Source organism: Stegostoma tigrinum, unplaced genomic scaffold (assembly GCF_030684315.1).
Source record: "Stegostoma tigrinum isolate sSteTig4 unplaced genomic scaffold, sSteTig4.hap1 scaffold_70, whole genome shotgun sequence".
Classification (NCBI taxonomy): domain Eukaryota; kingdom Metazoa; phylum Chordata; class Chondrichthyes; order Orectolobiformes; family Stegostomatidae; genus Stegostoma; species Stegostoma tigrinum.
In genome coordinates, this window is record NW_026728643.1 from 847,837 (window position 1) to 919,925 (window position 72,089).

General features: G+C 45.0%; 1 long non-coding RNA gene and 1 pseudogene across 1 annotated transcript; both read right to left on the reverse strand.

The window, feature by feature from the left end:
* Nucleotides 1–7,587: 7,587 nt before the first annotated feature.
* Nucleotides 7,588–7,751, reverse strand: LOC132209202 (U2 spliceosomal RNA; annotated as a pseudogene).
* Nucleotides 7,752–20,528: 12,777 nt separating this feature from the next.
* LOC132209181 (uncharacterized) lies at nucleotides 20,529–36,602 on the reverse strand. Its single transcript, XR_009445274.1, has 3 exons — nucleotides 36,511–36,602; nucleotides 23,516–23,629; nucleotides 20,529–21,205 (listed from the first exon to the last, which is right to left on the reverse strand). It is a non-coding gene; the product is annotated as an uncharacterized LOC132209181 (long non-coding RNA).
* Nucleotides 36,603–72,089: the final 35,487 nt, after the last annotated feature.

Here is a 72,089-nt window from a genome sequence, read left to right on the forward strand (position 1 = left end):
CTCCCCTCCAGCCCCACCACACCTGGCACTCTTCCCTGCAACCGCAGAAAGTGCTACACTTGCCCCCACACCACCTCCCTCACCCCCATCCCAGGCCCTAAGAAAACTTTCTACATCAAGCAGATGTTCACCTGCACATCTGCTAATGTGGTATACTGCATCCCCTGTACCCGTTGTGGCCTCCTCTACATTGGGGAAACCAAGCGGAGGCTTGGGGACTGCTTTGCAGAACACCTACACTCGGTTCACAATAAACAACTGCACCTCCCAGTCGTGAACCATTTCAACTCCCCGTCCCATTCCTCAGACGAAATGCCCATCCTGGGCCACCTGCAGTGCCACAACGATGCCACCCAAGGGTTGCAGAAACAGCAACTCGTATTCTGCCTGGCAACCCTGCAGCCCAATGGTGTCAATGTGGATTTCACAAGCTTCAAAATCTTCCCTCCCCCAACTGCATCCCAAAACTTGCCCAGGTTGTCCCTGCCTCTCTAACCTGTTCTTCCTTTCTCCTATCCCCTCCTCCCACCTCAAGCTGCACCCCCATTTACTGCCTACTAACCTCATCCCACCCCCCTGACCTGTCTGTCCTCCCTAAACTGACCTATCACCTCACTACCTCCCCACCTATACTCACCTTTACCTGCTCCATGCTGGCATCTTTGACTTGTCCGTCTCCTCTCCACATATCTTCTCTCTCCATCTTCGATCTGTCTCCCTATTTAGTTCACAACCCAATTATCTCAGGATTTTGAACGTTGAAGAAGAAAGCAGCACTCACACTTTGGACAAATGCAAATGGTTTGTGTGTAAAAGAGTCTGAAGATTCATCTGAAATGTTCTAACTCCATCGCAGTGACACTTGGGAGACACTGTGGAAATGGGCAGATTGCAAGAAGGAATTTCTTCATCCATCCCAGCTGGAAACTGACCACCAGAGTCACACTGGAGAGAAACCATTCACCCGCTCTGATTGTGGTATGGGATTCACTCAGTCATCTAACCTGTTTAAACACCAGGGAGTTCACACTGGAGAGAAACCATTCACTTGCTTGGAATGTGGGAAAGCATTCACTCAGACAACTCACCTACTGATACACCAGCAAATTCGCACTGGAGAGAGACCATTGGCCTGTTCTGTGTGTGGGAAAGTTTTTCTGACTCGAATTCCCCTCTGACACACCAGCGATTTCACTCTGGGGAGAGACCATTCGTGAGCTCTGAGTGTGGGAAAGCATTCACTCAGTCATCCAAACTGTCACAAAGAACCACAGTTAAAGGATTTTGCTATCACGCTCACGATCAAATGAACCATAGTTTTTGGCTGTTTGTACTGATGTTACTAATCTCTGCTCAATTAAAGGTGCTGATGTTGTGAATAAAATGTTAATAACAGTTGTATATTTGTCAGGTGGAGCTTGGAAATAGTCACGTCACGACACATTCACACTGACTAAAGACTATCCACCAGCACAGTGTGTGAAAAGGGATTTCCTGGTTCATCAGGACTGGTTAACTAGCAGCAAATTTGAGTAACTTTTTTTAAATTCTGCTGTTAGCTGTTTCCAAACCAGGTATTTTTGGGCTTGTTTCTGGAGATCGTAGAATCCCTCCAGAGTGGAAGCAGATGACTTGGCCCATCAAGTCCACACTGAACCTATGAAAAGTGTCTTACCCAGACCCTGTCTGCGCTGGTTTCCTCCCACAGTCCATAAATGTGCAAATTAGGTCGATTGACGATGCTAAATTACCCTTAGTGTCTTGTGTGCAAAATGCAAGGACAGTGTGAGACTGGATGGGATGCTCTTTGGAGGATTTGTATGGACTCAATGGACTGAATGGCCATCTTCCACACTGTAGGAATCCTATGATGATCTTGATGGCCCTTTATTTATTAGTTATGTCTGCACACCTTTTACAATTACGGATCCTATTGCTCTCCACAGACACGTTTCGACTTTTAATAGGTATTTGTTGATTTGTAAACAATCGTAATGTTTCCTTTTGATTTTTGCCCACAAAATGAAAGTTTTAAGTCTAAACAAAAGATTGGGAGGAGTCCAGTACTATATCCCCGATTGCATTTTCCCAATCGGCTATGAAACCTGGTGTCCATTGTGACTCTGTTCGCGGGGGGCGGGGAATGCAGTCTCTTCAGATCTTTACCTGATGTCCATGGCAGTGATGGATTTCATGATGAATACGTATGCGCTAGATATCATACAATGTCTTGGTTTATTTTCTATTTAGTCTGCTGTACTTTACTCCACAGAGACCGAGATAATGGTCTGGGGACCTAGGTTTGAATCCCACCATTCCAGATGGTGGAATTTGAGTTTGAAAAAAAAATCTGGAAATAAGAATCTAATGATGACCGTGAATCCATTGTCATTGTTGGAAAAACCTATGTCCATTAGGGAAGGAAACTGCCATTCTTATCCAGTAATATCAAGATCCCATGAATGATTTTTTTAAAAAAAATTTTTTTAAAATCTCCCACAAATACATTTATCTCTGTCTTAATTTATTTGACAACCGACAGTTCAAACTGGTTGATGGCTACTTTCACTTTTGATCAAGTTGTGGCCATTTCATGGTTGAAACAAAAAAAAGAGCATGAATAACCACAGTTGCTCTCGTAGGAACAATGCATGCTCTGCCATGTTTGAAAAAAAAGCCTCATCTCACTTATGAGCCAGATATCAAAGCTGACCAGATCCTGATGCTGTGGACCGTGAAAGTGAAATTCTTCACCGTCTTATCCACTTGTGTTGCTATTTCAGGGAGCTATGAAACTCCCAATCTCCTGAAAACCTTTGAGAATTTCATCAAACTGACCCCCAATGGCAAGAATGGAGAGGGTCAGCTTGGATTGATGATCATAATTCAGGCTCAACCAATCTCCTGGAGCATTTTGAGAATGCAATTAGTAGTGAGTGTGGCCACCTCTCTGTACTATAGTGATACAGATCCTCTGATCGTGCTTGCCCCACATGGCTGATATTGAGTAATTTCTTGGACATGCTGTGTCAGGATCTCCTGACTTAATCCTGTCTCCCTTGCCCTGACTGAGAACTTTCCCTGAGACTTTGTGACGCGACTATTTGGTCGAAACATATGTTTGTTGCCACAGCTGCTGACAAATCCTTGACTGACTGCTGGTAATAACAGTGCTAAGCTGCCTGGCTTATGCCTGTGATAAACAACCAGGCAAGACAGGAGTACTGTGAAACATTAAGTTCTAGTTGAGACATCAAAGTGCAAAAATGCCAGAGAAAGGCAGAGATATTGTGGCAGAACATGTCTCAGGTGCTGAAAAGCTTGCAGAGTTCTTTCAGAAAGCATGTACTTTGCAGACAGGCAATTCTGCATCTTGATGTAGCATTTTTATCTAACTTCTGGCTCATTTTGCTACATTTGCAAATATCTCATGAGTTAGACATGAGTTGGGAAGCATGGACTGGGAGCAGTTGTTCCACGGTAAGGGAACTATAGACATGTGGAGACTGTTTAAGGAACAGTTGTTGGGAGTGATGAGTAAATATGTCCCTCTGAGACAGGCAAGAAGGGGTAAGATAAAGGAACCTTGGATGACGAGAGCGGTGGAGCTTCTTGTGAAAAGGAAGAAGGTAGCTTACATAAGGTGGAGGAAGCTAGGGTCAAGTTCAGCTAGAGAGGATTACATGCAGGCAAGGAAGGAGCTCAAAAATGGTCTGAGGAGAGCCAGGAGGGGGCACGAGAAAGGCTTGGCGGAAGGAATCCGGGAAAACACAAAGGCATTTTACACTTACGTGAGGAATAAGAGAATGATCAAAGAAAGAGTAGGGCCGATCAGGGATAGCATAGGGAACTATGATAACATAGGGAACATCCTTCAATTCCCTCGTCCAAGTCATTAATAAAAATTACAAACAGTAGAGGCCCAAGGACAGAGCCCTGTGGAACTCCACTCACCACTGACTTCCAGGCAGAATATTTTCCTTCTACTACCACTCGCTGTCTTCTGTTGGCCAGCCAATTCTGTATCCAAGCAGCTAAGTTCCCCTGTATCCCATTCCTCCTGACCTTCTGAATGAGCCTACCATGGGGAACCTTATCAAATGCCTTACTGAAGTCCATATACACCACATCCACAGCTCGACCCTCATCAACCTTTCTAGTCACATCCTCAAAAAACTCGATAAGGTTTGTAAGGCATGACCTACCCCTCACAAAGCCGTGTTGACTGTATTTGATCAAGCCATGCTCTTCCAGATGGTCATAAATCCTATCCCTCAGAATCCTTTCTAACACCTTGCAGACGACAGACTTGAGACTTACCGGTCTATAATTGCCGGGGATTTCCCTATTTCCTTTCTTGAAGAGAGGAATTACATTTGCCTCTCTCCAGTCCTCAGGTACGACTCCAGTGGAGAGCGAGGATGCAAAGATCTTCGCAAGTGGCGAAGCAATTGCATTTCTCGCTTCCCAAAGCAGCCGAGGACAAATCTGATCCGGGCCTGGCGACTTGTCAATCTTAATGTTTGACAAAATTTTCAGCACATCAGCTTCGTCTATCTCTATCCATTCCAGCATGCACACCTGCTCTTCAAAGGTTTCATTCACTACAAAGTTGGTTTCTTTCCTAAAGACAGAAGCAAAAAACTCATTTAGGGCTTCCCCTACCTCCTCAGACTCCACACACAAGTTCCCTATGCTATCCCTGATCGGCCCTACTCTTTCTTTGATCATTCTCTTATTCCTCACGTAAGTGTAAAATGCCTTTGTGTTTTCCCGGATTCCTTCTGCCAAGCCTTTCTCGTGCCCCCTCCTGGCTCTCCTCAGACCATTTTTCAGCTTCTTCCTTGCCTGCATGTAATCCTCTCTGGCTGAACTTGACCCTAGCTTCCTCCACCTTATGTAAGCTACCTTCTTCCTTTTCACTAGAAGCTCCACCGCTCTCGTCATCCAAGGTTCCTTTATCTTACCCCTTCTTGCCTGTCTCAGAGGGACATATTTACTCATCACTCCCAACAACTGTTCCTTAACCGTCTCCACATGTCTATAGTTCCCTTACCATGGAACAACTGCTCCCAGTCCATGCTTCCTAACTCATGTCTAATCGCATCATAGTTTCCTCTTCCCCAATTAAATATCCTCCCATTCTGCCTAATCCTCTCCTTCTCCATAGCTATGTAGAATGTGAGGCAGTTATGGTCACTATCACCAAAATGCTCTCCCACCACAAGATCCGACACCTGCCCCGGCTCGTTTCCGAGCACCAAGTCTAGAATGGCCTCTCCCCTCGTCGGCCTGTCAACGTACTGCGTTAGGAAACCCTCCTGAACACACCTTACAAAAACAGCTCCATTCAAATCTTCTGCTCGAAGGAGGTTCCAATCAATATTAGGAAAGTTAAAGTCACCCATTACAACAACCCTACTGCGTGCACACTTTTCCAAAATCTGTCGACCTATGCTTTCTTCAATCTCCCTGCTGCTATTGGGGGGCCTGTAGTAAACCCCTAACGAGGTGACTACTCCCTTGCTGTTCCTAATTTCCACCCATACTGACTCAGTAGGCAGATCTTCCTCGACAAAGGAAGCTTCTGTAGCTGTGATACCCTCTCTGATTAGTAGTGCTACACCCCCTCCTCTTTTCCCCCCTCCCTATTCTTTTTAAATGTTCTAAACCCTGGAAGATCCAGCAACCATTCCTGCCCATGAGAAACCCATGTCTCTGTTATGGCCACAACATCATAGCACCAGGTACCAGGGTCAGCAAGTTTGCAGATGACACAACGGTCGGAGGTGTCGTTGACAGTGTAGAGGGCTGTTGTAGGCTGCAGCGGGACATTGACAGGATGCAGAGATGGGCTGAGAGGTGGCAGATGGAGTTCAACCTGGATAAATGCGAGGTGATGCATTTTGGAAGGTCAAATTTGAAAGGATAGGATTCTTGGTAGTGTGGAGGAACAGAGGGATCTTGGTGTGCAGATACATAGATCCCTTAAAATGGCCACCCAAGTGGACAGGGTTGTTAAGAAAGCATATGGTGTTTTGGCTTTCATGAACAGGGGGATTGAGTTTAAGAGTCGTGAGATCTTGTTGCAGCTCTATAAAACTTTGGTTAGACCGCACTTGGAATACTGCGTCCAGTTCTGGGCGCCCTATTATAGGAAAGATGTGGATGCTTTGGAGAGGGTTCAGAGGAGGTTTACCAGGATTCTGCCTGGACTGGAGGGCTTATCTTATGAAGAGAGGTTGACTGAGCTCGGTCTCTTTTCATTGGAGAAAAGGAGGAGGAGAGGGGACCTAATTGAGGTATACAAGATAATGAGAGGCATAGATAGAGTTGATAGCCAGAGACTATTTCCCAGTGCAGAAATGGCTAGCATGAGGGGTCATAGTTTTAAGCTGGTTGGTGGAAAGTATAGAGGGGATGTCAGAGGCAGGTTCTTTACACAGAGAGTTGTGAGAGCATGGAATGCGTTGCCAGCAGCAGTTGTGGAAGCAAGGTCATTGGGGTCATTTAAGAGACTGCTGGACATGCATATGGTCACAGAAATTTGAGGGTGCATACATGAGGATCAATGGTCGGCACAACATTGTGGGCTGAAGGGCCTGTTCTGTGCTGTACTGTTCTATGTTCTATGTTCTATGTTCTATCTCCTGGTCTGGCTAATGTGAGAATTGGCTTGGTCATTTGCAGTTGTATCCCATGTTCGTGAATTGGTAATCTGATTAAACTCACAGGCCTTGACTTGAGAAAAATAAAGCACATATTTGATTGGTTGCTGTTGCACTCAAATGAAAAACGTGCAGTGTATATGCCATATCTTTTCCTAGCTCACAGTGTTTCCAAAATCTCTAGTTCAATACATCCCAAGTCGTCACCATCAAAGTCAAAACTAGTGAATACTTCGATCGCTTCATCTTTTGTTTTTTTTTTCTGAAATGCTATTTGTAATGAGGTAGTATTGGCAGGCAATTTTCTTTTACTTCTGTTGCCATGTGTGAATATTCAGGGATGGTGTTGGTGGGAAGATGCGACATGCACCACAGATGAGGCACGAACATTAGAACAAGTGCTGAGCATGCAGAAAAGGAGAGATTAACGGTTACCTTGGAAAAAGCATATTTGGAGAAAGTTGGGTGAGAGTGCTGAGAGAAAGCACTTTGGCGGCATGGTGGCTCAGTATTTAGCACTGCGGCCTCACAGCACCAGGACACGTGTTTGATTCCAGCCTTTGGTGACTGCCTGTGTGGAGTTTGCACATTCTCTCTGTGTCTGTGTGGGTTTCCTCAGAGTGCTCTCACAGTCCAAAGATGTGCAGGCTAGGTAGATTAGCCATGTTAAATTGCCTGTTGTGTTAAGGGAGAGTTTGATTAGGTGGGGTGTAGGTCTGGCTGGGATACTCTGAGGTTTGATGTGGACTTGTTGGGCTAAGGGCTGTTATGGTTCCAGAGTGCTGATCTGCTGGAGATTACAAGGTCCAGAGCTGGATGAACACAGCAGGCCAAACAGCAAAGGAGCAGGAAGTCCGATGCCTCAGGCCTAGACACCCTTCTTCAGTTTTTGATAAGGCTGTTTTTAAAATTGGTTTAACGAGACTGCACCATTCCTAGGAATACTGCAATACCAGGATGATGCATGGAGAGGACAGAGCAAGCTGCTGTTCTTAAAAATCGGTTTAATATAGGGTCCTTAAGTAAAGAACATATCAGATATTAAAAGCTGATAAGAACATTTTTTTTAATTTGAAAAAATATACTTTATTCATAAGATGTATAAAAAAACACATTCATACACCTACCCAGTCATGCAAGCTGCTCTGGGTTACCCAGGGCATACGTACACCAACTAAAGGGAAAAAAAAAACAAAACATCGAAGAAAAAAATCAAAGCAAAGAAAATACACCGGCAGTCTTCACCCCGCACAGTCCCTATTGGCCCCCTGACCAGTTGGGGAAGGCGCCAGCTGGACCCAGTTACCAGATAGGGCCCTTTTTTTCTATTCTGGATGAGGGGTTTCATACGGTGGTCTTTCCCCACCATGCCTTGGCGGCGGCTGCCCCAAGCTTTAGCGCGTCACTCAGCACATAGTCCTGGACCTTGGAGTGCGCCAGTCTGTAACATTCGGTCGGGGTCAGTTCTTTCAGCTGACAGACCAGCAAGTTGCGGGCAGGTCAAAGAGCGTCTTTCACCGCATTGATGGTCCTCCAGGCACAGTTGATGTTGGTCTCGGTGTGCATCCCGGGAAACAGCCCATAGAGCATGGAGTCCCGCGTCACGAATCTACTCGGGATGAACCTCGACAAAGACCACTGCATCCCCCTCCAGACCTCCTGTGCATAGGCACTGTCCAGAAGGAGGTGATAGACAGTCTCGTTCCCGCTCATGCAGCCGCCTCAAGGGCAGCGTGCAGTGGCACAGAGATTCGGGGCGTGCATGAAGGATCTCACTGGCAGAGCCCCTGTCACTACCAGCCAAGCAATGTCTTTGTGCTCGTTTGAAAGTTCTGGCGATGAGGCATTCTGCCAAATAACTTTGGCAGTCTGCGCAGGGATACAACAGGACGCGATCCACCCTCTCTTTTTCCCAAAGCGTCTCGAGGATACTACGTGCTGACCACTGCCAGATGGCCTTGTGGTCGAAGGTGTTTCCTTTCAAAAATTTCTCCACAAACGACAGATGGTACAGGACGGTCCAACTACTCGGAGCGTTCTGCGGTAATGAGGCCAGGCCCATCCTTCACAACACAGGGGACAGGCAGAACCTCAGTCAGTAGTGACACTTGGTGTTTGCGTACTGAGGATCTACGCACAGCTTGATGCAGCCGCACACAAAGGTAGCCGTCAGGGCGAGGCTGGAGTTCGGTACATACTTTCTCCCCATTTTACAGGTCTTTGTACATGGTGTCCCTGTGGACCCGGTCCATCCTCCACCCCCAAATGAAGTGGAAGATGGCCCGGGTGACCACAGCGGCGCAGGTCCAGGAAATACGCCAGGGCTGCGCCACATACAACAGTACCGAAAGCCCCTCGCACCTGACAACCAGGTTCTTACCCGTGATGGAGAGGGACCAGAACGTCCACGTGCCCAGCTTCTGCTTCAGTTTGGTGATATGCTCCTCCCAATTCTGAGTGCATGTCCCAGCTCCAACAAACCAAACACCCAGCACCTTCAGGTAGTCTGTGCTGACGGTGAAGGGGATGAAGGAGCGGTTGTCCCAGTTCCCGAAGAATATGTCCTCGTTCTTACCCCTATTGGCTTGGGCCGCAGATGTCTGCTCACCGACGTCTACGCACACTCACCGACTGACGATCGGTGCAGAAGACGGCGACATGTTCCATGTACAGGAGGTCTTGACCTGAAGGCCTCCGCTGCCTGGGATAGTCACGCCCTTCAGGCTCACGTCCTTCCTGATGGATGCGGCAAAGGGCTCCACACAGCACACGAACAAGGCAGGAGAGAGCGGGCACCCCTGCTTGACTCCAGATCTGACGGGAGAACTGTCCGATTCCCACCCATTGATCGAGACTGTGCTAACGATGTTGGTGTAGAGCAGCCAGATCCAATTGCTGATGCCCTCCCCGAACCCCAATTTGGAGAGACCCTGTTGAAGGCCTTCTCCTGGTCCAGGCTGACGAGGCAGGTGTCCACCCGCCTGTCCTGCACGTAGGCGATCATACTGATGAACGCGAAACTCTCAGCGATCTTCCTGCCCGGCACAGCACAGTTTTTGTCAGGGTGATTCAGCAACTCCCAGACAGTCCTGACCCGGTTGGCTATGACCTTAGCCAGGATTTTGTAGTCCATGTTCAATAGTGAAATGGGACGCCAATGCGTAATTTCTTCCCTCTCTCCCTTCCTCTTGTAAATGACGGTGATGATGCCCTTCCTCATGGACTTGCACATTTCCCCTCTCTGAAGCGCACGATCGTACACCTCCAGCAGGTTCTGGCCGACCAGGTCCCACAGAGCGGAATACAGCTCGACCGGTAAGCCGTCGCTCCCAGGAGTCTTATTCCTCTCAAAGGACATGAGGGCTGTAGTCAGCTCGTCCAGGGATATCTGCCGGTCCAGCCACTCCCTCGTGCCGCCGCCTAAGACCTCCGTGATAGACGACAGGAGCAACTCGGAGGTCATGCTGGCCGCGGGCTTCGCATCATACAGTCTGGCATAGAAGGATCTGCTAATCCTCAAAATGTCAGGCTGAGACGACGTCACCGAGATGTCGTTCTCCTTCAGCCGGCTGAGCACAGAGCTCTTTGTGCACCTCCTGAAAGAAGAAACCCGAGCACATCTTGTCCTGCTCCACTGTGTGGACCCTGGACCGGAAGATTATCCTGGAGGCCTCCGTGGCAAAGGGGGAGGCTTGCTGGCCCCTCACCTTGCGGACGTCCTCCGTGACATCGACCCCCATTGACTGCAGAAGGAGCAGGTTCTGCGTCCTTTTCTGGAGTTGCGACAGCTTTCCCCGCCTTTCTCTCACCTTCCGAACACCCTTGAGCAAAAGTACCTCTTGATGTTCTCCTCCACCTTCTCCCACCAGTCACCCGGAGACTCAAAGAGGGGTTTCACGGTTCTCCAACCTGCATACTCCCTCTTAAGCTCCTCGACATACTCTGTGGTCAACAGAGTCGTGTTGATGTTCCACGTCCCCTTGCCAGTCTGCTGGTTGTCCTGTAAGTGACAGTCGGCCAGCAGGAGGCAGTGGTCAGAGAAGAACACCGGCTCGACGCCAGTGGACCTGACCGAGAACAAACAGGAAGTCTATCCTTGAGCAGATAGACCCATCTGGCTGCGACCAGGTGTATCACCGCTGCGCTCCGTCTGCAGGGGTGCTGAAGACGTCGAGCAACTTGGTGTCCTTCACCGTGTCCAGCAGGAATCTGGACGTGGCGTCCAATTTACTCTCCCCACCCACTGTCCCCACACTGGATCTTCCATCTGCATCGATGATGCAGTTGAAGTCTCCACCTAGAATGACTGGTCTAGGCATAGCCAGCAGGGTTGGAAGCCGCTGCAGGATGGCCAACCGCTCGCTGTGTACCACTGGGGCCCTCCAGCGTGCCTTCCTCCTTGGCTTCCGGACCGTTGTCCACTCCCCTGGGTCACCTGTAGCCTCCTCCATTGACTCTGGGTTGTCAGGGGGTGGGTGGGGGCAGTGGGGGAGAAAGCGGAGCGTGCAGGGGCGCTTTGCTGGCCTCGGTTCCATCCTGCGGGGCTGGTCCCTCCTGCACAGTAGGACAAAGGTCCTTGCATGGGCCTGGTGCCTGCCTCTCCTACAGGGGAGGGTGGGTGGGGGGGCTTGCCCCGCATTGCCGCTGCTAGTGACCTGGGCGTAGGTGGTCCCCCGCCACAGTCACGGCCTGCAGATGTAGCTCACTTTCCTACAAAGGTTGCAGATTTTTTCTTTTGTCAATCCTTTGCAAGGGGTCCATCCTCCTTGCAGTTCCATCAGATGGTGACTTTGCAGTCGGCCACCATGTGACCTGACCTACCACAGGCATGGCAGACTTTGGGTTGCCTTGCGTAGGTCAGGTAGTCCTTGCTCCCACCAATCGTGAAGCTGCCTGGTGGGTGTATGATGTTCCCGACTACGCCCGTCCTCAGCATCACCCTGGCCTGCCTCTTACTTGTCCAGATCCCAAAGGGGTCCAGGATGTTGGTTAGGTCCCCTTCCAAGGAAGGTCAGGACATCAGCTGCTGGCACATGCGGGTTGTACATGTGTACAGTCACCATACGGCTCCTCGGCACAGGCATCACAAACAGTGGGACAGCGGTCAATGCAGAGAGGGGGCCCCTCACATCCTTTCTCCTTGAAAACCTCCAGGAAGCGCTCACAAAGCTTGGTGCTCCTGATGGTTACATTGTAAAAACCTCCTCCAGGGAAATCCTGCAGGCAGTAAATGTCAGCAGCAGCAAACCCACAACAGTCCAAAATGACCCTCTTCACACAGAAGGCGCGGTCCACAGGTGCACCTTCATCCACCTTCTTCACGGAAACACAGATGGTGTTCCGGACCTCCTGACCCAGGGCACAAGCACTTGCCACAGCCATCCTTGCAGGTTTGCTGCTCCCCTGAACCAGCATTAGGCCTTAACCAGCATTAAGATCCACCAGTTGCAAGGGTGCACAGCCAACCTGACATCTTCCTTCCACCTTCAATACTCGCTCTATCCTCTTCTCAGTCCACAATGATAAGAACAGGTATAAACACACCTTTTTTTTTAATTTGAAAGAAAATATACATTATTCATAAGATCTACAAAAAAAACATATTTGTACACCTACCCAGTCATGCAGGTTACCCAGGGGGTACATACACCAACTAAAGGGAAAAAAAACAAACAAAGAAGAAAAAAAAACAAACAAAGAAGAAAAAAAGACAAAGAAAACACCCCAGCACAGTCCCCCTTGGTCCCCTGACCAGTTGGGGAAAGCACCAGCTGGATCCAGTTAACAAAGATAAACACACCCTCAATTTTAACCAAAGAAGGCCAAAAAGTAAAGACATTGTAATACTGGACTACCTTAGGTCCCAGTTACCTTCCATATTTTCCATCAGCCTGACTGAGTGCAAAGACTTGTAAGTCACTGCTGACAGTTTTTACTGTTGTTCCCGGACTCCTGGGTTTCCTAACCGGGGAAAACCGATAGTCGGTTTACACCAGTACTTTTTCAAGACCTTTTCTATAAAAATCTCTTTGCAATGAATGTAGATCATTGGAAATGTACCAATCAGATGAGGTGGGGCATGTCACTAACAAGCCTCATCAACCAGCTCCATGACTAGCGGATGGTCAGTGAGATTGCAGCAACAATCGGTACAGAACCGCACACTCAGAGAATGACCCAGCACAGAGGAAGGTGTTTCAGCGTGTCACTGTCTGCATCAGCTGTCTGTACAGGTAATTTCACCAGTCCCACCCATCATCGTCTTACCGATGCCCTGCAAATCTCTCATTGTTCAACTCTCTCCTGAGGGTCACGAATGATTCTGCCTCCAGCGCCCTCTCAGGCAGTGCGCAGCCAGCAGGAACCACTCGCTGATAACAGTGGGTCTATCTCCCTCGATATATATGACTTTTTGTTGCAAAAAAGGCAAATCACCACGGCCTCCCTCCAAACCCATCCCACTCCATGATCTGGGCTCATCCTTCCCCCCACTGCATCCCAAAACCAGCCCAGCCTGTCTCTGCCTCCCTAACCTGTTCTTCCTCTCACCCATCCCTTCCTCCTATCCCAAGCTGCACCTCCATTTCCTACCTACTAACCTTATCCCACTTCCTTGATCTGTCTGTCTTCCTGACCTATCCCCTCCCTACCTCCCCACCTAAACTCTCCTCTCCACCTATCTTCTTTTCTCTCCATCTTCGGTCCGCCTCCCCCTCTCTCCCTATTTATTCCAGATCCCTCAACCCATCCCCCTCTCTGATGAAGGGTCTAGGCCCGAAACGTCAGCTTTTTGTGCTCCTGAGATGCTGCTCGGCCTGTTGTGTTCATCCAGCTTCAGACTTTATTAGCTTGGATTCTCCAGCATCTGCAGTTCCCATTATCTCTGATTGCTGCAACTTGTCTATTCGAACCAGATATCCTAAATTATTTTAGTCCCATTTACCAGCATTGGGCCCGTATCCCTCTGTCCCTTTCCTGTTCATTTCCCAATCCTGATGCTGTTTAAGAGCTGTGACTGTACCACCTTCTCCATACATGCAGCATTCTCTACATGTAAAACTGTCCCTCAGGTCCCTTTTAAATCTTTCACCTCTCAACTTAAACCCATGCTCTCAGGTTTGGATTCCTTTCCCTGCAGGAAAGGTATTGCCAATTCACCCCATCCAAGCCCCTCGTGATTTTATAAACCTCTGTAAGGTCACGCCTCAGCCTATGACGTTCCAGGGAATCAGCCCCAGCCTATTCAGCCTCCTCTCCCTGTAGCTCAAACCATTCGATCCAAGCACCATCCTTGTAAATCTTTTTTTTTCTGAAACCTTTCAGTTTAACAACTTTCCTGTAGCAGGGATATTATAACTGAGTGCAGTATTCTAAAAGTGGCAATGTTCTGTACATCTGCATCATAATGCCCAAACTCCGATACTCAATACAATAAAAGCAAGTATGCCAAATGCCTTCTTCGCCACCCTGTCTAACTGTGAGTCCACTTTCAACGAACAATGCATCTGCACCCCAATGTCTCTGTTTGGTGACACTCCACAAAGTCTGACCATTAACTTATAAGTCCTGCCTGAGTTTGCCTTACCAAATTGCAACACCTCACATTTATCTAGACTTTATCTGCCACTCCTTGGCCCATTGGCCCATCTGATCAAGGTCCCGTTGTACTCTGAGATAACATTCTTCACTATCCACAACAACATGAATTTTGGGGCCATCTGCAAACTTACTAACCATCCCTCCTCTGCTTCCATCTAAATCATTTATATAAAGTTATGGATAAGCAGTGTCCCAGCACTGATTCTTGTGACACACCACAGGTCACAGGTCTCCAGTCTGATATATAACACTCTACCATCACTCTGTGCCTCCTGCCTTCAAGCCAGTCTTGGATCCAAACCACTAGCTTCCACTGGATTCCATGTGATCTAACCGGTCTACCATGAGGAACCTTTTCAAACACCTTTCCGAAGTGCATCCAAACAATGTTTACCCTCTCTGTCTTCACCAACCTTCTTTGTCACCTCTGCAAAATCCTCATGTTAGTGGGACTTGATTTACATCACACCAACACCAGAGTCAGATAACTGGGAACAGCATATGAAGCAAAATGTGTACATGAGATAACAAAGTGTGGAGCTGGATGAACACAGCAGGCCAAAAAGCCAGCAGCCCCAGAGGAGACAGCCACGCTGAGCCCTGCTGAGTTTTCACCATCACCCCTAGACCTCCCCCTGACTGAGGTCAAATGGTCAGTCCTCAGTAAGGGGCTCACCTTTATCCCCCTCCACACACACATCAATGAATACCACTCACGTTTGGACATCGAGCAGTTTTTCGGCTGCCTTCACCGCTCCACCTATCTTCTCCTCTCTCCCTCTTTGATCCGCCTCTCCCTATTTATTTCAGAACCCTCTCACCATTCCCCTTTTTCTGATGAAGGGACTAGGCCCGAAACATCAGCTCCTAAGCTGCTGCTAGGCCTGCTGTGTTCATCCAGCTCCACACTTTGTTATCTCGGATTCTCCAGCATCTGCAGTTCCTATTATCTCTGATACAAAATGTGTACGTTACTGGTTAAAAATACTGAAATAATTTCATTGTCTTCAACTTTAAAATCAAATGCTGGAGTCTGCAGCTCAAAAGATATCAGAAGCACTGGGGTGAGAGGAAACCCACAGTTCAGGAAATGCTCAGGAATCAGGGTGACATCATTGAGCAATTGCCCGTGTGTGATAACATCACCCACTTGAACACAGAGCATTCGGGTCTGCACAAACAGGTGATGTGCACAAAGGATGTGAGGGTCTGTGGAGTGATTGAAAGGAGATTGATCAGAATGATTCAGGAACTGACGGATATTAGTTGTAAGGTCAGGTTGGAGAAACTGAAGGTGTTCTGCACAAAGCAAACAAGACTGAGGTGATCTTTGACAAAGGTGTCTAGGTTTATGAGAGATTTAGATAAGGTAGATAAAGAGCAGCTGTTCCTCTTCACTTGTAGTAAAATTCTTAGAAACACAGATTTAAGATATTGGGCAATAGTAACTGGGAGATGTAAGGAAGGAACTTAACGTTACTTTTATTTGACTCAATACTGACATTCAAAGACCAATAATATCCAGGGCTGAATGATTAAAAAATCAAGTGACACGCTTAGATCTTGCTGTATCTAAGCAAGTTTCTGATCTGCAAATCCTTTTCTAACACTGAAGCTCTGAAATTCATTTCCTTCGTCTGCTCAAACACTGTTCTACAAAACAAAATCCTTGCTCCTTGTTGAAACATGCAGGTTTTTTGGAGGATTAATGGGTTGGTTGCAGAAAGGTTGGTTCCCTTCTGGACCATCTAGGGCCAGAATACCTCATATCAGAAAGGGGTTTCATATTTAAGCCAGAAATGAGGAAGAAATTATTCTCTCAGACAGTTGTGAATCAGTGGAATTCTTCAGAGCAGAGGTTTCTTGTGGCTGGGCCAATAAGTATATTTAAGGCTGAGATCAACAGATCTTTAAGCAATAAAGGTATCAAGGTTTATGGGGAAAGGCAACAAAGTGCAGATCAGACAGGATCTTATTGAATGGCAGAGCAGAGTTGATGGTCTAAATGGTCTCTTTCTGTTTGTAAACTCAATGGTCTTGAAATGAGGCTGCAAAACTCTCCGCAGTAAAATGTGCAAAATGAAAATTGCATGGAACCCTTCAGAAAGCTGAACCAAGGTGAGACATGGAAAGGGCAACACACAAATGATAGTCAATGTGGGTGATTGATCCGGAGTGATCTGTGTACCAGGGTAAACAGGAAAACTGGTCTTCAGCTCTCACATTGAGCTCGGCTCAAAGTTTTGGCAAAGATCTATAGCTCAGTTTGAGGGTGAGTTGTTGACTTGTTCGCCAAGCTGGCTTGTTCTTGTTCAGATGGTTCATCACCATGCTAGGTGACATCATCAGTAGAGCCTCCGTTGAAGCAGTGTTTTTCTCCTCTGCTTAGAATTTATACTGTTTGCTCTGTTATGGTGAGTAGTGTCATTTCTGGTTTTGATCTGTGTGGGTTTGTATAGGGGTCCAATTCTTTATGTTTGCTGATTGCATGACGGGTGGAGAACAATGCCTCTAGGAATTCCTATGCATGTCTATGTTTGGCTTGGGCTACTATGGCTACCTTGTCCCAGTTAAACTGATGGCCTTCATTGTCTGAGTGTCTCGATATTAAGGAGAGTTTGTCATTCCGTTTTGCTACTAGTTGAAGTTTTTGAATTCCAATGTCTAGTTTCATTCCTGTCTCTCCGATGTAACATTTACAGTCATAATTGCATGGTATTTTGTAAACCACATTGGTTCTGCATGTTGTGGGAATGGGGTCTTTAATTCTTGTACGTGTTTGTCATTGAGCAGCTGTGGGAGTGTCCACCACCATGACTCTGAGTGGTCTGAGGGGTCTTGTTGTCACTTCCAATATATTCTTGATGCATGACAGTGTGGCCAGTGTGTGAGGGCATACTGTGTCCTTCTATTGTTGTCTGTTTAACATCCGCAACCTCACCAAAATTCCCTCACACAAGGTACTGCTGCAGAAGACCAGATAATCCCAGTTCCCAGGCCTGGAATCAGAGTGTCAGTGGCCCAGCCACGAAGATACAATGGGAAATGTGGGATGGCAATGAGCGCACAGGGCTACTCTGTGGTTCCTGTCACACAATCGGTGAGCGTGCGGTCCTTCTATGATGGTACAGAGGTGCGTAAAATGCCGAGGCTGTGAGCTTGAACCACACCCAGAGATGCTTTTATTGACATGGAGCAGGGATTATTGGGTCATCTGATCTGTGATATTTCCCACAGCCCATGTTGGTCAAAACAGAATTTGTAAAAAGACTAGCTTCTTTTGTTGGTTCTTGAACTTTCCCAGGGAAATGTCTCAATTATCAACCATATTAGAGATTGCTCTCCCATCCCCTGAGAGACTCCCCCTGCCTGTTAAATTCACTTTTTGTATGTCTATCTCTGTCTTTGAAAACTTGATTTTAATTTCATATCCACGACCTTTTCATTGGAACCAGTTGAATTTTCATGTGTTTAACACCATTATGGAGAGGAAGTGAAACAACCTACCAGCTGTGGGGTGTGACAATGGAAGGCAGAAGGGTGAGAAAATGATGATCAAGAGAGTGGGGAACGATGATAGCCTTCAGATGAATTTGAATGTCATTGTTCACAACCCGGGGAAAGTTATCACCCACTGATAAATAACAATCAGAAAAATAACAATGACGGAAATTGCTGGTGAAACTCTTGAAGTCTGACGGCATCTGCGGAGAGAAAGCAGGGTTAATGTTCCCAGTTCAGTGACCCTTCTTTGGAATGAGGCATGTAACTGTTGGTTTTGCATTTACCAAAAGTTCGGTCAAATCATGAGTCTGCCCACCTGTGTGGGTTGCTGGTCTGCTTGGTCCCTTCGACGTTGTGTGTCTGTTAGTCAAACATTTATTTGTGTGTGTGTGTGTGTGTGTGTGTGTGTGTGTGTGTGTGTGTGTGTGTGTGTGTGTGTGGCAGAGAGGGAGCATGCTGGGCCCATTACCCAGAAGGTCACTGGATTGAAACCATTCTCTGCTGCTTACACCAACAAATTGATGTTTGTTAGCAGCTAAGTTAATTTTGCTCACATTGTCTCTGCACCAGCTTCTTGCTCTCAGTAACCACTTCAACCTACATTTAAAACACATTTATCCTGACATGGACGCACACTGTAAATGTTACAAACATGCACCAGCTGGTACTTTTTCCTTTCACTCAATCCCTTTCTCAACAGGAACCAACACCGGTGTGATGGTCCAAATGGCCTTCTCCTGTCTCTGTCACTCTGGGATGATCTGAACAGTGAAAGTTATCCTCTACAGTAAGGCAATACAGCGAAGAGATAGCAGTGCAGTGGTGATAATCCCTGGGAACTGAGACACAGCAGCTGCTGGAGTTTGAATTCAATGAATAAAATCTGGAAAGTAAACCTGAATTTCAGGAACAGAGGCCATGACTTTAATTTCCTGAAATCCCATTCATTCATGTCCCTTTGGAAGGGAAGTCCTTGCCTGGTCTGGCATACAAGTGACTTGAGGCCCACAACAACATGGTTGACCCCTATCTGCCCTCTGACATCAGTTCAAGGTAAATTAGGGATGAACAACAAATGCTGTCCTGACCAGTGATACCCACCTCCTATGGGAGAATAAGGAAGAACAAAAACACATTCACAACAAGAAAAAAACATAGGCCTTCTCTCTGCATTGACTCGAATTCACCTGATCGCCCAATCTGGACAGAGACAAGGATACCCACAGCACAGAGAAACCAGGGAAATTGCAGAATGAAGGAAGGATTCAATTACCCACTGAGGTGGAAACTCATTTAATCAGGTGTACTGGGGAGAGGTTGTTCACCAGTCCCATGTGTGGGAAGGGATCATTCAGAAAAATAAACTCCGGAGCCACCCACAAATTCACATATAGTTATACTCTGCTGTTATAGCTGCTGCGAATTCCCACCTCAGAAGGAACCATATCTTGACACCGGTTTCCAGTGGAATTCTGAGGGTTACTCACCCTGCAATGTTATCTCTGATTTCTCTCCACAGATGCTGCCAGTTCTACTGACCTTTTCCAGTAATTTCTGTTTTCTTATTTGTTTCTGATTTACAGCAATTGCAGTCCTTTCAGTTTTTAATCCAGTGGAGTTCCACTGCTTTCTGATGTATAACCATCATTAAATCCTAGTTGTAGAAGCCATCATTTAGAATAAGTAATCATGTAGTTGACCATGACGAAGAAAACCGTGGACTGCAGGGAGTTATCAATCAAGTGGAAAGATAAAATGGTGAAAGGAATTGAATCCACAGGAGTGAGTGATAATGAATTTAGGGAGACTGAACTATGAAAGTGAGGAATAGTGAGTGGTGTAGAGGGACAAACAGACCTTGGAACGAACATTCACAAATCCCTGAATGTGGTTAGATAGGAAGATCAGGTGGTTGAGAGGGTTTGATATATTTTGTATGCACATTATTCAGCTGATAGTTCCAATTCAGCTTCTCATCAATATTAGCCCCCAGGATGATGATAATGGGGAATTCCATAAAGATACACCCAGTGAATGTCACTTGGCTGTGGTTAGATTCTCATTTCTCAGATTTGGTCATTATTTGTTGGTACTTGTTGGTGCAAATGTTCTTTGTCACATGGTAGGGTCACTTCAATGTTGTCCAGGCTCACTGCATTTAGATATCTACTGCTTTGGTATCCAAGGAGCCACAAACGGTGCTAAAGTATTGTGCAAGCATCAGCAAACATTCCCACTTCTGACCTTATGGCGCAGGGAAGGTCATTGATGAAACAGCTGAAGGCGGTTGGGACTAGAACCTGATCCTGAGGAACTCCTGCAGCTGAGACGATTGCCATCCTACAATCACAAGCCTCCCCTTCTGTATTCAGTATTATCAAACCAGGGTGAAGTAGAGTGAGGAGGGTAAGAGAATGTACATTGGAAACAGAGAAGGAAAAGGAGAACATTAAAACACAGAACAAGTAGAAAATAAACGTGTCCCAGCAGTGCAGCACAAGGTAACTGTCAAATACAACCATATCAGGTCAGAATTATTGTTGCTCAGACAGTTTAACTGCAGGTCCATAACAGTGAACCATCAACAGTTACTTAGGGCTCAGAAACTATCTGTATGGCTTAAGATAGTCACGTAAGTGTTACTCACCCAGCTGTGAGCTGACGGTCGGATAGAGAAGCTCTGAAGATAGTATGGAAGTGGAAGTCCTGTTGAAATTAGAGGACTCAGAACTTTGTCAGAAACTGAACAGCATCCTGTTTTTATAGTAAGTAAGTGAAATAATTTATTTTATATCAATGTCATATGCAACCATTTTTACATGAAAATGCCTTCATATGCTGTTTTGAGCTGTAAAAGGTGTAGTGTCTCCGAACTAAACTTACAGACCTCTTCCACAAGTATGTGGTACAAGTTTGAATAAATTCACCTTGTTTCGATTTACTGAGGTCTGAAGATGCAATCTTTTCAAAAACCAGCTATCAAAGGAAGAATAATATTCTCTGGTTCCTATTGAACTTAGCTTTGTCATGATTCCTTAATACAATGCTCTGTCAAATGGAGCCTTAAGATAGTGGATAGTCACTCTCACATTTGGAATTCAGCTGTTTGGTCCATGTTTGCACTAAGAATGTAGGGAGGAGAGGAGATGAGTGGCCCTTGCTTAACTCAAACTGAGATCCTTCACTATGATATTACAAAGCAAGAGCTGTTTGATGTTATGGTTGTCACCCTGTTTTGACTGCATTTACGTACTGACAGGCCAGACAATTGACTGAAGGCTTGTCCACACAGGCCACGTATATGGTTTCTCTTCACTGTGAATGACACTTGTTCCTTCCATATTCAAAGCTCCTGAGAATTAAGTGTTCCCGGCAGTTCTTGATCCAGTGTTTGAGTTGAGCAGCCTGTCAGTAAATGCTCCCTTTCCAATTCCCTGAAAAAATAAATTTACAACAGTTAAAAGTAGAATGAAAGCTGCTAGATTGTCACCTGGATCATTAAAAACTGCAGATGCTGTAAATCAGGAATGAAAAATAATTTGCTGGTAAAGCTCAGCAGATCTGGCAACATCTGTGAATGAAAAAAACAGGTTAATGTTTCAGGTCTGATGATCCTTTCTCAAGTTCAGAGGAAGGGTCACCGAACTCAAAACATTAACTCTGTTCTTTCCTTCACAGATGTTGTCAGTCTTGCTGAGCTATTCCACTTGGATCATTTGATATCTTTGAAAGGACAGAAGATGAAAAATACAGGACAAATCAGGCTGTGGGAACTGGCTACAGAGCCAATCATTATTTGTGCAGAGCCAGAGTGGGAGGTTTAAGTGAGACCACAACAATGCTGTCGGTGTAACAATACAAACCGTACAACTATCTGACCATAACCTGTGTCAGTCTGTAACTGGATACGTGTAAATGACCGAAGCTGGCTGAAAATGCATTCCTGCAAGCAGGTGGGAATTCATGGTCCTCCTTTCGATAATTAATTCCCCCTTTTGCACTGGTGGGATTTGTATTTGGAGTACTGTGTTCAGTTCTGGTCACCCGACTTAGAGAAGGTTGTTATGAAACATTCCAGGGCAGATTCAATAGACTAATACCTGGAATGAGTGGATTGCCTTAAAGGAACATCTGGAGGAAAATACAGGCTAGGTCTGTATTGTCTGGAGTTTAGAAAAGAAAGAGGATACTAAATTGAAACATGAAAGATCCTGAGGGGACCTGACCAGATGCATGGTGAAAACATGGTCCCTCTTGTGGAAGGATCTAGAACTGAGGTCATTGTTTAAAGGGAAGGGTGAGTCCATTTGAAATAGTGAGGAACATTTCTCTCAGAGGGCTGAGAATCTTTGTGACTCCCTTCGGCAAAAGGCAGTGGATGCAGCATCTTTTTTTTTAAAAGGCAGAGACAGATTCTTGCTGACCAAGACAATGAAAGATATTCTGCGATATGCAGGTACATAGAACCGAGGTTGAAATTAAATCAGTGATTTTATTGAGTCGCAGAGCAGGCTCGAGGGGCCGAGTGACCCACACTTGTTCCTCATTCCTACGTTTGAATAAACCGCAGGACAAAGAAGCTCAGGTCTTGTCTGATGACTACGGGTGAGGAGGGTGTTTGAGCTCCCACTTCACTCACCCAGTGGATTAGTTCCTCTCTACACCCCGACCAGCTTCAATTAACATTTGAAAAGTTTTAATCACATCAGCTGTCATCCTTCTAAATTACAGGGAATACATCATTCCTGGTGAGATGATGCATTTTAATAGGAGAAGAGATCAGAAATTCGGAATCAGTTATCCATTCTGCCTCTCAAGCCTCAAAAAGGTCAAAGTTGATCTATTTCGGCTTCAATTCCACATTCGCACTTGGCCTTGATAGTCTTTTTAAAAACACATCCTGTGGGCATTGCTGGCTGTGTTTAACTGTCATTAAGAAAGTGGCAGTGATCTGTCTCCATGAACCACTGTAGTCCATGAGCGGTAGGTGGACGCATAATGCTGTTAGGGAGAGAATTCAGGATTTTGATCCAGCAACACTGAAGGTGTAGCGATACATTTCCAAGTCAGGATGGTGAGTGGTGTGGAGGGAATTCACACCCAACACAGAGTCTACAGCACGGAAAAACGTTCTGCTGACTCTGTCTGATCTTGACACTATCTTGCAAGTACTCTGTCATTCCATCTTTTATAGTGGACACGAACATATTTTTCCAACCAACAATTTTATGCAAATTCCCTGTTTTCTTTCTGACTCCCTTCTTACATATTGGGGTTACAGTAGCGATTCTCCAATCCATAAAAACTGAGTCTATAGAATTTGGAGGAAAACTAGTTGTGAATCTGCTATTTCTATTGCCACTTCCTAAGGTACTTTGAGATGAAGGTTATCAGTGTCTGGGGATTTATCTGCCTGTTATCCCATTAGTTGTCCCAATATCATTTTCCGACTAATTCTGATTCCACCTTCCCATTAGACCCTGTGATCCCCTTAATTTTGGGAGGTTATTTGTACCCTCCTTATTGAAAATCTCAGTCATATTTAATTGTTCCGCTATCACTTTGTACCCCATTATAAATTCCCTGTTTCTGCTTGTCAGGAGACCCTATATTCTTCTTGACCAGTCTTTCATTACCAATCTTCAATTAAGAGTTTAATGATGATCATGAAACCGTTGTTGATCGTCAGGAAAAAGCCATCTGGCTCATAAATATCCTTCAGGGAAAGGAACTGTTATCCTTACCTGGTTTGGTCTGTGTGTGACTCCAGCCATACAGCAATGCAGTTGACACTTGATAGCCTTCTGGGCAATCACAGATGGGCAATAAATTCTGGCCAAGCCACCAAAGTTCACATCCTGTGAATGAATATAAAACAAAATTCTGTTGGTTTGTATGGTCCCTGCAGCATGCACTCATGTTCTGTTTTCTCACTCTGATTAAATCCCTTTCTTTCCCTTTGCAGAAACCTAAACTGCTCCCAATCCTGTTGTCAGTTGTTTTATTGACCTAATTGTGTATGCTGCTTCCTTAAATTTAACACGTGTTCATTTCCCTTTCTGTGCTGTGGTTTGATCATGTTTCCCATTTTGTTCTTATGCCAGGCTGCGATGAAGAACTTCCACAGCTTGTCCACGTCCTCTTTCAACATTTGCCATTACCCATTTCCCATCATCCATTTAAACACTGATTCACCATTTATCACAACTAGCTCGTGCCTCATATCATTTTTACTTCTTTCATTTAAATACAGGACCCAAGTCTCAGAAACAACATTCATCACTCTCCAGCTTTGTGAAGAATTCTATCCTATTGTGGTCCCTCATCCTTAAGGGCCCGTACTCAACTCGATTGTCAATTATTCCATCCTCATTATACAACACCCATCTGCTTCTTCAACATGTTGATTCATAAAATTGTACCATATAGATACTAAATATCCCTCCTGCACTGTACTGCTACAGTTGTGATTTGGACAATTTATAAGTAGGTTGCAGTCACCTGTAATTAAAGCCATAACTTTATGCCTTATATCTCTCAATTCCACCCTAATGCCTTCCCTAATATTACTGCAGCTTGGGTTCCATATGCAGCACTAAGGTCATTTTCTGTCCATTGGTGTTTCTCAGCTCAACCCAAACAGACTCTACTTCACTACACCCTATATCCTGGCTCACATAAGTTTCCTGTTTTAATCAGCAGCTCCTGACAAATCCTTTTCCCTCTTTCCTGCCCAATCCATCTTCCTCAGACAACCCACTTATTCCAGGTTTCAATCTTGTAAACCTCCTCTGAGCCACTTTGAATAAACGAACAGAAGACCAAAACCTGCATACGGTATTCGAGATTTGGTCTGACCCCTTCCTTGTACAAATGAAGTGAACATCTTTTCATTGATGATTATTTGTTGTCATAATAAGGGAGATGGCCTAGTGGCTTTCTGGATTTCAGAGAGATCTTGATCAATTGGGGCAATGGGCTGAGGAATGGGAGATTGAATTTTATTTGGATAAATGTTTGTTCTACCAAAACGCAATACTTCACAAGGGCAGGACTTACACAATTAATGGTTGGGCTCTGGGTAGTGTTGCAGATCAGGAGAAAAAACTAGGGTTTCAGGTACATCATTCTTTGAAATTTGCATCACAGATAGACAGGGTGGTTAGGAAGGCATTTAGCACACTTGTCTTCATTGCTCAGGCCTTTGAGTACAGGAGTTGGGAAGTGATGTTGGCGAGTCCTCTTCTGTCGGACTGTGCGCTGCTCTGGTCGTCCTGTTATGGGAAGATTATTATTAAACTGGAGTGGGTTTGGACAAAATTACCAGGATATTGCTGGGAATGAAGGGGTTTGAGTTATAAAAATACGCTGGATAGGCTGGGACTTCTTTCACTGGAAGCTAAGTGGTTGAGAAATGGACTTATGTAGGTTAATAAAATAATGAGACACACAGATAAGGAATAGTAAAGGTCTTTTCCCTCAGGTGGGGGGGGGTTATCAAAACCAGGGGAATTTTTTTTAAGATGAGGGGAGAAAGATTTAAAATGGACATGACGGACAACTTTTTGTTTTACACAGAGTGCTCAGTGTGTGGGATGAACTGCCAGAGGAAGTGGTGGATGTGGGTTACAATTACAATGTTTAAAAAACATTCAGATAATACATGAATTTGAAAGGATGAGAGCGAATATGGGCCAAACGCAGGAAGATGGGACTAGTTTAGTTTGGGAACATGGTCGGCATGAACTAGTTGTATCGATGGGCCTGTTTCCATGCTGTGTGACCCTCTGATAACATTCTATATCTGCACACTAACTCTGAAATTCAATTTCTTAATTTTCATTCTTCTGCACTTCAGAACTCCATTTAACAAATATTGTGCTCCATTCATTTTGGTAGGAAGAATTTTTCCACATCATCCACCTCCTGCAAGATATTTTGCCTGTAATAATGTTCCAGATTTCAGAGGAAAGATCGAAAGGGAGGCAAAACAGGTGAGGGAGTAGCTTTTATTAATAAGGAAAACATTGCTGCTTTCACCAGAACAGATATTTTAGAAACACCATTCAATGAAAACATATGTTGAAATTAGAAATAAAAAGGAACGATCATCTAATGGGATTGTACCATAGGCTTCCTAATAGTCAGAGGGAAATTGAGGAACAAATGTGCAGAGAGATCTCGGATAGGTGTAAGAATAATAAGATTATAATAGTTGGTGATCTTCAGTTTCCAAACATTTACCTGGACTAACAGAGTGTTAACGGTTTGGATGGTGAGTAATTTGTGAAATGCGTTCAAGAAAATTTTCTTTACCAATAAATCAATGTTCCTATGAAAATAAAAAGCTTTTCTTGGTTAATAAGGCAGAGCAAGTGACTGAAGTGACAGAACAGAGAAACTTTGAATCTTGTGATAGTAATTCTATCAGTTTTACAACAGTTGTGGAAAAGGATATGTCTTCCAGAAAAATTAAAAGTTTTCAATTGGAGGAAGCAATTTTTAATGGTATAAGACAAGAACTTTCAAAAGTTCTGAGGAAGGATCAACAGACCCGAAATGTAAACTGATTTTTCCTCACAGATGCTGCCAGACCTGGTAAGCTTTTCCAGCAACTTCTGTTTTTATAACTTTCAAAAGTTATCAGGAGTAGACGGCAGGCATAAGGGTGTCTGATAAGTGGGAGGCTTTCAAAAGTGTGATAATTCAGAGTCATTATGTCCCTGTTCAAGTGACAGGTATGGCTGGTAGGATTAGAGAGCAATGGTGAAAAAGATACTCAGGTTTTAGTCAAGAATAAAAATAACAATAATAAATTATTAGATGAAAACAACTTGGCTCAAATGAATATCTTGAACAGTGTAAATAGTGTTAGGGGAATTCTGAAACAGGAGATCAGGACGGCAAAAAAGCAACTTGAAACTGCCGTGGTAGATAAGCTGAAGAATAATTCAGAGTTTTTACAAGTGCATTAAGAGGAAGAGAGCACCGAGAGAGCAAGCAGGGCTCCATAAAGATGAAAAACGTCAACTTTGTGTTGAACCACAGGAGGAGAGAGAGATCTTAAAGGAATATATTGCATCAGTTTTTACTGTTGAGAAAGAAATGGAGGCTAGACAAACCAGGAGGAGAAATATTTTGGTTTGAAAACAGTTCACAGAAATGGGGGAGATTTTTAATGAATTTCTTCTCAGTGTTTACTAAGCAGAGAATCATGGATGCTAAGGACAAAAAGGGAAGCAAGTGGGGATGTTCTGGACCATCGCGGAGGTGTTTACAGCCTTAAAGCACATTAAGGTTGATAAATCCAATGGACCTGATGAAGTCCAGCTTCAGACACTGCGGGAGGCTGGGGAAGAAATTGCAGAGATTTTTGCTTCATCTTTTGCCACTGCTGAAATTCCGGAAGACTGGAGGGTGACTAATGTTGTCTCATTATTTAAGAAAGGTAGCAAAGACCCATGGGGAACTGCAGGCCAGTGAACCAGTGCTAGACAAGGTATTGAAGATGATATTCAGGGAGTGGATGCACAAATGTTTGGATATTCAAGGTCTGATTTGGGATAGGCATCATGGCTTTGTGCACAAGAATCATGTCTGACAAATTATTCATGCTTTTCGAAGAGGTAAGCAAGAGGATTGATGACAGTAAGGCAGAGAATGCTGTCTATGTGGACTTTAGTAAGGCCTTTAACAAGGCCCCGTACAGCAGGCTAGTCATGAAGGTTCGGTTGTGCGGGATCCAGGGAGAGCTACTCATGGGATCGATGGTAGGAAGCAGAGCGTGATGGCCGAAGGTTGGTTCTTGGACTGGAGTCCTGTGGCTCATGGTGTGACACAGGGGTCAGTACTGGGACCTTTGTCATTTTTCACTTACATAAACGATCTGGATGTGAATGTACACGGCATGATTAGTACGTTTGCGGATGATACAACATTAAGAGGTATCACTGATAGCAGTGAAAGTTATCAAAAATTACAGGGGAATTGTGATCAGATGGGGAAGTGGGCTGAGGATTGCCAAATGAAATTCAATACGGCTAAGCGTGAGGTGTTGGCCTTTGGAAAGTTCAACCGAGGTCAGAGTCATACAGTGAATGGTATGTTCTGAGGAGTCTTGTGGGACAGAGACAGTGAGGAGTACAAGTACATAGTTGGTTGAAAGCAGCATCACAGATAGACAGGGTGGTGAGCAAAGCATTTAGCATGCTGGCGTTCTTCAGTCAAGGCAGTGCATATAGGAGTTGGGACATTAAAGATGTACAAGTCATTGGTGAGGCCACACTTGCAGTGTGGTGTACAGTTTTGGATCACCCTGTTACAGGAAAGGCATAGTTAAACTGGAAGCTGTGCAAAGAGCCCGGAATAGTAGGCCTGAGTTCTGAGGAGAGGTTGGCCAGGATTGGGCTTTATTCCTTGGAATGGAGGAGAATGAGCGGTGACCTTACTGAGGTCAATAAAATCATGAGGGGCATAGATAGGATGAATGCATGTAGTCTTTTTCCCAGGGATGGGGAATGGAAAATTGGAGTGTACAGATTTAAGGTGAGAGAGGGCAGATTTAAGGAGGATGTGAGGAGCAACTTCTTCACACAGACAGTGGTGCATATTTGGAATGGGCTGCCAGAGAAAGTGGTTGAGACAGGCACAAAAACAACGTTTAAAACACATTTGGGTAGGTACACGGATGGAAAGTGTTTGGAGGGGGACATAGACCAAATGCAGGCAATTAGAAATTGCTAAGTGGGCACCACAGTCAGCATGGACCAGTTTGGGCCGAAGGGCCTGTTTCCATGCTGTATTACACTCTGACTTTAAACCTCCAGGTCCTGCTCTAGTGCATCAAATCATGTTGAGGGAAGTTAAAGAGAAAACATGGGGCCCCTTTGCAGAAATATTTGTATCATCTATAATTACGGGTGAGGTTCCAGATGACTGGAGAGTGGCTAAAATTGTGCCTTCGTTTAAGGGACGTAAGGAGACGCCTGGGAACTATCGAGCTGAGAGTCTGACTTCGGTTTTGGATATGTAGTTGAAGGTAATCGTGAAATGTAGGATTTATGTGTTTGGAGAGGTAGGAATGATTAGTTGATTGATTTTTTTTGGAGAAGTAACAAAGAAGATAATTGAGGCAGAGTGGTGGAAGTCGTTTATATGGCTTAGTGACAGGACACAGGGTCTGGTGGTGGAGGGTTGCTTTTCAGACCGGAGGCCTGTTACCAGAGGTGTTCCACAGGGGTCAGTGCTCAGTCCAATTTTGTTTGACTTTATATAAAAAAGTGATTTAGATGAGAATAGTGGAGACATGGTCAGTAAGTTTGCAGATGACACCAAAATAGGCAGGATAGTGGACAGCGAAGTAGGTTGTCCAAGATTACTAAGAGATCTTGATTTATAGGGTTAAGAGGCTGAGGAATGGCAGGTGGTGTTTAATTTGGATAAAGGCGAGGCATTTCATTTTGGTAAAACAAACAAGATCAGGACTTATACAATTAAACGTAGGGCCTCAGGGTTAGTGTTGTCGAAAAGAGAGACCTCAGGGTTCAGGCCCTTAATTCTTTGAGGTTGGCGTCACATGTTGAAAGTGTGGCTACTTCAGATCTCCTGTTATATGAAGAACATCATCAAGCTGGGGAGGGTTCAGAAAGGATTTACCAGGATGTTGCCAGGAATGGAGGCTTTGAGTCGTAAGGAGAGGCTTGATCGGTTGAGACATTTTTCCATTGCGGTCTAAGAATTGGAGGCGTGGACTTGTATGTTTATAAAATCATGAAGAGTACAGATAAGGTGAATGGAAGATCCCTTTTCATTCACGTGAGGTATTTCAAGACTCGGGGGCTGGAGAAAACCAGCTGAAACGTTCACTCTCCATGTATGAAGTTGGACGGTTCTTATTGCCAGACTATTTGACGAAGGGCCAAAGAGATGGCGGTTAGGTGATACTTCTCGTGGTTGGATTAACTTTCTACTCTGGATGGCGTCATGCTACTCTTACAGTCTATAGGTTACCAGTACTGGAGGGTATGAGTTATGAGGAGAGACTGGGACTTCACTGGAAAATAGGAGGTTGAGGGATGACTTTAGAGAGGTTTATAAAATCATGAGGGGTATAAAGTGTACAACAAGTGTCTTCTCCCTTGTAGAGGGGAGTCCAAATCTGGAGGGTATATTTTTAAATGGAGAGGAGAAAGATTTAAAGGTAAACAAGGGGGAGCTGTTTCAAACAGAAGGTTGTTTCTATGTGGAATGAACTGCCAAAGGAAGTTGTAGATGCAGGTACACTTCCAATATTTAAAAGACATTTGGAAAGGTACATGAATAGGAAAAGTTTAGAGGGATATGGACCCAACACAAGCAAGTGGGACTCGTTCAGTTTGGGAAGCCTGGTCGGCATGGACAAGTTGGAACAAAGGAGGCTAAAGAACTCAAATAATTTTTGATATTTTGGAAACAGTTCATGTTGCAGGAGAGGAAGTGTTAAATATCTTGGAAATATGAAGATGGATAAATCTCCAGCACCTGATCTAATGTATCCCAGGACATTATGGGAAGTAAGGGATGAAATTGCAAAAATGTTGGTATCATCTATAAATACGTGTGGGGTGTCAGATGGCCAGAAATGGCTCATCTTCTGCCTTTGTTTTCGAAGGGATGTAGGGAGAAGCCTGAGAACTATAGACCTTAACGTAATACTGGAAAACAGTGACAGAAGTAGAGTCAGTATGGATTTATGAAAGGGAAATCATGCTGGACAAAACTGCTGGAATGTTTCAAGAATGCAACATTTGGAGTTGAAAAGCCAGTGGATGTGGCTAATGTGCGCTTTGAGAAGGCGTTCAAAAGGTCCCACAGAAGAGATTAGCAAGTAAAGTAAGAGCATGTGAGATTGGGTATTCAGGGGGATACAGAACTGATTGCTTCTGTGTGCCAGTCATTTCTTGTGTGCCAGCCAGTGACCAGTGTGGTACTGCAGGGGTCAGTGATGGGCGCCAGGTACTCACATCATCTATTAGTTATGTAAATGAGAAAACTCGAATATTGTATCTGCAAGCTTGCAGGTTTAGGACAGTGATCTGTGAGGAGGATGCAAATATGCTTCAGTGTGACTTGGAGTTGAGTGAGTGGGGCGAAAATGCAAGGCAGATGAAATATAATGTGGATAAGTTCAAGACTATCCAGTTGGATTACAAAACTAGGAAAACACAAGTCACTGACAGTAAGCATGCAGGTGCAACAGTGGACGAAGAGGGCTAATGGTATTTTGACCTTCAGGGTGAGAGCATTTGAGTGCAGGAGCAGTGATGTCTTACTGAAATTGTACAGGATCTTAGTGAGACCACACCTGAGGTGGTACGTGCAAATTTGGAATTCTTGTCTGAGGAAGGATGTTCTGGCTATGGACGCTCTTCACACAGTTGATGAGACTGATTCCTGGAATGGCAAGGCTTACGTGTAAGGACAGCACTGATTGGTTAGGATGAAATTCACTGGAGTTTAGATTAGATTAGATTCCCTACAGTGTGGAAACAGGCCCTTCAGCCCAACAAGTCCACACCACCCCTTGAAGCATCGCACACAGACCCATCCCCCTCCAAACCACATACCCCCGAACACTACGGGCAATTTAGCATGGCCAATCCACCTAGCCTATACATCTTTGGACTGTGGGAGGAAACCGGAGCACCCAGAGGAAACACACGCAGACACGGGGAGAATGTGTAAACAAATGTGGGGTATGGATGCTAGGGCAGTTGCTTGCTCCTCCTGCAGAATGTGGCAGTTGGGAGACGTGGCACACGTCTCCGCTGGCTACATCTGCGGGAAGTGCACCCAACTACAGCTCCTTGAAAACCGTGTTAGGGAAATGGAGCTGGAGCTGGATGAACTACGGATCATTCGGGAGGCAGAGGGGGTAATTGAGAGGAGTTACCGGGAGTTGGTCACTCCTAAGGCTCAGGACAAGGATAGATGGGTTACAGTTAGGGGGAGGAAAGGGGACAGACAGACAGTGCAGAGATCCCCTGTGGGCATTCCCCTCAGCAATAAGTATACCGTTTTGGATACTGCTGGGGGGGATGACCTACCAGAGGAAAGCCATAGTAGTCAGTTCTCTGGCACTGAGCCTGACACTGTGGCAAAGAAGGGAAGGGGGCAGAATAGAAAAGTACTCGTGGTAGGGGACTCGATAGTTAGGGGAATCGACAGGAGATTTTGTGGTCAGGATCGGGATTCCCGGAAGGTATGTTGCCTCCCTGGTGCCAGGGTCCGGGAAGTCTCCGATCTGGTGTATAAGGTTCTAAAAGGGGACGGCGAACAGCCAGAAATCGTGTTACATATTGGCACTAATGATATAGCCAGAAATAGGGTTGAGGATATAAAAAGTGATTTCAGGGAGTTAGGATGGAAGCTGCAAAGCAGGACGAACAGAGTAGTGTTCTCTAGCTTACTACCGGTGCCATGAGATAGCGAGGTGAGGAACAGGGAGCGGGCGCAGCTTAACACGTGGCTACGCAGCTGGTGTAGAAAGGAGGGCTTCAGATATGTAGATAATTGGGATGCCTTTTGGGGAAGTGGGACCTGTACAAGAAGGATGGGTTGCATCTGAACTGGAAGGGGACCAATGTCCTGGGTGGAAGGTTTGCTCGAGTAGTTCGAGAGGGTTTAAACTAGTATGGCAGGGGGGTGGGAACCTGAGCTGTATACCAGAGGCGAGAGTTGATGCAGGTGAGGCAGTAGCAAGAGGTAGACCAGCTAGTGGAAAGGAACCAAGGGATCGGTTAAAGTGTGTTTACTTTAACGCAAGGAGTATCAGGAATAAAAGTGATGAACTTAGAGCATGGATCAGTACCTGGTGCTATGATGTTGTGGCCATAACAGAGACATGGGTTTCTCATGGGCAGGAATGGTTGCTGGATGTTCCAGGGTTTAGAACATTTAAAAAGAATAGGGAAGGGGAAAAAGAGGAGGGGGTGTAGCACTACTAATCAGAGAGGGTATCACAGCTACAGAAGCTTCCATTGTCGAGGAAGATCTGCCTACCGAGTCAGTATGGGTGGAAATTAGGAACAGCAAGGGAGTAGTCACCTCGTTAGGGGTTTACTACAGGCCCCCCAATAGCAGCAGGGAGATTGAAGAAAGCATAGGTCGACAGATTTTGGAAAAGTGTGGACGCAGTAGGGTTGTTGTAATGGGTGACTTTAACTTTCCTAATATTAATTGGAACCTCCTTCGAGCAGAAGATTTGAACGGAGCTGTTTTTGTAAGGTGTGTTCAGGAGAGTTTCCTAACGCAGTACATTGACAGGCCGACGAGGGGAGAGGCCATTGTAGATTTGGTGCTCGGAAACGAGCCGGGGCAGGTATCAGATCTTGTGGTGGGAGAGCATTTTGGTGATAGTGACCATAACTGCCTCACATTCTACATAGCTATGGAGAAGGAGAGGATTAGGCAGAATGGGAGGATATTTAATTGGGAAAGAGAAAACTATGACGCGATTAGACATGAGTTAGGAAGCATGGACAGGGAGCAATTGTTCCATGGTAAGGGAACTAGAGACGTGGAGACTGTTTAAGGAACAGTTGTTGCGAGTGATGAGTAAATATGTCCCTCTGAGACAGGCAAGAAGGGGTAAGATAAAGGAACCTTGGATGACGAGAGCGGTGGAGCTTCTTGTGAAAAGGAAGAAGGTAGCTTACATAAGGTGGATGAAGCTAGAGTCAAGTTCAGCCAGAGAGGATTACACGCAGGCAAGGAAGGAGCTCAAAAATGGTCTGAGGAGAGCCAGGAGGGGACACGAGAAAGGCTTGGCAGAAGGAATCAGGGAAAACACAAAGGCATTTTACACTTGTGTGAGGAATAAGAGAATGGTCAAAGAAAGAGTAGGGCCGATCAGGGATAGCATAGGGAACTTGTGTGTGGAGTCTGAGGAGGTAGGGGAAGCCCTAAATGAGTTTTTTGCTTCTATCTTTACGAAAGAAACGAACTTTGTCGTGAATGAAACCTTTGAAGAGCAGGTGTGCATGCTGGAATGGATAGAGATAGAGGAAGCTGATGTGCTGAAAATTTTGTCAAACATTAAGATTGACAAGTCGCCAGGCCCGGACCAGATTTGTCCTCGGCTGCTTTGGGAAGCGAGAAATGCAATTGCTTCGCCACTTGCGAAGATCTTTGCATCCTCGCTCTCCACTGGAGTCGTACCTGAGGACTGGAGAGAGGCAAATGTAATTCCTCTCTTCAAGAAAGGAAATAGGGAAATCCCCAGCAATTACAGACCAGTAAGTCTCACGTCTGTCGTCTGCAAGGTGTTAGAAAGGATTCTGAGGGATAGGATTTATGACCATCTGGAAGAGCATGGCTTGATCAAATACAGTCAACACGGCTTTGTGAGGGGTAGATCATGCCTCACAAACCTTATCGAGTTTTTTGAGGATGTGACTAGAAAAGTTGATGAGGGTCGAGCTGTGGATGTGGTGTATATGGACTTCAGTAAGGCATTTGATATGGTTCCCCATGGTAGGCTCATTCAGAAGGTCAGGAGGAATGGGATACAGGGGAACTTAGCTGCTTGGATACAGAATTGGCTGGCCAACAGAAGACAGCGAGTGGTAGTAGAAGGAAAATATTCTGCCTGGAAGTCAGTGGTGAGTGGGGTTCCACAGGGCTCTGTCCTTGGGCCTCTACTGTTTGTAATTTTTATTAATGACTTGGATGAGGGGATTGAAGGATGGGTCAGCAAGTTTGCAGATGACACAAAGGTCGGAGGTGTCGTTGACAGTATAGAGGGCTGTTGTAGGCTGCAGCGGGACATTGACAGGATGCAGAGATGGGCTGAGAGGTGGCAGATGGAGTTCAACCTGGATAAATGCGAGGTGATGCATTTTGGAAGGTCAAATTTGAAAGCTGAGTACAGGATTAAGGATAGGATTCTTGGTAGTGTGGAGGAACAGAGGGATCTTGGTGTGCAGATACATAGATCCCTTAAAATGGCCACCCAAGTGGACAGGGTTGTTAAGAAAGCATATGGTGTTTTGGCTTTCATGAACAGGGGGATTGAGTTTAAGAGTCGTGAGATCTTGTTGCAGCTCTATAAAACTTTGGTTAGACCGCACTTGGAATACTGCGTCCAGTTCTGGTCGCCCTATTATAGGAAAGATGTGGATGCTTTGGAGAGGGTTCAGAGGAGGTTTACCAGGATGCTGCCTGGACTGGAGGGTTTATCTTATGAAGAGAGGTTGACTGAGCTCAGTCTCTTTTCATTGGAGAAAAGGAGGAGGAGAGGTGACCTAATTGAGGTATACAAGATAATGAGAGGCATAGATAGAGTTGATAGCCAGAGACTATTTCCCAGGGCAGAAATGGCTAGCACGAGGGGTCATAGTTTTAAGCTGGTTGGAGGAAAGTATAGAGGGGATGTCAGAGGCGGCTTCTTTACACAGAGATTTGTGAGAGCATGGAATGCGTTGCCAGCAGCAGTTGTGGAAGCAAGGTCATTGGGGTCATTTAAGAGACTGCTGGACATTTACATGGTCACAGAAATTTGAGGGTGCATACATGAGGATCAATGGTCGGCACAACATTGTGGGCTGAAGGGCCTGTTCTGTGCTGTACTGTTCTATGTTCTATGTTCTAAGTTCCACACAGACAGTTGCCCGAGGCTGGAATCGAACCTGGGTCCCTGGTGCTGTGAGGCTGCCGTGCTAACCACTAAGCCACCGTGCTGCCAAAGTTTAGAAGAATGAGGAAAGATTTCACAGAAGCCAATAAAATTCTAACAAGCCTAAAAATACAGGAAGGATGTTGTCAGTGACCAGGTAGTCAGAGCTGAGGGGCATGGGCTAAGCTGTTAAGGACTGAAATGAGGAAACCTTTTCAAAAAAAAGAGAGACTGGGGTCCCTGTGAAATTTGCTGCCACAGAAATCAGTTAAGGCCAAACACTGATACTGATAATGATGATGATGATATGTATAGTTGTGAGGGCTTAAGGGATCAAAGGGTATGACTCTCAAGTGGGAAGAATATGAGTAGAATGATCAGCCATGATCAAAGTGGCTCTCAGAGAAGGATCGAAAGCTACAATGGCCTGCGCCTGTTCCTATTTTCTATGTTTCTAATATGGTGAAGGTGGAATAAGAACAAAATGACAACAACTGACACAAATATCAGCACAACCTTATCACCACTGGATGAAAATCCTGTAACTCCTTACCAAACAGCAACATGGGAGCTAAGATAATAAAATGTGACGCTGGATGAACACAGCAGGCCAAGCAGCATCTCAGGAGCACAAAAGCTGACGCTTCGGGCCTAGACCCTTCATCAGAGAGGGGAATGGGGAGAGGGAACTGGAATAAATAGGGAGAGAGGGGGAGGCGGACCGAAGATGGAGAGTAAAGAAGATAGGTGGAGAGAGTGTAGGTGGGGAGGTAGGGAGGGGATAGGTCAGTCCAGGGAAGACGGACAGGTCAAGGAGGTGGGATGAGGTTAGTAGGTAGCTGGGGGTGCGGCTTGGGGTGGGAGGAAGGGATGGGTGAGAGGAAGAACAGGTTAGGGAGGCAGAGACAGGTTGGACTGAGCTACTTCACCATGTGGATTGCAGCAGATCAAGAAGATGCAGTGCAATTTTGGAAGCTTCTGGAGTGGCTGCTCTGTCTATCATTTTCAATCCAGTTTTCAAGTTGTTGAATGCTGTGAGAAAAGTAACAGAGTATGAAGCTGCCCTCCCCTTTAACCTGTACTCACCGCTTGTGGCTCTCATGGAGGACCGTTTCATTCCGGATATCCCACCCAGTACGCATGCTCCGTGGCTGAACGACGTTGAATGACCAATAGCAAGCAACAGGCGGAACAGGAAGAAGGCACCGGACGTGCTTGTTCTCCAACCAATCAGAGGACGAGGCCACAATTCTGAGGGCGGGTCACCGGACCTGAAACGTTAAACTCTGCCTGATCCTTCACAGATGCTGCAAACAGGCTGAGCTTTTCCAGCAAAACAAAGTGTGGGGCTGGATGGGCACAGCAGGACAAGCAGCATCTCAGGGGCACAAAAGCTGGTGTTTCGGGCAGTTTTAATGCAGTTCCCATGATCTCTGAGCTTTTCCAACAGAGATAGTAGGAACTGCAGATGCTGGAGGATCTGAGATAACAAGGTGTGGGGCTGGATGGACACAGCAGGACAAGCAGCATCAGAGGGGCAGGAAGGCCAACGTTTGGGGCCTAGGCCCTTCATCAGAAATGGGGGAAGGGGGCTCAAATAAAGGGAGAGAGGGGGAGGTGGATAGAAGTTTTATTTGTTCTGGTGAGGTGAGTTTCATTGACAAGACCAGCATTTATTGCCTCTGTCTAATTCCCATTCAGAATACGATGGTGAAACCCAGGCGCACTAACAGATATGTTTCATGGAGAAGTACAGGATTCTGAGCAAGTGACAGTGAATGGACAATGATAAATATCCAAACGAGGATGCTGTGTGGCCTTGGACAGCGTAATCCTCAACATTTGATGCTCACAACATATGGAAATTGTAAGACTGTATTTTCTGTTTTCAAAAATTAAGGTCAGAGAGTTATTCAGTTGACAAACAGGACCTTCAGCTCAGCATGCCTATTCCAGTCAAACAAACAAAACTACATTGATCATACTTACCTTGAAGCCTACAGCCACTAGGCTCTGGCATTTTGAATGCTCCTCCAGCTGCTTCTCAAATGCTGAGTTATCTTGAATTATCTGTGACCTGAGATTTTGTTTTTTTTATGCATGGACTGCGTTTTGCAAATATATCCCACAACATCAAAGACAGTGATTAGCTCGATAGATCATTACAAATGTCTACATTGCTTTATAATCTTCGGGAAAATCAGACTTTCTTTTGAATCCATTTGGGATTTTAATGTAGCTAGATCAGCCCTAATTGACCTTGAAAACTTCCAGCCCGAATTTCACCAAATTGGAAATGTAGTGGATACTGAAAAAGGTTACTTCAGAGTACAATGGGATCTTGATCAGATGGGCCACTGGGCCAAGAAGTGGTAGATAGAGTTTAATTTGAATAAATGTGATGTGCTGTGTTTTGGAATTCAAATCAGGGCAGGACTTATACACTGAATGGTAAGCCCTTGGGGAGTATTGCTGGAAAATGTGTCCTGTTAGTGGGCGCATAGTTCCTTGAAAGAGGATTCAGAGGCAGCTAGGATAGTAAACAAAGAATTTGGTGCACTTCCCTTTATTGGTCAGTACATTGTGTATTGTAGTTGGGAGGTCCTGTTGCAGCTGTACACTGGTTAGGCCACTTTTGGAATATTGCATGCTATTCTCTCTCCCTGCTATCGGAAGGATGTTGTGAAACTTGAAAGGGTTCAGAAAAGATTTTTAAGGGTGTTGCCAGTGTTGGAAGGTTTTAGCTGTAAGGTGAAACTGAATGAACATTTTCCTGGAGATTTGGAGGCTGAGGGGTGACCTCACTGATGTTTGTAAATTCAGGAGGGGAATAGATAGGGCATCCAGACAAGGTGTTTTCACTGGGGTCGGGGAGTCCAAAATTAGATGGTGTGGGTTTAAGGTGAGCTGGAAAATATTTAGAAGGGACCTCAGGTGTAATTTTTTCACACAGAGGCTGGTGTGTGTGTGGAATGAGTTGCAAGGGGAAGTGCTAGATTTTGGTACAATTACAAGATATGAAAGGATGGGTATGTGATTCGGAAGGGTTTAGAGGGATATGGGCCAAATGCTGGCAAATGGGACAAGATTTATTTGGGATATGTAGTTGGCATGGACGAAGTGAAACTGAAGCCTGTGTTTCTGTTCTTCACAACTTTATGACTCTATGATTTGGTGAATTTCTGATGAATAGTTACATGCAGGATATTTGTTGCTGGAAGTTGATTATCTCATTGAATATCAAGGGAGGGCTTTTGGATTGCCTCCTGTTGGAGATAATTCCTGCCCGGCAACATTGAAGAACTGTTCTTGTTAGCCATTCATCAGCTAAACCTGAATGGTGCCACATCTTTTGGAATAACGACATAGACGACTGCAGTAACTGAGGACCATGAAATGGTGCTGAGGACTCGGTTTCAGTACAGTTGGGCTGCTGATGTTTTAATCTCCTGCCAATATGGTCTATTAGTTTGTGAGCATTCAGAATCCTGGCTCAAACAGAAACATTTTCTTTGGCAATGCATATTCGAGTGACACAAACATGGAACCAGATCATGGAAACAGCACTGGAAGGGAGTGGAGGTTAAGAACTGGCAGGAAAACAAATACATCATCAAAATATGCACATGGGAAGAAGGAGTTTATTGTTCTTTTGAGAAATGACACCATAACAGCTAAAATACATTATTCTAATGAAGGGAAAGCTGTATCCATTTTATTGGTTTCATGAAAATAATGGTGATAAAAAGCTGGAATAATCTGGCACTGACCATTTGAAAAAAGCTGGATGTTTTCCGAGATAGCTGGGCTGTCCCAGGTTGAGTAAGTGCTGATACTTTATGAGAGATGCGGTTTTGAAAAACTTTCTGAACACAGTTGATGGAACAGACAAACAAGTGCCATTGGCTAGTACTTCGGAATATATCAGACCTTTCAATGGCTGCTACCACATAGAATCAGACAATTGAGAAAAGACTCATTGAGACTGCACCGCCTGGTGCTGATCCAAATGCTTTTTATAGTTTGGCATGTTACCTGCCTCAGCCATCCTCCTAAGCAGTGCATTTCATACACCAAATAGCCTCATCACAATCGGACAAATATCTCCTGACAGAATTGGAAGTCCATACCGAAAATTCTTCGGAATTTTCTGAGGACAGTGAGCACAGTGTTCTGTACTTTCGCTCTTTATTGTTTCAGCTGGTGTTCCAATATCATTTGAAGTGAGATCAGAGTAACTTCCCATGCTGACCATGCTACTTCACTCATTATGGCATCATGGACCCAAAGCAAAAATGTGGTCAATGCAAATTGGAGACAATCCTGCACAATCTTGGAACCACTTATAAACAGCTCTGTGTGTACTTCTGCACCACTTGGATTGGAAGCGTTTCAGGAAGGCAGCTTCATGTTACGTTCTCCAGAGCCACTGGTGATGAAAAATAAACATAGCCTTTGCTCGTGCCTGCTAAAATCCATGGATGAGTGTGTCTTATTAAGAATATCAAGATACTTTATGGTTTCAAAGTTGAGTCTAAAGTCTTGGAAGGTAAGACTTTGCCAAATGAGTGTAAGCCCAGCAACATCAGAAGCATGGCATGACATTGAGGTAAGGATCCTCATCGTTTTCAATCAGAGGACTGATCATGCGATATCAGTGCCACTGAGTTCAAACCATTCTTGGCAATTTATCTCAATGCGACATGGCATAAATATTAGGGATCTTTAATATAGAAACTTTGCAATGTCTCCTTTAATGATCATTCACAAATACTTGAAGGCCAACTCAAATGGCAGCTTTGTTGTTCTGATCCAGATCATACAAATTGTGACAGTCCAAAAGAAAGAAAGAAATTCTGGAATGTAACTTATCCAGTCCAGCAGCATCTGTAATATGACTTTTTCAGAACAGGTTCATAACAGACTAGATATGTTAACTCAAAACCTGTCTCCAGATGTTGCCTCATCTGTTGTGTCTCTCCACCAATTTCTGTTTCTGTTTCAAATTTCCATAATCTCCAGCATTTTGCTTTTCTGGACCGGCCCAGCTTGGTGAGATTTTGACAGTATCATCCATTTCTGTTTCCGTTAGTGTCATTGTGCCGATTACACTCATCATGCCCCAGTATCTGTTTCTTCTTTTAAGTTCCAAAAAAAATTGCGAATATCATCCTAAATGCATAAATATCTGGAAATCAATTTTGATTAAAAGTAATTTTAGAGGCAGCTGCACTTCATGAGACAACAGAAATAGATGACGGCACAATCCGTGCCCTTCACTGAAAGCATCTCCCCTCAGGCTCTGAAAACTTTTCATACAAATCTCAGAATATTTACAGCAAAGCTGTGGTCACTCAGCCCATCATCTCTGTACCGGCTGGGGATGAACTATATTCCTACTATTATTATTCTGTCATCTCGCGATACACCTAACATTTTGAAATCTTGATCTGCTCTTAATTTTGAATATCCTGGGCATACCCCATGATTAAAAAGTGTATACATAATACATAATTTCCTACATCACATTTAAAGTTATCATACTATGATCATATTGTTGTTTGGCACTCCGTCTCCCAAGTATAACGTATTGACTTGCTCTGCTTTGCATTTCATTCTGTTTGTCAGAATAGGTGCTAGTTAAATACTGGTGACATTGGGATATCACTGTCCTCCTCTCCAGTCACTGCAGCCACTGCTGCCATTCCACTGTGTCTCTGAACCATTGTCACATTCACTCTGTCCCTGACTATTTAGTCCATGCTCTTTAATGAACAACGTCATTGTACACGCTGCATTTGTTATTAGTTTTGGTCAATTGAATCAAGAAATGTAAATGTTACTGCTTTAAAGCACATAAACTGCAATGAAGAACTTTGCATGTTGAAGATACATTGTTGTTTTATTACAGCAGCGAGGAAACCACACTTACTCTGCAAGGTCAGCCTGACTATGCCCAGCAATTTTTTTGTTGTTGTTGTTGGCTGTGTCAGAGTAATCAGCACAGGAATAACATTTTGATTGTGTTTTTTTTTGGAGGGGGAGGGTGTTGGTGCAGGTGGTTACAGCATTGCACATGGACAACAGGGCAGAGCCATTTAGCCTAAAAAATGAAAACATCCATCATTCTCCCTCACAGCAGACATCGTTAGAGCAATTGCTGATGGTATATAAGACCTATCGCCAATGATGTTAACATATGCAATCCAGTCCAGTTTTAATTGTGAACTGAAGGCTCACTGAAGGTGTATTGAAAGGGGTTAACTGGAACTGTTTGTTCGGTGACTGTGATTGATGTCAGTCTCCATGGATTCGAACTGTGTCACAGGAGGCTTTACCTCTCCTATTACTAAGGGGCTCCATTCAGTTTGTTATCCCACAGTATAAGTGAGACATCAGCAACAGCGCTAACAGGGATCAGCAGCTGCAGAGAGAGGGGGCGGACAGATCAGAATCTGAGAACAATAGACTGGAATGTTACAACAATGGATAAGAATCTGACAACAAAAGACTGGAATGTTACAACAATGGATCAGAATCTGAGAACAATAGACTGGGATGTTACAACAATGGATCAGAGTCTGAGAACAATAGACCGGAATGTTACAACAATGGATCAGAATCTGAGAACAATAGACTGGAATGTTACAACAATGGACAGGAGTTTATCCTCGGGTCTTTACTTTCTTACCAACTATAGGTTGACATTACCATATCGGATACTAGGTCTACTGTGGGTTATTCAAGTTGGTTACTATCCCATTCTCGCTATTATTGGTGTTCCTGGTAAGTCTCTCTATCTCTGTCCAGTCATTACTTCCATAAAGTATATTCAACTTTATTGTTGTTTCTGTTGCCTACATTTGGAAAAGATGGAATCTATTATCTTCAGTTTAATTAAAACCTCACTTCATTGTCCATGAATTTCAGACTCATCCTTCACAAGCATCTGAGAACAAGAATTGTTCACATCATTGAAGGCCTTTATTGATTTATGTTTCGCTATTGTCTCCATCGCCAAACCTGTCCAACACCAGCTCCATAAAATCCCCACTCTCCCCCTCTGCCTCTGTACTGTTACTGAATAAACCATTATCTATGACGTGGTAAAATTCAGACTTTATAGTTCCAGCTCTTTTCTGACCAGTCTTCTAAGTTATAAATAATTTGATCACACCCTTTGTTCTTGTTTCTGAAGTAATTAACGTAAGAACATCATGTCAGAGCAGTTAAGTCACTCAGCAGGTAATTCCAGAGACACAGGCTATTATTCTAAAGATACTGTTTCAAATCACACCACAGTTGGTGGTAGAACTTAAATTCTAATGATAAGAATTGTAACGAAAGTGAATTTCAGTAATAACAACCATAAAATCAGCACCATTTTGACTAAAAAAACCGATCTCATTCCACTGATCTCCTCTGATAAAGAAATTTTGGTCTGGATTAAGTGTGAATTCAAACCCACAACAATGTGTTTGGCTCCAAACTGCCTTGTGGAATGGTCACAGTTAAAGGTAATTAACGATGGTTAACATACGCTGCTCTTGCCAGTGATTCTGATATCCCATGAAAAAAAACGTTGAAATCAAAGAAAGAAAGATGTCAGAGATCTGAAACAAAAAGAACCAAAGTGCTGACGGAAATGAACAGATTTGACAGTCTTTAATGAAATGTAAACAGAGTTAGCATTTCAAGTTCACTGAACAGACATCAGAACTGAAATCAGCTGGTAACTATTGTGATTTATTTTGTTGACATGGATGTTTGTTTTGAAGGGGAGAAGGAATGAGTTGAATAAATGCTGAAAGATAGAGCTAGAGGAAAACAAGAAACAAAGAAAGGGATTGTTGATGATCAGGTGGGATGGAAATAAAATGTGAAATAAATTACATTTATTTTTCACCTTTTCCCATATTCCTGAATGTCGTGCCCATGTAGATATACTTCAAAGTCCCTGTCTGAAATAATTAATGTCCCCTCAGTCTGTCTTCCCTGAGTGTGGTCATCTTCACTTATTCATTAATGGGATGTGGGTGTGACTGGCTGGGCCAGCATTTATTTCCCTTTCCTCGTTGCCCTTGAGAAGGTATCTGTGAGCTGCTTTCTTGAATCACTACAGACCACGTGCTGTACATTGCTGGTATATAGGTCTGTCTTGTGTCATTTCTTTGAGACTTTGTGGTGATTGATACAAGTGAGTGGCTGGCTTGGCCATTCCAAAAGGCAGTTGAGAGGTAACCACATTGCTGTTGGTCTTGAGTCACATGTAGGCCAGACCAGGTGAGGGTGGCAGATTTCCTCCCTTGAAGGCCATTCGTGAGCCAGGTGGGTTTTTCCCAATGATCAATGATGGCTTAATAGTTTCATCATTCCATGTAGTTCATTGAATTCAAATTCCACAATTTGCTGTGGTGGGATTTGAATCAGGGTGTGGGTCATTACCTGGATCCTTGGATTAATAGGCTAGAAAGAATACCACAAGGTCATCTCATCCCCAACATCCCCAGTCACCTCCAGCAGCAATAGTGGTGTTGCTGCTATCGCGACTGTGGTGCAGAAAATTGTGCAATTATATTATCAACTGCTTCTATTAAGAGCAGACTCATTAATATTTCAGGCCATTGCGACTGTGTAGAGATATGACGTTTATCAGCCAGGAAAATAAACTAAGCACAGGAAGACATTTCCAACACTGAGAGAGTACACGATGTATGCATCAGGGAGAGGGCAGTACTGACAAAGGGCATCAAGGGAACTGGTTTCATTCTAGAACTTACTTAGAGATACTAGGAACTGCCGATGCTGGAATATGAGATTAGGTATAGAGCTGGATGAACACAGTTGGCCAGGCAGCATCAGAGAAGCAGGGAAGCTGATGTTTCGGGTCTGGGCACTTCATCCAGCTCTTCACATTGTTATCTCATTCTAGAACTTTCTTTGCAGCAGTGGGTGACTTATCCATCATGTGCCAGAGTGCCGACCTCCAATATATTCACGACATGACACACGACGGCTCTGCCTGGTGTAGTGAATGTGATGTTCTGTTTCCATGAAGGAAGGAACAGAAACTCTTCCAGAAATAGCAGGGAACATGGTGAATAGTGAAAATGAGGACCTGTGGGAAATTCAAATCAAATTTTACTCTGACATAACTTGCTTCATTGTTCATTACATCACCAATTTTAGTGTCATCTGCAAACTTACCAACTATACGTCCTGTTTTAAAAGTGAAATCATTATAGAATGACAAAAACAATGGCCCATTACTGGTCCTTGTAGCACACCATTGGTCACAGGTTTGCATTTCGAAAAGCACTCTGTCACTGTGCTTTGTCTTCTTCCTTTGAGCCAATTTTTATTCAAATTGTTCGTTCTCCCTGTATTCCAAGTGATGTGACATTGCTAACCAGTCCACCATGTGGAACTTGTTGAATGTTTGACTGAAACTGATATAGACAACATCTAACACTCTGCCTCCATCAATCCTTCTCGTCATTTCTTCAAATTTAATCAAGTTATCGAGACACAATTTCCCAGGCGCAAAGCCATGTTGAGTGTCCTCAATCAGCCCTTCCCTTTCCAAATACATGTAAATCCTGTCCTGAAAATCCCTTCCAACAATGTGCCCATCACTGATGTCATCCTCACCAGTCTGCAGTTCCCTAGCTTTCCCTGATCATCTTTCTTAAATAGTAGGGCCATGTCAGCCAACTTTCAGCCTTCCATCACCTCATCAGTGGCTATCGATGATACAAATATCTCAGCAAGGGGCCCATAAGTCAGTTCCCTAGGTTCCCATAAATGCCGAGGGTATACTTGATCCGATCCTGATGATTTATTCATCTTTATGCATTTTTAGGGTCAAGCACCACTACCTCCGTAACGTGGACACTTCTTACTGTTTATTCCTGAGTTCCCTCAGGTTCATATGCTTTGAACAGAAAGCACAGATACAAATTGTTCGTTTTAGGAACTCACTCATCTCCTGCGGTTCCATACTTAGGCAACCTTGCTGATTTTTAAGGGGCCCCATTCTCTCCTTATATACTCTTTTCTCCAAAATGTGTTTGCATAAATCCTTTGACTTCTCCTTAACCCTATTTACTGAAACTCTCTCATGACCACTTTTTGCCCTCATGATTCCCTTCTTAAGTATACTCCAACTGTCCTTTGCCTCCTGTAGGGATTCATGCAATCCCCACTGACAACACCTGATGCATGCCTCCTTCTTTTTCTTGATCCGAACCTCAATTTCTCAAGTCATCCAGCATTCCCTGCACCTATCAGCCTTGCCTTTCATCCTAACCAAGTGTACTGTCTCTGGAATTTCGTTATAAATTTGTGACGATTTCCCATTGCAAGCCATCCCTTTGCTTGCGAATATCACTCATATCAACTTTTGAAAGTTCACGGCTAATATCGTTCAAAATGACCTTGCTGAAGTTTAGAACTTTAGCATTTAGATCAGGTCAATTCTTTTTCATACTTATTTTAAAATGAATAAAATTATGGATTTTTTTTGCCCCAGAGTGCTACCCCACTGACAACTCAGTTACTTTCCCTGCCTTATTCCCCAAGAGTACGTCTAATTCTTTCTTTAACCTTCTCTTGGAAGTAAATCCATATGCTGAACAAAAAAAATTTCATGAACATACACAAAAAACCCTCTTTCTATGCAATTCTTTCACACTATGGCAGGCTCAGTCTATTTTTGGAAAGTTAAAATCTCCTACCGTGGCCACCTTATTATTTTCACAGATAACTGTCATATCCTTACAAATTTGCTTCTCAATTGAACCACTGACTGTTTATTTTTGTGGTGGGGAGTACAATTCCAACAATGTGGTCAACACTTTCTTATTTCTCAATTGCACCCAAATAACTTCATTGATCACACTCATAGGAATATCCTCCCTAAGTACAGCCAGAATGTTATCCCAAATCAAAAATGCCATGGCCCTTCTTCCCCACCTCCTTTGCAACCTTTTCTACCTGTCTGATAGCAGCTATCTGTTTGAACGTTAAGCTGCCATGATTGTCCATCCAGGAGCCACATTTTTGATAGCTGTGTTATCCCAGTCTCATGTCACTAACTGTGCCCTGAGTTAATCTGCAATACTGTCAGACCACGTGCATTGATACAAATGCAGTTTAACTTATCAGACCTACCTCATTCTCTGCTTTTCTCCAGCCTGCCTTGCCTATTTGACTTGCTTTTTTTAAAAAAACTACTGCACCAGACTCAGACTGGTCCCTTTTCTCACAATGTCGCTTGGTCCCTCCAGCATATCCATCTGCACCAACCCTGCATCCCACCCTCACCATCTTACCACTTTAAATCTTCCTGGATGGCTGTAACAATTCTCACTGCTAGAATATTAGGCCACTTCCCATTCAACTACAATCCATCCTCCTTGTAAAGTTCACTTCAACCCAGAAGAGATTCCAAATATCCAGAAATGTGTATCCTTTCCCCCATATCAACTCCTCAGCCCCGAGTCCATCTGCTCGATCTTCTCTATTCCAAACCTCACTAGTTCGTGGCACCAGAAGTAATCCAGGTATTACTGTACTCACCAACCAACTTTCATACATCCTTCCCTAATTTCCCATGTTCTACCCTCAAAATCTCATCCATTTTCTCGTCCTGTGTTGTTCGTTCCAAAGTGTACAACAATCTCCTGTTCGTCTGTCGAGCCATTGAGAATATTATATACCCTGTCCAAGACATCCTTAACCCTCGCACTCTGTAGGCAACACACTATCCTGCTGTCTTGCAGTTGGCTGCAGAAACGTCTGCCTGTGTTTCTGCCTTGACAGTTCCCTGAAATCAATCACTTGGAACCTGATGTAACCCTCATTACAGTAGAGACAGTATGGCTACCAGAAACTTGGCTCTGAGTGCTATATTCCTCTGAGAGTCTGTCACACCCGAATTCCCCAAAACAGCATAATCGTTTGAGATGGAGATGGCTACAGGAGATTCCTGCATTGCCTGTCTACCCATCCTACATTTCCTACAAGTAACCCATCAACCTCACTGTATCTGCAGTATTTCTACCCCTGGAACAGATATTCATAAATAGAAAGCGGGACATAACACCAGCGCTTCGTCGGAGGCTCACTGATGATGTTACCTAGAATGGTGACGAAATATCTGAAAAACTAACCTTCCAGCTCAGCGAGCAAACTCACATCCAGAACCTCAACCTGAGCTACAGATATTCATCACATTCCCTCGCTTATGTAAATTCCTCTTTGCCTCCAGCTACTGCTGTAATTGATCCATGCGATCTGATATCATTCACAGAACATTACAGTGCAGTACAGAGCCTTCAGTCCTTGATGTTGCGCCAACCTGTGAAACCAAACTGAAGCCCATCTAACCTACACTATTCCCTTATCATCCACTGTCCCTCCTAACCATCAGCAAGTGACATTAAAGTAACCGTTCTGAGGGAGGGTCACCGGACCCGAAACATTAACTCTGTTTTCTCCTTCACAGATGCTGCCAGAGATGCTGAGTTTTTCCAGTGACTTTGTTTTTGTTCTGACGTTAAAGTCACATGTGTGTACCATTAGCAATGGCATCAGGAGAAACCACATGGAGCAGTCTGTCTGTGCATTCTCTGCTTCATTGGTTTGTCATGTTGGAGCATCAATGACATCCTTCTGTTTCTGTTTATGTGGCTTGAGGGTCGGAATGGCCGACTCCTGGTCCCAGGGAAAAGGTTTAAGGACCTGATTGGATGACCCCGGTACCTGTTTAACAGCTCGATGTGCTGATTAGACTCCTTGTCTTCCTGTGTAATAGGCAGGAGAGTGTGAATGGGCTGTGCCTCTTATTTCCCAATAGTTTATTGGGAGTAAAGGGTCAGAGACAATATCTCTGTGAATGATTAAGGAACAGTAAGGAAGAGGGGACAGTGGCTGTGCAGACTGAACAGGACTAACGTGATATCGCCCAGTAGGTAATTTCTTCTTCATAGACGGAATAAAACAAAACGCAGAGAAAGAAACTGAATAACTTAGGCTGAAGGAATGGAGAGTGACAATGTCAACTAAACACGATAGTTTGAAATGGATTGGAGGAGAAATGATTTTATATACTGTTTAATCTGTGTGTGTGTGCAGATAGGTAAGATTGTTGAAATCTCATTAATTAAAAGCTCATTTGTATTTTGCACTGCACCCCCACACTCTATGTTTTCTGTCACCGCTCCTCCACTTCTTTCAAGATATTCAAAAGATAATTTTCCAATAGTTTTCAGTTCTGAAGAAGGATATCGCTGGACTTGAAACCTTAGCTCTGTTTCTCTGTCTCCACTGATGCATCCAGGCCTGCTGAGTTTCTCCAGAAATTAATCAGCGCTCATTGAATTTTCAACAAAACAAAGAACTGTGCATGTTGGAAATCTGAAACAAGAAGAAAAAATGTTCGAGAAACTGGGAGCTTTAAAAAGGCATCACTGGATCCAACAGCTTGACTTTGCTTTCACTCTGTGGACACTGCCAGACCTGCTGAGTTTCTTCAGCAATTCGTGTTTTCGAATAAATTCCAAAAACATGTGTCAATGTTACTCAAACACCCTGTCCAACATGGATCACCATTCACTGAGAGGTGAGTGGCAGTGCAAGGTGCACAAATGCATTGGTTCCAAACGACATAACGCTGGCATCACTGACACTGCAGAGCTCTTAATCATGGTCAGGGAGAGAAACATTCTCTTTAAAAACCTTCCTACAGTGTGGAAGCAAGTCCTCCAGCCTAACAAGTCCACACTGACCCTCAGAGCATCCTATCCAGACCCAACCCCCTATTGCTCAGCTAATCTACACATTGCTCAACACTATGGGCAATTTAGCATGGCCAATTCACCTAGCCTGCACATCTTTATTCTGTGGGTGGAAACCAGACCACTTGGAGGAAACCGGCACAGACACGGGGAGAACATGCAAACTCCACACAGACAGTCGCCTGAGGGTGGATTCAAACCGACATCCCGGGTGCTGTGAAGCAGCAGTGCTAGCAACTGAGCCACCCTGCCACCCGAAGATACTGGAAGGGAAAAGGCTCACATGAATATGTTAAAGGGTTTTGAAGAATGTGACAAATTGGACGCGTGACACCATGGAAAAACCCTCAGATGAATGAGAATATTAAAATGGAAGTGTTACCACATCAGAAATCAGAGTAGGTCACTGCGTACCAGGGCGATGGGAACTCGGTCTGAACCGGGGGATATTACATTGCACTTATTGCAGCTCAAAACTGGGCATTTATGTGGTGATGGAAACCACAGCAGCAGCAGCAGAATTGTATTCCAGCAGAATCTGTGACTCTTTGTCCCGGATAATCCCTCAGTCTATGGTTCCCATGAAGCTGGTCAATGGTTCAGTGACAAGTGCAGGCAAACATGCCGGGGTCAGAACCATGTGTACCTGAAACTGATGCCAGCCCATTATAAATGCCAGATTTGGCTGCTTGCATTCCAAACAGCAGAACTAATGCATTACAGACAGGGTGAAATGATTGCAAGATCAACAGACCCAACTATCCTGCTAGAGCCAGTCATAAATGGTGATGGGGGCAGTAGGAGCTGCCGATGCTGGATTCTGAGAGAACAAGGTGTGGAGCTGAAGGAACACAGCAGGCCAGGCAGCATCGGAGGAGCAGGAAAGCTGACCTTTCAGGTCTGGATTCTTCTTCAGAAATGGGGGAGGGGAAGCGGATACTGAAATAAATAGGGGGGCGGCGGATGGAAGGTAGATAGTGGAGCAGACTGGTGGAGAGAATTTGGACAGGCCAAGGATGCTAGGATGAAGCCAGGAAAGGTGAGTATAGGTAGGGAGATGTGATGAGGGTTGGTCAGTGAGGAGGGAGGGGTGGGTGAGTGGGAAGAAAAAGGACAGGTCAAGGAGGTGAGTGGGAGGCCTGGTTTTGGGATGACGTCGGGGTGGGGTGATTCTGAATCTTGCACAGTCCACATTGATACCATTGCGTAGTAGGATTCCCGGGGTGCTGTTCCTCCAGTTTTCATTGTGGCACTGGAGGAGGCCCAGGATGGACATGTCGTCCAAGGAGTGGGAGAGGGAGTTGATGTGATTCGCAACTGGGAGGTGTTGTTTGTCATGAACCGAGCGTACATGCTCCACAAAGCTGTCTCTGAACCTCCGCTTGGTTTCTCCAATGTCCAGGAGGCCACATCAGGAACAGCAGATACAGTATATCACATTAGTGGATGTGAAGGTGAGCATCAGTTTAATGTGGAACGTTTTCTTGGGGCCTGGCATGGGGGTGAGGTGGGAGGTGTAGGGGCAGGTGTAGCACCTTATGCGCTTTCAGGCAAAAGTGCTGGGTGTGGTGCGACTGGTAGAGAGTGAGTCATGGAGAGACTGGTCCCTCCAAAAGTAGGATAAGGGTGGGGGTGGTTAATATATCCTTGGTAGTGGAGTCAGATTGCAGGAGGTGGAAATGGTGGAGAATGATGCATTGAATTTGCAGGTTGATCTGGTGATACGTGAGGACAATGGGAATTCTGTCTTTGTTTTTATTGCAGGGATGGAGTGTGAGGGCCAAGGTGCGGGAAATGCAAGAGATGCAGTTGAGGGTGTTTTGACTACTGTTGGGGGAAAATTACCACTCTTGAAAAACGAGGACATCTGGGATGTCTGGCAGTGGAATGCTTCTTCTTGGGGGCAAATGCGGCAGAGGCGAAGGAATTGGGAATAGGGAGTCACATTCTTGCAGGAAGGTAAGTGAGAGGAGGTGTCGTTGAAGTAGCTGGGGGAATCGGTGGGCTTTTAATAGATATTAGTTTCCAGATGGTTAACAGAGATGGAGACAGAGAGGTCCATGAAGGAGAGAGAGGGGTCAGAGATGGTTCAGGTGAACTTAAGTTTGAGTTGGAAGGTGTTAGTAAAGTGGATGAACTGTTCAATCTCCTTGTGGGAGCACAAGGCAGCACTGATACAGTTATCGATGAAATGCAGGAAGAGGCATCGGATTTTGCAGTGTAGCTGTGGAAGAGGTACTGTTCCACGGAACCTACAAAGAGACAGGTATATCTTGGGCGCATGCGGGTCCCTCAGGCCACCCCTTTCGTCCGTAGGAAGTGTGAGGAGTTGAAGAAGTTGTTAAGGGTAAGGCCGAGTTTGGTTCGGTGGACAAGGGTATCAGTGGAGGGCAACAGGTCAGCCCTCGGGAGAGGATGAAGTGAAGTGGAGAGCTTTTTGGCCATCTGCATGGTCAGTTAAACAGCTCCCGAGAGGAGAGGGTTCCAGAAATATCCCCATTCTAACTAATGGAACAGCCCTGCACATCAGTGCAACCTCAAAGATGTAGTGTCCGCACCATCTTCAGCCAGAAGTATCGAGTTGATGATTCACCTCACCGTCCAAAAATCAAATATGAAAAAGATAACTGGCCCTGATGCCATTCCTAAAATAGGACTGAAGGCTTGTGCTGCACAACAAGCCGTGCCCCTGGGGAAGCTGTTTCATTCCAGCTCCAGCTCTGACACCTACCTGGCAATGTGGACAATTTAACAGCTATGAGCAGTTTCCTAAGAGGAGCATAATTGCAATCTGACCAATTGTCATGCCCTTAGTCTCTCTCTATTCTCCTCCTGACTTTATAAATCTCAGTAAGGTCACCCCTCAGCCTCCGAATCTCCAGGCAAAAGCCTATTCAGTTTCTCCCTGCAGCTCAAACCGTCCAACCCGGGCAACATTCTTATAAATCTTTTCTGAATCTTTTCAAGTTTCACAAAATCCTTCCGATAGCAGGGAGACGAGAATTGCATGCAATATTCCAAAAGTGGCCTAACCAGTGTACAGCCGCAACACGACCTCCCAACAACTACACGCAATGCACTGGCCAATAAAGGCAAGTTGTACCAAATGCAACAGGAGTAGACTCCCAACTTTAAGGGCATTTAAATGGTCATTGGATAAACATATGGATGATAATGGAATAGTGTAGTTTAGATGGACTTCAGATTGTTTCACATTTCGGCACAACATCGAGGGCTGAAGGGCCTGTACTGCACTGTAATATTCTATGTTCTATGTTAAATGCTTTCTTTACTATCCTATCTATCTCTGAATCCACTTTCAAGGAACCAAGCGCCTGCACACCAGGACTCATTGCTCAGCAATACTCCCCAGGGCCTTACCATTTAGAGTACAAGTTCTGCCCTAATTTGATTTCCAAAATGCAACACCTCAGATTTACTCAAATGAAACTACCTACCATTCCTTGGTCCATTGTCTGGAGAATTGACTTGTGGTCCATCCCGTGCGCTCTCCGGTCCCCAGTCCCTCGCACCCTCGCTCGCTCCCTCCCTGTTCCTCACTCCCTCGCTTGCTCCCTCCCTCCCCAACACTCCCTCCCTCCCACCTCACCATCCCACATCCCACTGCCCAGTTCCTCCCTCCCTCACTTTGTCTTGTGCTCCCTCCTCCTTTTCCGTCTCTCTGTCCATCGCTCCCTCCCTCCCCAGCCTCGGTCTCTCCCTCCCGTTGATCGATCATTCCGTCCCCGTCCCTCACTCCCTCCGTCTCCCTGTCCCTCGCTCCCCATCCCTCGCTTCCCATCCCTCACTCCCTCAATCCCGGTTCATCACTTACTTGCTTCTCATCCCTCCCTCTACGCTCTCCGAACCACCCCCATGTCCATCGCTCCCCTTCCCTTGCTCTTGCTCCCGCCCCCTCCATCCCTGTAACCTTTTTCAGTGTCCACTACATTTCCAATTTGGTGAACTTCTAGCTGGAAGTTTTCAAGGTCAATTAATGCCGGTCCAGCTACACTAAAATCCGAAACGAATTAAAAAGAAAGTCCGATTTTCCAGAAAAAAATATTGATTAAAAGAGCTAATTGCTGTCATTGATATTGTGGGATATATTTGCAAGCTGCAGTTCATGCATAATATGAAAGAAAAAGACAAATCACAGCTCACATCACAGATAATTAAAGATAACGCAGCATTTTTTGAAGCAGCTGGAAGAGCACTCAAAATGCCATACCCAGTGGCTGTAGACTTCAAGATAAGTGTGATTAAATGTAGTTTTGTTTTTTTGATTGGAATAGACATGTTGAGCTGAAGGTCCTGTTTTTATGCTGAATGGATCTCTGACCTTAATTTTTGAAAACAGAAAAAGGAGTCTCACAATTTCCATAATACATCAGCTTTTGTGCTCCTGAGATGCTGTTTGGCCTGATGTGTTCATCCAGCTTCACACTTTGTTATCTTGGATTCTCCAACATCTGCAATTCCCATTATCTCTGATCACAATTTCCATATATTGTGAGCATCAAGTGATGAGGATTACAATCTCCAAGACCACACAGCATCCTGGCTTGAATCTATATCATTGTCCATTCACTGACACTTCTTCAGAATCCCGAACATCTCCATGAAACATATGTTAGTGTCCCTGTGTTTCACCAACATATTCTGAATTGAAATTAGACAGAGGCAACAAATGCTGGTCTTGCCAACAAAAGTCATCTCAACAATACAAATAAAAGTAATCTGTACTATTAAAGACATATATTCAGCCCAATCAGTTTACTAAAGTCGTTTTATTGAGATTTTAACTTTGTTCTATGTCTCTGATCTTGCTGAAAAACCATGAAACTTTCCTGAGTATTTTCGTAGTGTCGTTTAAAAATCGTATTTGGAAGTTCTACCCATCATTCTGAAAAGCAGCGCCTTCGTGGCCATTTGAAAACTTGGATCAGGAGTAAGTGATTAGAAAAATCAAACCAAGCCAGCCATGCGGTGAGCTCTTGAATGATGTGGCCTCAAATAAACGTTCCTCTCCACCCCTTATAACATTGGTGTGTTATTCTTAGTCAAGAATCTGTCTGACTCTCCGTTAAGAATATTCAATGATTTATCCTCCATCTCTCTCTGGAAAGACTTCCATAAACACACAATCCTTTGAAAGGGTAAAAGAAATCAGTCACCATTGTCTACCTGAGATATTCTCCAGTTTACAGTCCATCCACTGGTGGTAATCTCTTGACAAATGGAAATATTGTTTCAGCATTCAACTTGAAAAGACTGCTCGGAATATTTTGTGTTTAAACAAGGTCATGTGTCATTTGCCTAAAGTCCAATAAATCCAGGGCCAATCTGGTCATGATTTCCTCTGAAGATAAATACTTCTCAAAGGAATCACTTCAGTCAATCATCTCTGGATGGCTTCTGATTTCATCATGCACACAGCCTAATGCAGTCTCACCATTACCCTGGAAAAGTGTCCAGAAACTGCCCTCTTCGGCCTTGAGACTGCTTGACCATGTCCTGCAGCAAATCAGGTACTACAGCCACATTACCTTCCTTAGTACCAGCCTACAGAACTTGATCATCCCCATGGGACTACAGTCCACATTCAAGCCTTCCCAATTTTTCCCCAAGCGTGACAATGTCTACATCCAGAACATTAAGACACTTCAGAAGCATTTTCCCTGCGACTCCTGAAACACACACTCGCAGCAATGTGACGGCAACTCCAGGCACTGCAATCCAGCCTACCCCAGCTCACAGCCTCCCTCTCTCAGACATGCAAAGGACCTCTCCTGTTTTTTTATTCTTCGTAGGATCCAGAACCTGAACTCACAATTCTACTCATCTTTAGTGGAGACAAAAAACCGTAAGTACAGTAAACCTCCTGGTGCCTACAACCCAAAACAGGCTTCCTCCACGTCCCAAACCCCAACCCTACCTAAGAACTTCCCCACAATGTGCCCGCCAACATTGGCCATGTGGCCACTCTTCTAGCAACCAGGGATGACGTCACATCCTCCGCCGCAGGATACACCGTTTCCGGGACAGCAAATGCCACCGCCTCCATTTCCAAGTCCAACACCACAGACACTGTGGACATTCCTACCGTCACCGCTGCTGCCTCCTCCTACCCCGCTCCTCCCACCACCAACGCAAATGGCGCTCCGCTCACCACCGATGCAACTCTGCCCATGCCAATGCAACTCTGCCCACCGCCGACGCAACTCCGCCCACAACCGTCACCGATGTCACTCCACCCACAGCCTCCACAGCCAGCAGCTCCAGAGGAGACAGAAACACTGAGCGCTGTCGAGTCTTCACCATCCCCACAGACCTCCCCTTACTGAGGACAAACGGTCAGTCCTCAGTAAGGGGCTCACCTTTGTCCCCTCCACGCACACATCAATCAATACCGGTCACGCTTAGATGTTGAGTAGTTTTTCCGCCACCTCTGCCTCCATGCTTACTTCTCTAACCGTGAGCCTAACCCTCCCTCTACTGACCCCTTCATTCACCTCCAATGCACCCCCTCCTCCTGGGCACGATCCCAAGGTCCCCTACCCTCCCTTGATCTCTTCATCGCCAACTGCCATCGTGACATCAAACGCCTCAACCTCTCCATCCCTCACACTCACTCCAACCTCTTCCCTGCAGAACGTGCAGCCCTCCACTCCAATCCCAAACTCACCATAAAACCCATGGACAAGGAAGGCACAGTTGTAGTGTGGTGCACTGACCTCTACATCGCTGAGGTTACACGCCAACTCTCCAACACCACCTCCTACTGACCCCTTAATCATGACGCCACGCCTGACCACCAAACCATCATCTCCCAAACCATCCACAACCTCATCACCTCAGATGACCTCCCACCCACAGCCTCCAAACTCATCATTCCCCAACCCTGCAACGGCCGCTTCTATCTTCTTCCCAAAATCCACAAACCTGCCTGCCCTCGTTGACCCATTATCTCTGCCTGCTCCTGCCCCACCGAACTTATCTCCACCTAACTGGAATTCATTTTTTCACCCTTAGCCCAGGAACTCCCTACCTATGTCTGTGACATCAACCACACTCTCCATCTCCTGCAAAAGTTAAAATTCCCCAGTCCCCAACACCTCGTTGTTGCCATGGACGTCCAGTCCCTATACACCCGCACTCCCCATACAGATGGCCTAAAGGCCATCCGCTTCTTCCTATCCCGCAGTCCCAACCAGTTCCCCTCCGCCGACACCCTCATCCGCCTTGCTGAAACCGTCCCCACCCTCAACGTCTCTTTCAATTCCTCCCACTACCTACACACAAGGGGGGTGGCCATGAGTACCTGCATGGACCCAAGCTGTGCCTGCCTCTTTGTAGGTTATGTGGAACAATCCCTCTTCCATACTTACACGGGCCCTAAACTCCACCTCTTCCTCCATTACATTGATGACTACATCGATGCCGCCTCATGCATTCATGAGGAGCTCAAACCTTCCACCCCGCCCTTAAGTTCACCTGGACCATCTCTAATGCCTCTCCCTCCTTCCTGGGCCTCTCTGTCTCCATCGCCGGCAACCACCGAGAAACCAATATCCATTTCAAGCTCACTGACTCTTCGGTGCTGTATTCCAGCAAGAGGGCTGCATGGTAGCTCAGTTGAGGTCTCAAACAGGGGTCTCCTGGTGCTGCGTGTAGGTTGCAGAGAGCCTCAAACTTCCTCCCTGAAATAGGCCTAGACTGCCCTGTGAGAGGGAAAGTCCTGTCAGCTTTTACCCTGTCAAGCCACTTCAGATGTGATTACAGCAATGAGAGGTGTTCTCAGTAAAGCAGAACTCCAATGTGCACTCACTGGTTAGAGGCCTTTCCACTGTGTCCTGTGTTGGCACCCTCGCTGAGTTTTTAAAAAAATCATTTTGGCTTGAATCTGAGAGTTGAACGGTGACGTCTGGGCTGTGAGCAGCAGTTGTGCTAAAAAAAATACAAAATCAATTATTGGTTCCTGAGGCCAGGCCTGGAAGTTAATTGCAGGATGTTTCTTATTCAAAAACTGTGTCGACTCTTTTGGCCATTAATAAGGTCAGCATCTGGGAACTGGTGCCAGCAAGTCTGGGAGAGAATGTTGTCAAACAGAAGGACTTCAAAACTGGGCCAAATGCACATCTTTGATGCTGAGCTGGCTGCTGGTGTGACAGAGGCTCAGAGAAAGACCACAGAGTGGAGGGAGAGAGCTGAACAGGGTGGGTCCGTGTGGTTTGGATATTGGGGTTATTCTTTGCCCATCACCCCACCACAAAATCCAGCCAGTTGTTTCTCTCATTGTCCCTCTTCCCCAACACTACCCACTTCTGTACCTCCAGCCCCTATCCCACCCCTTGCTTCCCCCAGTATCAGCAAACTTCCAAAGATATTTCTGACATACTCTGTTACGTTTCTCAGGGCATTCAACAACTTGAAAACTGGATTGAAAATGAGAGACAGAGCAGCCACTGCAGAAGCTTCCAAAATCACACTGCACTTTCTTGAACTGCTGCAATCCACGTGGTGATGTAGCTCCCATGTTGCAAATTGGTAAGGAGTTATAGGATTTTCATCCAGTGGTGATAAGGTCGTGCTGTTTTTTGTGTCTGTTGTTGTCATTTTGTTCTTATGTTCCACCTTCAACAGAATAGAAACATAGAAAATAGGAGCAGGCGCAGGCCATTGTAGCTTTCGATCCTTCTCCGCTAGTCACTTTGATCATGACTGATCATTCTACTCAGCCTCTTCCCACTTTAGAGCCAGACCCTTTGATCCCTTAAGCCCCGACAACTATACATATCATCATCTTCTTGGAAACATCCAGTGTTCGGCCTTAACTGCTTTCTGTGGCAGCAAATTTCACAGGGTCACCAGACTCTATTTTTTTTTTAATTTCCTCATTTCAATCCTTAACAGCCGAGTCCATGCCCCTAAGTTCTGACTCCCTGGTCATTGACAACATCCTTCCTGTATTTACCTAGGATTTTATTGGTTTTTAAACACTGGTTCACCAATTATCACAACTGGCTCGTGCCTCATACCGTTTTAACTTCTTTCATTTAATTACAGGACCCAAGTCTCAGAAACAACAATATCACCCTTCAGCTTTGGTGAAGAATTCTATCGTATTGTGGTCACTCATCCTTAAGGGCCCGTACTCAACTCGATTGTCAATTATTCAATCCTCATTATACAATATCCATCTGCTTCTTCAACATGTTGATTCATAAAATTGTACCATATAGACACCAAGGATTCCTCCTCCACTGTACTGCTACAGTTGTGATTTGGGCAATTTATAAGTAGGTTGCAGTCACCTGTAATTAAAGCCATAACTTTATGCCTTATATCTCTCAATTCCACCCTAATGCCTTCCCCAATATTACTGCAGCTTGGGGTCCATATGCAGCACTAAGGTCATTTTCTGTCCATTGGTGTTTCTCAGCTCAACCCAGACAGACTCTACTTCACTACACCCTATATCCTGGCTCACATCAGTTTCCTGTTTTAATCAGCAGCTCCTGACAAATCATTTTCCCTCTTTCCTGCCCAATCCATCTTCCTCAGACAACCCACTTATTCCAGGTTTCAATCTTGTAAACCTCCTCTGAGCCACTTTGAATAAACGAACAGAAGACCAAAACCTGCATGTGGTATTCGAGATTTGGTCTGACCCCTTCCTTGTACAAATGAAGTGAACATCTTTTCATTGATGATTATTTGTTGTCATAACAAGGGAGATGGCCTCGTAGCTTTCTGCATTTCAAAGAGATCTTAATCAATTGGGGCAATGGGCTGAGGAATGGCAGATTGAATTTTATTTGGATAAATGTTTGTTTTACCACAACGCAATACTTCACAAAGGCAGGACTTGCACAATTAATGGTTGGGCTCTGGGTAGTGTTGCAGATCAGGAGAAAACCTCGGGTTTCAGGTACATCATTCTTTGAAATTTGCATCACAGATAGACAGGGTGGTTAGGAAGGCATTTAGCACACTTGTCTTCATTGCTCAGGAGTTGGGAAGTGATGTTGGCCAGTCCTCTTCTGGAGGACTGTGTGCTGCTCTGGTCATCCTGTTGTGGGAAGAATATTGTTAAACTGGAGTGGGTTTTGAAAAACTTACCAGGATATTGCCAGGAATGGAAGGGTTGAGTTATAAAAATACGCTGGATTGGCGGGAACTTCTTTCACGGGAAGGTAAGAGGTTGAGGGATGACCTTATGTAGGTTTAATAAAATAATGAGACACACAGATAAGGAATAACAAAAGGTCTTCTCCCTCAGGTGGGGGATTTCAAAACCAGGGGCATATTTTTAAAATGAGAGGAGAAAGATTTTAGAAAAGGCATGACGGGCATCTTTTCGTTTTATAGAGTGTTCAGTGTGTGGAATGAACTGCCAGAGGAAGTGATGGATGTGGGTAGTTACGATGTTTGAAAAACATTCAGATAAGGACATGAATTTGAATGGTTTAGAGCGAATATGGGCCAATTGCAGGAATTTTTTTTAAATAAGGAAAACATTGCTGCTATCACTAGAAGAGATGTTTCTGAAAAATCATCCCATGAAAACTTATGTTGAAATTAGAAATAAGAAATAAGAAAGGAACAATCATCTGATGGGATGGTACCATATGCTTCCTAATAGTCAGAGGGAAATTGAGGAACAAATATGCAGAGAGATCTCAGATATGTGTAAGAATAAGGTTATAATAGTTGGTAATTTTCAGTTTCCAAACATTTACTGGGGCTGCCATAGTGTTAAAGGTTTAGATGGTGAGTATTTTCTGAAATGCGTTCAAGAATTTTCTCTTTATCCATAAAATCGATGTTCCTATGAAAGGAAAAGGCGTAGCAAGTGACTGAAGTGACAGTACAGGGAAACTTTGAGTCTTGTGACAGAATTACTGTCAGTTTTAAAAGAATTATGGAACAGGATATGCCTTCCAGAAAAAGTAAATGCTTTAATTGGAGTAAGGCAAATTTTAATGCTGTGAGAAAAGAACTTTCAACACTTCTGAGGAAGGATTAACAGACCCACAACATTAACTCTGATCTGTCCTTCACAGATACTGCCAGACCTGCTAAGCTTTTCCAGCAGCTTCTGTTTTTATAACTTTCAAAAGTTGACATGAGTAGACGGCAGGGATAAGGATGTCTGATAAGTGGGGGGGGGGGGGGGGGGGGCTTTCGAAAATGTGACAATTCAGAGTCATTATGTCTCTGTCAGAGTGAAAGGCAAGGCTGGTAGGATTAGAGAACAATGGGTGAAAAAAGATACTCAGGTTTTAGTCACGAATAAAAAATATATAAATTAGTAGATATAAATAAAAACTCGGCTCAAATGAATCTCTTGAAAGTGTAAACGGTGTCAGGAGCATTCTTAAACAGGAGATCAGGATGGCAAAAAGGCAACATGAAATTGCCTTGGTTGATAAGGTTAAGAATAATTCGAAGAGTTTCTGCAAGTGCATTAAAAGCAAGAGAGCACCGAGAGAGCAAGCAGGGCTCCATGAAGATGAAAGAGGTCAACTCTGTGTTGAGCATCAGGAGAGGAGAGAGATTTGAAAGGAATATATTGCATCAGGTTTTACTGTTGAGAAAGAAATGGAGGTGGGACAAGTCAGGGGTAGAAATATTTTGGTTTGAAGACAGTTCACGGAGATGGGGGACATTTTTAATGAATATTTCTCCTCAGTGTTTACTAAGCAGAGAATCATGGATGCTAAGGAAACAAGGGAAGCAAGTGGGGATGTTTTGGACCATTGAGGTGGCGTTTGCAGCCTTAAAGCACGTTAAGGTTGATAAGTCCACTGGATCTGATGAAGTCCATCTTTGGACACTGTGGGAGGCTGGGGAAGAAATTGCAGAGACCCTTGCAGAGATTTTTCCATTCATCTTTTCTCACGACTGAAATTCCAGAAGACTGGAGGGTGGCTAATGTTGTCCCATTGGTTAAGAAAGGTAGCAAAGACCAGCCAGGGAACTACAGACCAGTGAACCAGTGGTAGACAAGGTATTGAAGATGATATTCAGGGAGTCAATCAACCAAAGCTGGGATATTCAAGATATGATGAGGGATAGTCAGCATGGATTTGTGCACAGGAATCATGTCTGACAAATCTGTTCAAGTTTTTTGAGGAGGTAAGCAAGAGGATTGATGAGGTTAGGGCAGCGAATGCTGTCTATATGGACTCTAGTAAGGCCTTTAACAAGGTCCCATACGGCAGCCTAGTCATGAAGGTTCGATTGTGTGGGATCCAGGGAGAGCTAGCTCATGGGATTCGAAATTGGGTCGATGGTAGGAAGCATAGCGTGATGGCTGAAGGTTGGTTCTCGGACTGGAGGCCTGTGGCTAATGGTGTGCCACGGGGGTCGATACTGGGATCTTTGTTATTTGTCCCTTACATAAGTGATCTGGATGTGAACGTATATGGCATGATTAGTAACTTTGTATCATCTGCAAACTTAAGAGGAATCGCTGAGGTATCAAAAATTACAGGTGGATTGTGATCAGATGGGGAAGTGGGCTGAGGATTGTCAAATGAAATTCAATACAGCTAAGGGTGAGGTGTTGGCCTTTGGAAAGTTAAGCCAAGGTAGGAGTTATACAGTGAATGGTAAGGTTCTGAGGAATATTGTGGAGCAGAGAGACCGAGAAGCACAAGTACATAGTTGGTGGAAAGCACCATCACAGGTAGACAGGGTGGTGAAGAAAGCATTTAGCATGCTGGCCTTCTTCGGTCGATGCATTGCATATAAGAGTTGGGATGTTATGTTAAAGATGTGCAGGTCATTGGTGAGGCCACACTTGCAGTGTGGTGTACAGTTTTGGTCACCCTGTTACAGGAAAGGCATAGTTAAACTGGAAAATGTGCAAAGAGGAGTTACAAGGATGTTGCTAGGAATAGTATGCAAGTTCTAAGGAGAGGTTGGCCAGGATTGGACTTCATTCCTTGGAATGGAGGAGAATGAGGGCTGACCTTACTGAGGTCAATAAAATCATGAGGGGCATAGATAGGATGAATGCATATATCCTTTTTCCCAGGGATTGGGAATGGAAAACTGGAGTGTATAGATTGAGAGGGGGCAGATTTCAGAAGGACGTGAGGGGCAACTTCTTCACACAGACAGTGGTGCATATTGGGAATGGGTTGCCAGAGAAAGTGGTTGAGACAGGCACAATAGCAATGTTTAAAACACATTTGGGTAGGTACATGGATGGAAAGTGTTTAGAGGGGGATATGGACCAAATGCAGGCAGTTAGAAATTGCGGAGTGGACACCATAGTCAGCATGGACCAGTTTGGGCCGAAGGGCCTGTTTCCATGCTGTATTACACTCTGACTTTAAACCTCCAGGTCCTGCTCTAGTGCATCAAATCATGTTGAGGGAAGTTAAAGAGAAAACATGGGGCCCCTTTGCAGAAATATTTGTATCATCTATAATTACGGGTGAGGTGCCAGATGACTGGAGAGTGACTAAAATTGTGCCTTCGTTTAAGGGATATAAGGAGAAGCCTGGGAAATACAGACCTGTGATCCTGACTTCAGTTTTGGGTGCGTAGTTGAAGGTAATTGTGAAAGGTAGAATTTATGTATTTGGAGAGTCAAGGAATGATTAGTTGATTGAGTTTTTTGGAGAAGGAGCAAAGAAGATGATTGCGGGCGGAGTGGTCGATGTAATTTATTTTGACAAGAGTAAAGCCTTTGACAAGGTTCCACAAGGTGGACTAAGTCGGACGTTAGATCGTATGGGACTCGGGGGAGGTGGGGGGGGGGGAGGCTTGTCAACTGGATACAAATATGGCTTTATGACAGGACACAGGGACTGGTGGTGGAGGGTTGTTTATCAGACCTGAGGCCTGTTCCCAGAAGTGTTCCACAGGGATCAGTGCTCGCTCCAATTTTGTTTGACTTTATATAAAAAAGCGATTTAGATGAGAATAGTAGAGACATGGTCAGTAAGTTTGCAGATGACACCAAAATAGGCAGGATAGTGGACAGCGAAGTAGGCTGTCTAAGATTACTAAGAGATCTTGATTTATAGGGTTAAGAGGCTGAGGAATGGCAGGTGGCGTTTAATTTGGATAAAGGCAAAGTATTTCATTTTGGTAACACAAACAAGATCTATATTCGTACAATTAAAAGTAGGGCCTTGGGGTTAGTGTTGTCGAACAGAGAGACCTCAGGGTTCAGGCCCTTAATTCTGTGAGGTTGGCGTCACATGTAGAAAGGGTGATTAAGTCGGTGTTTAGCCTGCTTGCCTTCACTGCTCAGACCTTTTGAGTATAGCAGTTGGGACGGTATGTTGATGTTGTGCAGAACATCAGTGAGTCCTCTTCTGGAATGATGTGTCTACTTCAGATCTCCTGTCATACGAAGAATATCATCATGCTTGGAAGGGTTCAGAAAAGATTTATCAGGATGTTGCCAGGAATGGAGGCTTTGAGTCCTAAGGAGAGGCTTGATCGGTTTGGGATATTTTTCCACTGCAGTCTAAGAATTGGAGGCGTGGACTTATATGTTTATAAAGTCATGAAGAGTACAGATAAGGTGAATGGAAGATCCCTTTTCATTCACGTGAGGTATTTCAAGACTCGGGGGCTGGAGAAAACCAGCTGAAACGTTCACTCTACATGTATGAAGCTGGACAGTTGCTTTTGCCAGACTATTTGACGAACGGCCAAAGAGATGGAGGGTAGGTGATGCTTCTCGTGGCTGGATTAACTTTCTACTCTGGGTGGCTTCATGCTACACTTACAGTCTATAGGTTACCAGTACTGGAGGGTATGAGTTATGAGGAGAGACTGGGACTTCACTGGAAAATAGGAGGTTGAGCAGTGACTTTAGAGAGGTTTATAAAATCATGAGGGGTATAATGTGAACAGCAAGGGTCTTCTCCCTTGGATAGGGGAGTCCAAAACTAGAGGGTATTTTTTAAAGGGAGAGGAGAAAGATTTAAAGGGCAGGAAGGGGGAGCTGTTTCAAACAGAGGGTCGTTTCTATGTGGAATGAACTGCCAAAGGAAGTGAAAGATGCAGGTACACTTCCAACATTTAAAAGACATTTGGACAGGTACATGAATAGGAAAGGCTGAGAGGGATATGGACCCAACTCAAGCAAGTGGGACTCGTTCAGTTTGGGAAGCCTGGTCGGCATGGACAAGTTGTAACGAAGGAGGCTAAAGAACTCAGAAATAAATTTTTGATATTTTGAAAATAGTTCACATTAGATGAGACGAAGTGCTAAATGTCTCAGAAAATATAAAGGTGGATAAATCTCCAGTACCTGATCTAGTGTATTCCAGGACATTGTGGGAATTAAGGGAGGAAATTGCAGAAATATTCGTATCATCTATAAATATGGGTGGGTGTGAGATGACTGGAGAGTGGCTGATATTATCCCTTTGTTTTAGAAGGGATGTGGGAGAAGCCTGAGAACTATAAACCTTAGCCTAACACTGGAAAACAGGGACAGAGTTAGAGTCAGTATGGATTTAAGAAAGGGAAATCATGTTGGACAAAACTGCCGGAATGTTGCAAGAATGCAACATTTAGAGTTGAAAAGGCAGTGGATGTTGCTTATGTCGGCTTTGAGAAGGCATTCAAAAGGTCCCACAGAAGAGATTAGCACGTCAATTTAAAGCATGAGAGATTGGGTATTCACAGGGATACAGAACTGTTTGGCACACAGAAACAGTCAGAGTAAACAGTCATTTCTTGTATGCCAACCAGTGACCAGTGTGGTACTGTGGTCCATGGTGGATCCCAGGTATTCATACAATCAATTAGTTATTTAAATGAGAAATGTGTCTCAGATTGAGATTATCCAGTTGGATTACAAAACTAGGAAAACACAATTCACTGACAGTAAGGATACAGCTGTAGCCGGGGGTGAAGAAGGCAAATGGTATTTTGACCTGCAGAGTTAGAGCATTTGAGTACAGGAGCAGGGATGTCTTACTGAAATTGTACAGGATCTTAATGAGACCACACCTGGGATGGTATGTGTAAATTTGGGATTTTTATCTGAGGAAGGAACTTCTGGCTATGGAGGCTGTTCACAACAGTTGATCAGACTGATTCCTGGGATGGCAAGACTTACATATAAGGATAGGATGGATTGGTTAGGATGACATTCACTGGAGTTTAGAAGAACGAGGAAAGATTTCACAGAAACCAATAAAATTCTAGGTAAATACAGGAAGGATGTTGTCAATGACCAGGGAGTCGGAGCTTAGGGGCATGGACTAGGCTGTTAAAGGATTGAAATGAGGAAATCAAAAAAAAATACAGAGACTGGTGACCCTATGAAATTTGCTGCCACAGAAAGCAGTTAAGGCCGAACGCTGGATGTTTCCAAGAAGATGATGATATGTGTAGTTGTCGGGGCTTAAGGGATCAAAGGGTCTGGCTCTAAAGTGGTAAGAGGCTGAGTAGAATGATCAACCATGATCAAAGTGACTAGCGGAGAAGGATCAAAAGCTACAATGGCCTGCACCTGTTCCTATTTTCTATGTTTCTATTCTGTTGAGGGTGGAATATAAGAACAAAATGACGACAACTGACACAGAAAAACAGCACGACCTTATCACCACTGGATGAAAATCCTATAACTCCTCACCAAATTGCAACATGGGAGCTGCTTCACTCAGCAGATTGCAGCAGTTCAAGAAGGTGCAGAGTGATTTTGGAAGCTTCTGCAGTGGCTGCTCTGTCTCTCACTTTCAATCCAGTTTTCAATCTGTTGAATGTTCTGAGAAAAGGAACATAGTATGTCAGAAATATCTTTGGATGTTTGCTGATACTGGGGGAAGCAAGGGGTGGGATAGGGGCTGGAGGTACAGAAGTGGGTAGTGTTGGGGAAGAGGGACAATGAGAGAAACAATCGGCTGGATTTTGTGGGGGGGTGATGGGTGAAGAATAACCCCAATATCCAAACCACACGGACCCACCCTGTTCAGTTCTCTCCCTCCACTCTGTGGTCTTTCTCTGAGGCTCTGTCACACCAGCAGCCAGCTCAGCATCAAAGATGTGCATTTGGCCCAGTTTTAAAATCCTTCTGTTTGACAACATTCTCTCCCAGACTTGCTGGCACCAGTTCCCAGATGCGGACCTTATTAATAGCCAAAAGAGTCTACACAGTTTTCCAATAAGAAACAACCTGCAATCGACTTCCAGGCCTGGCCTCAGAAGCCAATAATTGATTTTGCATTTTTTGGAGCACAACAGCTGCTCACAGTCCAGACGTCACCATTCAACTCTCAGATTCAAGCCAAAAATGACTTTTTAAAAACTCAAAACAAAACTCAGCGAGGGTGCTAACACAATACGCAGTGGAAAGACCTCGAACCAGTGAGTACACATTGGAGTTCTGCTTTACTGAGAACACCTCTCATTGCGGTAATCACATTCTGAAGTGGCTTGACAGGGTAAAAGCTGACAGGACTTTCCCTCTCACAGGGCAGTCTAGGCCTCTTTCAGGGAGGAAGCCTGAGGCTCTCTGAAAACTAAACGCAGCACTGGAAGACCCCTGTTTGAGACCTGAGACCTAAACTGAGCAATCACGCAGCCCTCTTGCTGGAATACAGCACCAAAGCTGCCCTCCCCTTTAACCTGTACTCACCGCTTGTGGCTCTCATGGAGAACCATTTCATTCCGGATATCCCTCCCAGTACGCATGCTCACAATCACAATGAGCTGTGCGCATGCTCCATAGCTGAACACGCCGGTTTGAGACAATGGGAACTGCGGAAGCTGGAGAGTGTGAGATAACAAGCTGTGGGGTTGGATGGACACAGCAGGACAAACAGCATCTCAGGGGCACAAAAGCTGGTGTTTCGGGCCTAGACCCTTCTTCAGAAAAGGGGGATGGGGAGAGGGTTCTGGAATAAATAGGGAGAGAGGGGGAGGCGGACCGAAGATGGAGAGAGGAGAAGGTAGTTGGCTGTTGATTTGTTCGCCGAGTTTGGCAAATGAATTGCAAACGTTTCGTCTCCAGTCGAGAAGACATCATCAGTGCGTAGCTGCTGCTGCGGAAGAGAAGATAGGTGGAGAGGAGGCAGGCAGGTCAAAGAGGCAGGGATGGAGCCAGTAAAGGTGAGTGTAGGTGGGGAGGTAGGTAGGGGATAGGTCAGTCCGGGAAGGACGACAGGTCAAGCGGTCAGGATGAGGTTTGTAGGTAAGAAATGGGGGTGTGGCTTAAGGTGGGAGGAGGGGACAGGTAAGAGGAAGAACAGGTTAGAGAGGCGGGGACGAGCTGGGCTGGTTTGGGATGCAGTGGGGGAGGGGAGATTTTGGAGCTTGTGAAATCCACATTGATACCATTGGGCTGCAGGGTTCCCAAGCGGAATATGAGTTGCTGTTCTGTAACCTTCAGGTAGCATCATTGTGGCGCTGCAGGAGGCCCAGGATGGACATGCCATTTGCAGAATGGGAGGGGGAGTTGTTTAGTTCGAACCGAGCATGGGTGATCTGCAAAGTTGTCCCCAAGCCTCCGCTTGGTTTCTCCGATGTAGTGGAGCCACAATGGGAACAGCGGATGCAGTCTAGCACATTATCAGATGTGCAGCCTGGGATCGAGGTGAGGGGGGAGGGTTAGGAGCAGCTGGAGCACTTTCTGCGGTTGCAGGAAAAAGTGTCGGGTGTGGTGGGGCTGGAGGAGAGTGTGGAGTGGACACGAGAGTCTCGGAGAGAGTAGTCCATCCGGAAAGCAGATAAGGGTAAGGACAGGTGTGAGGGATGAGTTGTTCAAAATGTGGGAGACGCGGTCGAGGGAGTTCTCAACCACTGAGTCGGGGGAGGTTGCCGTCCTTGAAAAACGATGACATCTGAGATGTACAGGGGTGGAACTCATCAACCTGGGAGCAGTTGCGGCAGAATTGGGAATAGGGGATGGCATTTTTGCAGGAAGGTGGGTGGGAGGAGGTGTATTACAGGTAGCTGTGGGAGTCATGTGCTTGAAATGGATATTGGTTTCTGGGTGGTTGCCAGAGATGGAGACAGAGAGGTCCAGGAAGGAGGGAGTGGCATTAGAGATGGTCCAGGTGAACTTAAAGGTGGGGTGGAAGGTGTCAATGAAGTGGATGAACTGTTTGAGCTCCTCGTGGATGCATGAGGCAGCGTCGATGTAGTCATCACTGTAATGGAGGAAGAGGTGGAGTTTAGGGCCTGTGTAAGTATGGAAGAGGGAGTGTTCCACATAACCTACAAAGAGGCAGGCACAGCTTGGGTCCATGTAGGTACCCATGGCCACCCCTTTTGTAGGTAGTGGGAGGAATTGAAAGAGAAGTTGTTGAGGGTGAGGATGAGTTTGGCAAGGCGGATGAGGGTGTCAGCGTTGGGGCACTGGTTGGGCCTGCGGGATAGGAAGAAGCATGGGGAATGCGGGTGTATAGGAACTGGACGTCCATGGTAAAGATGAAGTGTTGGGGACTGGGGAATGGTAAGTTTTGTAGGAGATGGAGAGTGTGGGTGGTGTCACAGACGTAGGTAGGGAGTTCCTGGGCTAAGGGTGAAAAAATGAATTCCAGTTCGGTGGAGATAAGTTCAGTGGTGTAGGAGCAGGCAGAGATAATGGGTCAACGAGGGCAGGCAGGTTTGTGGATTTTGGGAAGGAGACAGAAGCGGCCGTTGCAGGGTTGGGGAATGATGAGGTTGGAGGCTGTGGGTGGGAGGTCATCTGAGGTGATGAGGTTGTGGAGGGTTTGGGACATGATGGTTTGGTAGTCGGGCATGGGGTCATGATTAAGGGGGCAGTAGGAGGTGGTGTTGGAGAGTTGGCGTGTAACCTCAGCGATGTAGAGGTCAGTGCACCGTACCACTACTGTGCCTTCCTTGTCCATGGGTTTTATGGTGAGGTTGGGATTGGAGCAGAGGGCTGTACGTTCTGAGGGAAGAGGTTGGAGTGAGTGCGAGGGGTGGAGAGGTTGAGGCATTTGATGTCACGATGGCAGATGGCGATGAAGAGGTCGAAGGAGGGTAGAGGACCTTCGGATGGTGCCCAGGAGGAGGGGGTGCATTGGAGGTGAATGAAGGGTTCAGTAGAGGGAGGGTTAGGCTCACGGTTAGAGAAGTAAGCATGGAGGCAGAGGCGGCGGAAAACCTACTCAACGTCCAAGCGTGACCGGTATTGATTGATGTGTGGGTGAAGGGAGACAAAGGTGAGCCCCATACTGAGGACTGATCGTTTGTCCTCAGTAAGGGGGAGGTCTGTGGGGATGGTGAAGACTCGACAGGGATCAGTGTTTCTGTCTCCTCTGGAGCTGCTAGCTGTGGAGGCTGTGGGTGGAGTGACATCGGAGATGGTTGTGGGTGGAGTTGCATTGGCGGTGGGCAGAGTTGCATTGGCGGTGGGCGGAGTTGGATCGGTGGTGGGCAGAGTGCCGTTTGCGCTGGTGGTGGGAGGAGCCGGGTAGGAGGAGGCAGCTGCGTTGACGGTAGGTGTGTCCTCAGTGTCTATGGTGTTGGACATGGAAATGGAGGTGGTGGCATTCGCTGTCCCGGAAACGGTGTATTCTGCGGCGGAGGATGTGACGTCATCCCCAGTTGCTCCGAGAGTGGCCACATTGCCAAAGCTGGCGGGCACATTTTGGGCGAGTTCTTGTGTTGGGTTGGGGATTTGGGAGGTGTAGGTTGCCCGTTTTGGATGGGAGGCACCAGGAAGTTGACTGTACTTACGGTTTTTTGTCTCCACTGAAGCTGAGTAGAATTGTGAGTTCAGGTTCTGGATCCTATGAAGAATAAAAAAACAGGAGAGGTCCTTTGCAGGTCTGAGAGAGGGAGGCTCTGAGCTGGGGTAGGCTGGATTGCAGTGCCTGCAGTTGCCATCGCATTGCTGCGAGTGTGTTTCAGGAGTCGCAGGGAAAGATGCTTCTGAAGTGTCTTAATGTTCTGGATGTAGACATTGTCACATTTGGGGCCAAGTTGGGAAGGCTTGAATGTGGACTGTAGTCCAATGGGGATGATCTGGTTCCGTAGGCAGGTACTAAGGAAGGTGATGTGGCTGTAGTACCTGGTTTGCTACAGGGCATGGTCGAGCAGTTTCAAGGCCCAAGAGGACACTTTTTGGCCACTTTTCCAGGGTAATGGTGAGACTGCATTAGGCTGTGTGCATGATGAAATCAGAAGCCATCCGGGGATGATTCACCGAACTGATTCCTGTGAGAAGTATTTATCTTCAGAGGAAATCATGACCAGACTGGCCCTGGATTTATTGGACTTTAGGCGAATAACACACCATCTTGTTTAAACGCAAAATATTCCGAGCAGTCTTTTCAAGTTGAATGCTGAAACATTATTTCCATTTGTGCACGAGATTACCACCAGTGGATGGACTGTAAACTGGAGAATATCTCAGTTAGACAATGGTGACTTATTTCTTTTACCCTTTCAAAGGATTGTGTGTTTATGGAAATCTTTCCAGAGAGAGATGGAGGATAAATCATTGAATATTCCTTAGGGAGAGGCAGACAGATTCTTGACTGAGAATAACACACCAATGTTATAAGGGGTGGAGAGGAACGTTTATTTGAGGCCACATCATTCAAGAGCTCACCGCATGGAGGACTTGGTTTGATTTTTCTAATCACTTACTCCTGATCCAAGTTTTCACATGGCCACGAAGGCTCTGCCTTTCAGAATGATGGGTAGAACTTCCAAATACGATTTTTAAACGACACTATGAAAATACTCAGGAAAGCTTCATGGTTTTTCAGGAAGATCAGAGACATAGAACAATGTTAAAATCTCAATAAAACTGCTTTAGTAAACAGATTGGGCTGAATATATGTCTTTAATAGTACAGATTACTTTTATTTGTACTGTTGAGATGACTTTTGTTGGCAAGACCAGTATTTATTGCCTCTGTCTAATTTCCATTCAGAATATGATGGTGAAACCCAGGGACACTGACATATGTTTCATGGAGACGTTCAGGATTCTGAAGAAGTATCAGTGAATGGACAATGATATAGATTCAAGCCAGGATGCTGTGTGGTCTTGGAGATTGTAATCCTTATCACTTGATGCTCACAACATATGGAAATTGTGATCAGAGATAATGGGAACTGCAGATGCTGGAGAATCTAAGATAACAAAGTGTGAAGCTGGATGAACACAGCAGGCCAAACAGCATCTCAGGAGCACAAAAGCTGACATATTATGGAAATTGTGAGACTGCTTTTTCTGTTTTCAAAAATTAAGGTCAGAGAGCCACTCAGCATAAAAACAGGACCTTCAGCTCAACATGTCTATTCCAATCAAAAAAACAAAATTACATTAATCACACTTATCTTGAAGTCGACACCCACTAGGCATGGCATTTTGAGTGCTCTTCCAGCTGCTTCAAAAAATGCTGCGTTATCTTTAATGATCTGTGACCTGAGCTGTGATTTGTCTTTTTCTTTCATATTATGCATGAACTGCATTTTGCAAATATATCCCACAACCTCAAAGACAGCAATTAGCTCTATAGATCAATATTTTTTCTGGAAAATCAGACTTTCTTTTTAATTCATTTGGGATTTTAGTGTAGCTAGACCGGCATTATTTGACCTTAAACTTCCAGCTAGAATTTCACCAAATTGGAAATGTAGTGGACACTGAAAAAGGTAACTTCAGAGTACAATGGGATCTTGATCAGATGGGACAATGGACCAAGGAATGGTAGGTAGATTTAATTTGAATAAATCTGAGGTGTTGCATTTGGAAATCAAATTAGGGCAGCACTTGTACTCTAAATGGTAAGGCCCTGGGGAGTATTGCTGAGCAATGAGTCCTGGTGTGCAGGTGCTTGGTTCCTTGAAAGTGGATTCAGAGATAGATCGGATAGTAAAGAAAGCATTTAACATAGAACATGGAATATTA